We start from the raw sequence: 69,703 nt of genomic DNA on the forward strand, positions 1-69,703 counted from the left end.
TTGGTGTTCCGTCTGTTCTTTGGTGTTCTTTCTTCAGGTTCTTCAGATGTTCTTTGGTGTACTTTCAAGTTAATGTCTGACCTAGCAACATTCTCAAGATTCCATGGAGCTGTAACTGTTTAACTGTATAACTGTTCTGTTCTCAATGAGTGGTCCACCTCAGGCATTTAAGGATGAAGTTGTTTGTTTATTTCATTAATCTCTAATTGAGTTGCTTCTGTGTCTTTCACAGGTTCTAGATCAGGAGAAGAACCTGTCCCCCGCCCCCCGGCCCCTCGGCCCACACGAAAACCCACCAGACCCTCTCAAGGCCCCGACATTTGCGAGGGACACTTTGACACCATCGCCATCCTGAGAGGAGAGATGTTTGTGTTCAAGGTGAACTGGGATTCCTCCGTTTAAACTCATTATGCTCACACAGAACTAATTTGGCCGAAGTCACTTGCTGCATGTATGGTGTATATTGGTGCTCTTTTGTGTCCGTGTGTTGTTAAATTTTGGTGTGTTTTGTCTTCACTCCCGTCTTTCTCCTGTAGGACAAATGGCTTTGGCGGGTTCGTGAGAATAAAGTCCTGCAGGGTTACCCCATGCCCATCTCGCACTTCTGGAAAGGTCTATCAGGTCCCATCAATGCCGCCTATGAGCGCTCCGATGGAAAGTTTGTCTTCTTTAAGGGTACGCCTCCTGTTCAACCCAGCCCCTCGTTCATGTCAAGTTCTGACCAAGCCACCGATTTTGTGCCTAGGTGTTAATCGGACACAAACTTTTTTTTTTTTTTTTTGGAAGACTTTTTTTTCTCTGAGTTCTACAGATGATCTTCACCACTTTCAAATTTTACTGTTTTATGATCAGTATACATAATTCTTAGTGAAAACCAATCTCGTTTACCTGCATAATGTTGAGCTATAATATATTTCTTGTACTGGCTTTCTCTCCTATAGCAGGTCCCTCAACTTCAAAACAGCACATTTCTCATTCTTCTCTCTCTCTCTCTGTCTCCCTCCACAGGTGACCGTTATTGGGTGTTTAGTGAATCCAGTATGGAGCAGGGATATCCTAAATCCCTGAAAGAACTGGGCACTGGTCTTCCCAAAGACAAACTGGATGCAGCTCTGTTGTACACACCGACGGGCATGACATACTTCTTCAGGGGAAACAAGTGAGTGTCTGAGGTCGTTTTGGCATCTGACTCAATCCTGTATCTTTAACACTCACGAGATCCGGCTCTTGTTCACGTAATGTCTTCGTTTAGGTTCTTCTTTCTATTTTAAAGCTGTGCTTTTTCCGGTCTTTCGTCCTACTTCTTCTTCTCCTTCCTCATCTTTTTCTCAGTATTACTCTAGCGTTATTATCGTTTTGGTTTCAGATATTACCGTTTCGATGAGATCAAGCAGTCGGTGGAGGCAGACTATCCCAAACCCATCAGTGTCTGGAAGGGTGTACCTGACAACATCAGAGGAGCTATCATGAGCGATGATGGAGGTACAGCTGTGTGTGTGTGTGTGTGTTTCTGTGTGTATGTGTGTGTGTGTGTGTGTGTGTGTGTTGTGTGTTGAGAGAAACTGAGTTGAGTGTTTGTGTGTGTGTGTGTGTGTGTGTGTGTGTGTGTGTGTGTGTGTGTGTGTGTGTGTGTGATTGTGAGTGTATATGCGTGTGTGTGTGTGTTGTGTGTTGAGAGAAACTGAGTTGAGTGTTTGTGTGTGTGTGTGCGAGAGAGAGAGAGAGAGAGAGAGAGAGAGGAGATACATATGATGAGGAGAGTCAGAGAGTAATCCACTGGCTTCTCATTTTATTCTTCATCTGTTTCTTCACCAGCTCACACGTACTTCTACAAAGCCAACAAATACTGGAAATTCAACAACCAGCAGCTGAGGGTGGAGTCAGGTTACCCCAAGTCCGTTCTCACTGGCTGGATGGGCTGCGATGCGGAGGAGCCTAAGAAAGGCAGGACCAGCGAGGAAGAAATCATCATCGAGTTTGAGGAGACAGAGGGCGGGGTCGTGAAGGCGGCGGCCGTGGTGGTCCCTCTTTTCTTATTGGCCTGCGTTCTGTGCACTCTGGGAGCTCTGTTGTTCTTCCGTCGCTACGGCACTCCGAGACGCCTCTTGTACTGTCACAGGTCTCTACTGGACAAGGTCTAGAGATGGAAAGGAAGAGGGAGAGGGAGAGAGAGAGAGAGAGAGAGAGAGAAAGAGCAAGGGAGAGGGAGAGAGAAAAAAATGGAAGGACAGACACTAAATGAAAAAGAGAGAATTGGGGAAGAAAGAGGAGGATGGTTAAGGAATGACTTCAGTTGAGTTTGTTTACGGAAGCGTACAGAGTAGAGCGAGAAGGGAAAGAGGAGGGAGGGAGAGAAAATAAAAACCAAAAAAAAGGGAAGCATTCAGGATAGAGAGATTCATATTGTATGTTCATTTAATACTGTGTACAACTCTTTGTTCTAAAGAAATGAACAGACCCTGTGTGCGTGTGTTTTGCGTGTGCGTGTGTGTGTGTGTGAGAGAGAGAGAAAGAGAGAGAGAGAGAGAGAGAGAGAGAGAGAGAGAGAGAGAGAGAGAGAGAGAGAGAGGAAATCCTCTTAAAGGTTCACCTATCACTTATCATAATAAAATTAAGCATTTTGTGATTCATATTCTAGTGCGGTTAGTTTTTCCTCTGTCTTTCTCTCTGTCCCTCTCTTAACATCCCTATTTTTTCTCTGCATCTCTCTCTCTCTCTCTCTCTCTCTCTCTTTAAACATGACACCAGCTGGAATGCTGTATGATTGAATTTTTTCTCCTTTCATGATATTAACATCTCTTTTTGTCATTCAAATTTACTGCCTGCCACTTAAAACACATCCCTGACTATATTCATGAGTGTATCCATTGCTTTAATGAATGTCTGAATGAATTCGAGATGGGCAGAGAGATTTCGGTGTCTCCATCATCACTCTGTCATCGTCTAATCTGGTCTGCTCGCTACGTCTGGCCCCATCATAAAACCTCTAAAATAAAAGTTCTCTGCTTCTGATCTGCTCTCCCTCCTGGCACTGATCTACATGTGGACTGGATAGGCTGAAGCAAAATGGCGGCCTTTTCTGTCTAGACTGCTAACACTTATCCAGTTTTCATGAAGGTCACAAAGGAAAGGAGACAGGAAGAGAGAGAGAGGGAGGGGGGGTGGTTGCAGAGTGTTGGAACTGGACCAGCGTCTCAGCCCTAGAGACGCACCGTGTGTGTGTGAGAGAGAGAGAAAGAGAGAGATAGAGAGACAGAAAGGTCAAAGGTCAGGGAAGATGGGATCGTTTGGCACCTGAAGGAATCCGGTTTCATTCTAACTCACAGAACAGACCTGTCGCTTTGGTACAAATTTCAAATGTTATTGTTTTGTTGTTTTTTTGTTTTATTACAATTATAGTAATTATTATTATTGTTATGTTATTATTAATGATTTAATTGTTATTATTATAACTATGGTTACTGTTATTGTTGTTCTCTTTTTGTAATCGCAATTATTTGTTGTCATTTCAAGTCCTGCTGGGCAGAGGCATAACATGATGATGGCTGAAGTGGCCATCCTGGTCTCCTATTGGTCAGATCCTGGGTGGGTTGGGCTTAAGAAAGTTTCTTTGTGTGAAACTTTTTTGCGTAGCCTGTTGACATTAGCAAGAGTTCAGGAATATACAACTATTTATGAAAATTAAAAAAAAAAAAATAATAGTGCAATATTTTTCATTAAACACACGTCAGCATTGAATAATGACGATAATGGTAACAATATTTATAATGATAATGATAATAATGAATCTAAAAGGAATGATTTTTTTTTTTTTTTTTTTTGCCTGTTTCATACTTTTTGTATTTGGAAAATGAAAATCAAATAAATGTATTTTCTAAAATCTTATATTTAGACTCTTTGTCCTTTCATCTCAGAAGACAACCACAGTACACTTACTCACACTTACAAGCATGCATGCATACACACACACACACACACACACACACAAAATCACATGAACCAGATTGCTAGTGTCTTAGGAGCAGGTTTAGGGTTTTACCCAAGAATGCTGATTGTGCTAGCAGTGCTGTTTTTTCTCCCCCCCCCTAAATTTAAGTTACTTTAGCAAAAATTCCTCCGGGCATAGGACATAACAGGACGTGGTGAAATCTCGCTGAAGTGATGGATTCTGTGGTCAGTGGGAGGGTTGGGTGGAGGGTGTCAAATTGTGGGTGAATGTTTTGGACATCATCAGAACCATTCCAGTGACTGCTCTGTCTGGATCCATTTTTCAAGGACATCTGGCAAATTTGCCGCTCTTTGCAAAGTTGCAGATGTACCACAGGAAACTGACTTTGAGTTTATGCGATAGCAATCTTTAAAGAAAGAATGTGTGTGTGTGTGAGTGCACTTGTGTGTGAATGAGGCCATGCAGCCCTGTTCAGATAAGACAAATATGCAGTTCTCAAGCTTTTTCAAAACCTTTTTTTTCTTTTCTTTTTTTTCTTTTTTTTTCTTTTTTTTACAAAAAATCTGCTCTACTATTTTATTCTGGTTGCTCTTCATTCCTCCTTCTTTTTCTTTTTCGTTTCTTTCCCTCTCTATTTCTCTCTTTTCTTTCTTTTCTCACTTACTGCTTAAATTGTTCTTTTTTTTTTATGAGGCTTTTAACTGAAACCACTCCTCTCATCACCGCAAATATCTCTGGTCTGTTTTCCTCTTCCCTCTCTTTCCTTCCCTTCCCCCATTCCTCCCTTCTTTCTCTCTCTCTCTCTCTCTCTCTCTCTCTGTCTCTGCCTCTCTCTGTCTCTCTCTCTCTCTCTCTCCCTCGCTCTCTCTTTCTGCATATGTTCATCTACTTTCTCTCTCTCTCTCTCTCTCTCTCTCCCTCTCTCTCTCTTTCTGCATATGTTCATCTACTTTCTCTCTTGGCTGCCTAATCTTTTTTTCTCCTCTTTCAGCTGGTACATTGATCATAGGCGCTCAGAAACTCTTTTTTTCATGGATTTTTTTTTGTCTTTTGCCAAGTCAGTGAGTCTCATTCCACCTCAATGTCAGTTTTAATTAGTGAAAAAAAACAGGTCTTTTAAAACTAAACAGTCACAGTACTGTATATTTGTCTATTTAGTATTCAGTTTGGATCTGACTGAACAAACGGACAAATGTTAGTCTGACTCTTTATTTATTTATTTTATTTTTATTATTTTAACAAAACATAATCTTTTCATAATCTGTCAAAGTTAAATCTTTAACAAATCAAATACAACTCTTCAATCCAAAAAAAAAAGAAAAACCCACAATCAACACCACGGTCACTTTACATATTAAGGGATCAGAAAGAAGCATACTGGCCAAAATACATGCAATTTATTCAATTTGGAGACAAAAATCCCGCAGGAAGAGATAGTAATTGTGAATTAAAAGTCACTGGTAATAAATACTGAATGTGAGGTTAGAAATCTTAGGAATTCTCTCTAAAGGAATCAAATTAAAGTCGCTTTGGGGAACATCTAGAGACCGTGCTGAGGAATTGCTCATTTTTAATAAATGCAGTTACCAACACTTGATTAAAATGTTTGCTTACTCCCCCCCCCAAAAAACCCTGGAATTATTGGAATGATTGCAAAAAATGAATATAACAGCTGTTCATTAATCATCAATGGCTTGTTTATTATAAAGTCAGTTTTAAGAGAGAGTATTTTAATTCTTATGTGATCAAGCAGCCAAACGCCTTCTTCCTCATTCAGTTCCACTTTGAACCCTCGATTACATCCACTAGATTATAGTGGATCGCTAGATTACATCCTTTCATTTTACCGATACTTGAGTTCTTTTTTTCTCCTTCATTCTTTTACTCCAGATGGAGGGATGAGGCGTACAGTGAGGTGGTCTGATGTGCAGGATGCAAGATTTTTTGGCTCTTTTGGCAGTGTGTGGACGTGGGCGAGGTCTGGCGACCGTGCCGGCGTGTTTGGTTCTCGTCGTCTGGTTCTCGAGCAGCCAGGACCGAGCGCACAGCTGCCGAACAGGAAGTGGCCTGGACAGCTGCTTGCAATTGAGTCTCTGTGTGTTTGACTAACCTACATTATACTGTACCACATACTGCAACAGTTTCTTTCTTAGTGTGTGTGTGTGTGTGTGTGTGTGTGTTTGAGAGAGAGAGAAAGAGAGAGAGTGAGGGGGGGGGGGATTCATGCAGCGTCCCACAGTCTCTGGCCAGGATGTCTGAATATATTATTCGTTGCGAAACAGTAACACCACTGTATCAAAGCAAACGTTGTTAATATCGCTTCTATTTCTGTCCTTGTTTCACTTTTTTTTTTTTTTATGTCTTACCTTTGCTCCTGATTTTTCGGCTGTCTTTGTGACTGAATTCTGTGTCAGAGGAAAGATTATCTCACTTTTTCCAGAGTCTGGTTCTTGTAGAGGACAAGTTTTCTTACAAGGCAAATCTTCTCTAATGTGGTGCTTGTTTTTTAGCATGCCTATGTAAACACCTTTTTTTTTTTTTTGTTATTTGTTTTGTGACAGCATATTAGTCAGCAGTGACCTGGCCTTGAATGTGAGTCGTACTGTCAACCACCGTTAACGGTAAACAGACATTTCTAGGACATCCTGTCCTGTCCTGTCCTGTCTCCTAATGGTAAATGGTTATGGTTTAGGGTTATGAAAATTATCTCTAAATTTCAAGTGTTTTTAGGCTTCTTTTTTTTTTGGGGCTGTGGTGATGATCTGTGGGGCATAGCAAAATCAGACGAGACACACACATGTTCGCATAATCTCATGGCATCCCCATATCATATGCTCTATCATATGCTCATATGAACTGGAGGGTTAAACAGAGTGCACTGGCTCCAGTCTCTGGTGTGAGTCTGAGGTGTTTCATATCTATGACAGCCAAGTTCATAGATAATAGCAGGGGGATATCTATGAGCAAGCAATTGTTCTCTTTAGTCTGGGTGTCTTGATAACATTGTGTGCACAGTGTGCAGGAGAGTCTCCTCGCCTGAATCATCAAACTTCAATAAAGACGACTGAGACCAAATACCATCGTTGTGCCTCTTTATTATTTTAACAACAAAACGCAAATGCCCAACATTTTGGAGCCATGTCCCGGATGGAACTGCTGAACAGAGATTGACGGTTGACAAGCCATTCTTCGGATAACAAAGGAATTCCATGGATGGCCGCCACTGGGAATCACCCTCCGGAGAGAAAGTCAACGTCCTTCTCCATGCGTGTGCCGTTCTCAGTTCTATCTCCATTCAAAACTGTAACTCATACTCGTATTTGATACCCCTGACAAGTGAAGACTCAGACTAGTTAAGAGAAGCGGTGTGCCCGAGTCAGTACGAGTGGTACAGAAAGGGACACTATACATAAGGGATGGGTTTTGCCCCCAGATGTGTCATTGTCTGATGTTAAGGATGGACTGGTCAAAGGGTTTAATTCACATTTTGAATTAGCAAATGCAAGAAAAAAAGATATGTGAAAAATATGACATTAAATCTCTTAAGCATGATCAGTGGCATCCTGACGATATTAAAAAGGCATGGGGGGGGGGGGGGGGACACCACACATGAAAGAAAAAACTAGATGGCTTTTGGTGGCTCTCTTTAGAGTTCAATGTCACGAATTAAAGTTACACAGAGATTAAAACCTGCCATGAAACGGTTCGTCTAGAAGCAGCCAACAACTTCCTACAGTCTGAGTGCGAAAAAAACAAGCAGCATGTCTGTGTCTGCAGCTGCATGGGTGCTGTGTCAGTTCACACTGATAGCATCCATGATAAGTCAAAACCAACATCTGTGGTGTCTTCTCTGCACTCATTAAATGAACCAACTGTTCTGTCAAAACTGGTTGATGATGTTAGGGCCTATGATGAAGATGAAAGCAGACAGGCCGTTAGAAAAAAAAACAAAACTTAAAAAACAGTCAGCTATAAGTATTTCCCTTTATCACCAGAAATGATTGAAAGGGAGGGACAAAGACGTGGGACGAGCTCCTTAAAATAAAGACAATTTAGAACTTTAATCCCTATGATGAGTGTCAGATATTAGGTGTCCATCAAACCGAGCAGGAGGCCAGACAGTTGAAGACCTTAATAAAGGCTAAATTGGACAATGACGACATAAGCAGTGCACGAAAGAAGATCAAGGATTTCTGTACAGACAATGCACAGCTAACCGTGGACTGGAAAAAGGTTATGTTGCATGCCCGGAAAACAAACGAGTCAGTGGAGGACTATATGGATCGCTTTAAGAACACATGGGTCAACCACTCTGGATGCCGTGACGCTGTTGAGGAACTCACTAAATCCAAAGACCCATCATTAATTTGTACCACAATTGATGGACTCCGACCAGAAATTAAGTCCTGTCTGCAAACTTCTTACCCAATGATAACCCATCTGCACTCTCGCCCCATGGCGTTTGAAGAGTTAACGAAACTCGCCAACTCTGTGAAGGATGCAGCAGTAGGAAAACTTTGACTGCAAGCACTGGGACGAGCATGGGAAACAGATGACTCAGATGGACAAACTGGATCAAAGAAGTCAAAGAAGACAGCCAAAAAGGGAACCTGTAACTACTGCGGGAAAGTGGGCCACTGGGCCAAAGAATGCCGGAAGAAGGTGCGAGACATATCAAAGGCATCAAGAGATCCTGTGTCACATAACTCTCAACCTTCCACTGGAGACCCTCATATTCCTAATGGGGGATCAAACAACTAGCCCCTGGGCCCCGTCGCTTGGTTTTCACAGCTATCTCCAGAAATTCAGAGCAGGCTCCTAAGAAGTGTTGAAATTACACCCCAGGGAAACTTCTAAATCACCCCTCCCTCTGACCTTTGTCGGCAGCTGTCCAACAGCGGGCAGACGGTCTTTATGGGGAAGTCATCCTTGAACCACATTTTCTGGATTTTCTCATCGACACAGGTGCTTGAGTAACTGTCATTCCAAACACATACACATTACCTCTCGGTTAAAAATCCGCAGTGGGTTGCGGAAATGAAGGACCATTCCCACTCCCATTAAGACAGACTCTTCCCCTTGCAACTCAAATTGGTCCTATTGCCCTCACAACACACATATGGACTGGACCAATGAAACTGGTCTTGTTGGGACCGGACATCCTCAGCCAAACCAGTTTGGACATCCAATTTAAAGATGGAAAGGTTACTCAATGTAACCATGACAAACTTGGCTAGTCATCCAATCTGGGCTAAGGACAAAAATGAAATGATTTGAAAATGAAGCCTGTTACTTTTACAGGTTCCCCACCACCTCCAACCAGGCAATATCTGCTAGGCATGCAAGCTGTCCAGGGAATTTTATGAATTGTCTAGCAGTTGGAAGAAAAAGGAATTTAAACCTCCAGCAGCAGCAGCAGCAACAGCCCTTTGGCCAGTTAGGAAAGCAGATGGAAGTTGGAACCTCACCATTGACTACCGAGAAGCCAACAGGCGCATCAATAAGCTGACACCCTTAGTGGCAGACCCATCTACCATCCTCAATGCCATTAAACCTTCACATCAATGGTTTTCAGTCACTGACATGGCCAATGGCCTCTGGTCCGTGCCACTGAGCCCACACATGCAACCTCGGTTTGTGTTTACAGTCAGTTGGCTACAATACACCTAGACATGCCTACCCCAAGGATTTCACAACTCAGCCATTGTATATCGCTAAGAACTGAGAAAAGACTTAGTACAATTGTCAGATCTGCAATCAACCGTGGCCCTATATGTTGATGATGTGCTAATAGCATCCAATGACAAATAGCAACATGAGCAAGACGTGTTGAAACTGCTGGATCATTTAGCAAAGCAGGGACATGAGGCCAGTCTGAAAATCGCACAGCTCAGTCAAACAGAGGTGACCTACTTGGGCCAGAAGATCTCACAGGGACAACATGAAATGACCCCAGATAGGAAGACGGCTGTTAAATTGTCCCCTTTACCAGCAACAGTGAGGGAATTAAGATCTTTTCTTGGTCTTTGCAATTAGAAACAGGGAGTGGATGGACAGCTACTCTGAACTCACTCAACCTCTGAATGACAAATTTAAAGGCAATCCTCATCCGAAGGATCAGTTGACATGAACAAGTGAGGAAAGAAAGGCCTTTGACAACATCAAACAGGCCCTGGTAACAGCTCCCGCTTTGGGCATTCCAGACACCTCAAGACCCTTCGTTCTCCATGTCCATGAGCATTAAGAGTACGTGACAACAGTGTTGACCCAAGAGTGGGGGGTCTGACACAAGGCAGTAGGTTACCTCTCCGCTTAGCTGGACCCTGTGGCACAAGCCATGAGACCATGTTTGAGAGCAGCGCAAGCCACATACTTGGCAGTTCATCTCACAGGGCCTATTGTCTTAGATCAGAAGCTAACAGTTAAGTGTCCTCAAGCTGTTTACGCCATTCTCAGCATAGGACAATCCTCACAGGTCACAGCAGCCAGATGGACGAAATGGTCAGTCGCTTTGGAAATGCCAACCATCACAACCGTGAAATCCACTCCCAGCAATCCAGCTACTATGATGTCACCTCTCAGCAATCCTGTGGATGCACGACTGCTCTGAGGTAATACAGGCATCCCTTGAAGGTGATGAGCACATTAAAATGACTCCACACCAAAACCCTGACCTAGTACTGTTCACTGATGGGTCATCCATGGCCATTGAAGGACGTCACAAGGCAGGATGGGCAGTGACTTCAAGCCATGAGGTCATAGCAAGTGGTTTTTTACTTGCAGGAACCTCAGCTCAGCAAGCAGAGCTCCATGCACTTGCTGAAGCACTAAAAGTGGCCGAAGGAAAGACAGCCAACGTTTACACTGACTCAAGGTACAATTTCAGCGTGGTCCATGACTTTGGAGCCCTGTGGAAACAAAGATGGTACATGATGGCCACTGGAACTCCAATACGTAATGGCCAAGAAGTAGCCCAACTGCTAGATGCTCTCAGTATATCGTGCCTCTGATGGTGGCCACCATGACCAGCAGTACTCTGAGAGCATCTAGCAGTAGCAGTACTCAAGGTCAAAGCACATCCTAAACAGGAGGACGAGGTAAGGGAAATGCGGTGGCAGATGAAGCTGCTAAGCTGCCACAAGGAGGGATGATACTGATTTAACTTTGAGTGACAGCAGCAACACTGATTTGACTTCAAATGACACAGATGTGACTGCAAGTGGTGGCGACACAAGACTGCCCACCAACACAACAGAGGGATTGCGACATGTCACTGTCCAATATCTCAAACACATAACTAAAATGCAAGACAGCACGGGACCAGAGGAACAATGGATTTGGATGGAGAATGGTGTAAAATTGCATAATGAATGTGTGTGGAGGAAAGGTGACAGGGTTGTTTCTTCTTCCTGTCACTTATCAGACTTGGCTCAACAGATACGCAGTATCGGCCACATTTGACCTAAAGCCATGCTTTCAAGGTTCTCTTCAGTCTGGTATAACCCTTGCTGTGGAGCAGAAGCTCAGAAGGTTAAGGACACTTGTCAGATCTGTCAACAACACAATCTTTCCCCACGAGCTTCAACTCCTATGTTACAACCTAATACAACAGCCGGTTGTATCAAAGGACTCAGTCCTTATGAGATCATCACAGGGTGACCTATGAAGCTTCCTGGTACACCAGATTTGTGTGACGCTGATGTCACCCTCCTCTCTGACTCCCTGCTTCAGTACTATTGTGATCTCACCAAAGCTGTTTCTGCAGCAGAAGCACAAGGTAGGGTAGTTTGGGGAGAGCCACCAGAGGGGGGACACTTTTTAGTGTCAGGACAGTGTGTTATGATTAAGAAATTTCCACGTTCAGGTCTAGAATCAAGATGGGAAGGACCATTCCCAGTACTGCTAGTTATGCCATCAGAAGTTAAAGTTCAGGGCAAGAAACATTGGATTCATACCTCACATTGTAAACCAATCAAAGGTGTTCAGAGTGTTGGAGACAGTGGGAAGAACTGAGTCGTTTAGAAGCTCAGCGGCCACCCCATGGTGAAGATAGTCAGCTAGCAATACCATTCTAGATTCCACCTGCACTCTGATTAGCCCCCACCTTGGAGGCTTTATCTTAATCTTTACAATCTATGTGATGACCTACTGTATGTTGTAATATATGTTGTTGCTCTCAATATGTTTGTGTCTGCCTCTGTGTTTTCCAGACCTGAGATTCACCGATGTCTTCCAACAATGTATAACGACTAGCTATTAGGACACCAGCGTTCCAGTGAACTGAGAGGTGTGAGCTTAACAGGGAATCACATCAGTCTGCAGGTTCTCCATTTTACTTGCAGAGGGCGAGCTGTTACACAGCTGCTTGCAGACGCCCTGTATCATTGTGGTAGGGTTCTCCTCATCTTATCGACAGTGACAGGAACGTGACCCTGAGCCTTTAACAGAATTAGTTGCTGACCAGGTAACAGAGCTAACCTATATCACTCGGTATGCATTTTGGTTAAGTGTAGATTACAAGTCTTCTATATTGTAAACCACATAGCCAGTGGTCCAGAACACGCTCTGGAACCAGACATCGCTCTGTAGTAGTGATCTTCAGATACTTTTTCGGCTCCATGTCCATAATTGCTCCCTTTTACACTGTGATCCAGGTGATCCATGCAACACCACTTACATTCCATCAGTCAGTATGTCTGACGTTGTGTCACCGTTTACCTTTTCTTGTTGTATTGAACACTATGGAGATTCATCTTTTCTGGGTGCAGTTCATCGACCTAAGTGTTCATATGTTTATGAGGTACACAGTGCTCTTTCATGCTAACATCCAAGTTCACAACTAGGGCTCCGTCACAACTTGCGTAACTAATTCTGTAGCATGGTCTAGGCTGCTATCCATCACTTTTGTCGATTAGAAGTACCTGTTGGTATTCAGTGGCTCTGCGGACATACGACGTACAATGAATTTGCTCATACTTCAAGCAGGGAATTAGACCAAGCACTCTCTCAGTGTTCTCGACGTAACTCAAATCTTACTGGCTCGACATCCAACCTCCCGAGTCTGTTGGTATTTAGTGACCACACCTAGCACCACCCCAGGTGGGGAACTAAAAGAATTTCAGTGTTTGTTCCCTAATGGTATGCAATCATGGCATCCATCATGGCGTACGAATGATAATAGCCACCTAACAGATGGTGTTTATGGACCAGCAGTATTCTGACCTTTACATCTTGATTACAAGGTCATTTTACATGACTCAAGGGTCCCAGTTAAGACACAGTTAATGTTAGCCATGACTGAACATCGTCTTCATGCTGAAGATTCATTGGTTTGTGTAGAACATTTTACCTGTGAATAGACATGGTGGACCAGAGTGTTAGGTGCATTAATAATGATATTACAGAACCGCATGGCTTTGGACTATATGCTCTCCGCTCACAGGTATAGAATGATGTACTGACGGTGTTAAACTCACTAAAAATCTTACAAAAATTATGGATGACATCTCTGATATGGGTTTTCAGCTCCAGTATATGATGGGTAACAACAGTGGTTGGTTTAGTAATCTATTGTGGGGACTTTGGCCTATGGCTCAGGATGTGTTATGTACCCTAATGCTGATTTTGGGGACAGTACTGTTCCTTTATCTCACTTGGAGACTTAAGTGTTGTGCTATTAACACCGTTACTACCTCACAACAGCAGCCAAAACATTGGCATGCTAGAAGGCCTTTGATGCCTCTCTGAATGTGACACTTATTTTTCCCATTCGCATAATATGCGGATTGAAGCTGTCAGACCTCCTGACTGTGAGGATGTAGATGGACAATGGACTGACCACCCATTATACGTGTATGGAAGGTTTGGTGAATGTTTGCTTGCATATTAGCTTTAATCAGTAGTAATCATTAGGTTTCTCAATGATTAAGAGGGGGGAGATGTGGGGAATAGCAGAATGCTCTCTATGGTATTAAGATCAGACGAGACACACACATGCTCATATAATCATGTGGCTTCCCCATATCATATGCTCTATCATATGCTCATATCCATATAATTATACAGAGTCCTCCCATTCAAACAGCTAAATAGTAATTCACATAAACTGACGTGAGCTGGAGGGTTAAACAGAGTGCACTGGCTACAGTCTCTGGTGTGAGTCTGAGGTGTTTGATATCTATGACAGCCAAACTCAAAAGGACTTGGCTAGCAGGGGGATATCTATGAGCAAGCAATTGTCTTCTTTAGTCTGGGTGTCTTGGTAACATCGCGTGAACAGTGTGCAGGAGAGTCTCCTTGCCTGAATCATCGAACTTCAATAAAGACGACTGAAACCAAATACTATTGTTGTACCTCTTTATTATCTTAACAAGAAAACACAAATGCCCAGCACCACCTACCCAACTTCTTCTCCTGTGCTAACTGGCACACATGCACATGCACACACGCACACACACACACACACACACACACACAGAATTCAGGACAGGAAACACAACGACTAGATTGCTGAATCAGAGTCTCCACCCCAAAAATCTACCCAAACTCACACAGAGCCACCCTCTGACCCATCCACATCCGTCTGCTGTGGGCCCTTTTCCGCCGCCCACTTCAGGGCATTACGAACCTCTTGGCTAACTATAAACCAGGCCGACCACATCAGAGGCACTGGGGGTGCCCCCCAAAACCCATTTCCCCTTCCTCTTCTCGTCTCCTCTCCTCTCCTGCCTCTCCCTTCCCCTTGTCTTTCTTTCTCTCTTTCTTTTCCTTTCACTCCCATCGTGTGCTAACAACTGACCCCGCCTCCCATCCTCCTCAGCACAATAAGCAGCATCTGGAAATCATTGGCCCAAAAAAAACCAAAACAACACATGACAGGGTGAGGTGGACAGAGATGGAGGAGAGAGAGTCTTTTTTTCTTGTTTTTGTTGTTGTTGGTGGTGATGGTGTTGTTGTTTTACGTGACATGAAATTCATATGTAACTCATTTGTGAAATGAATGAAATTAGTTTTGGTGTCAAGCATTTTTTTTTTACTTCTGTTCGCAGAACACATCGCGAAAAAGTTTTAACCTCATTCCTACGGAGGTTCTTAGCCACATGTGAGTTGTGAGAGCAGTACTGTAAATACGCTTAGTGTTCCTTAGCTCAAAGCGCGATCAGAGGTACTTGAAGCTAACTACAATTTTATTAAGTTAGTCATCAACAAGCTACAACAAGATCATAAATAACGTACCAATGACTGGACTAAGGTTACAGTAGATGAGAAATGTAAGGTTAGGGTGTGAGTTTTATTCAGAGAAGTTGTAATTTGGATTGAGATAGGTGGCTATAGGTTGTTGAGGGAAACAACAGAGTTAAAAGGAGCTCCTTCAAAGGTACACTCAGAGGGGCGTAGAACTGTTTGTACTGCAGCGCAGAGTACATATGTAAGAATGTAGAGCGAGTTGTTTTTGTTGTAGTCATCAGCCACACCACCCAAAAGTAAATAAACTTATAGTGCTGACACAAAGCGGCTCAACCAGACTCAAGGGTCCAGTGAAACAGCAGCAGCACAAAGGAAAAAAAAAAAAACATCTCAAGAGAAAAAATCTGCAACTCAGCAACTGCAGCTGTAATTATAGAGGTCTGCTGAAATCAGCAGGAAGACCTGAGAGAGAGAGAGAGAGAGAGAGAATGCATGTCTAAGAGGCAGGAAAGAATCAGAGCATTGCCTAAAACAAACATTGTCAGCCCACAGTGTACAGAAATATAATTGACTAGTTATCTCATTCAAACAGAAAAAAAGACAAAAAAAGGGGGGGGGGACCACAAGAGTGAGGAGGTTGCTCTCAAAGAGCTGCAAAAAGAGCATTTGAAAACAGAAACAGTCTTCGTATGGCCTTATGAGGACATTAAAAATCTCGTCACCATGGCAACTTTCTCTTGATAGGTTTTACAGATGAGAAGACACATAATGCCAAACTGCCTCAAAAAGTCTCTTCAGACATGAGTATGTGCTGCTTGAAAATGCATTCAACAGTTGTACGTAAAATAGCTCCAGTTGTTTATTTCTCAAATAGGTCACGTGAAATGACTCAGAAAGACAATACAGTCAACATATAAAACACACAAAGAAAAACAAGTTGAGGGAACTTTGTCCTTCCCCTAAATTTGAACTGGTTAGACTATAAAATGGCGGCTATGCATCGATCCCTCAATTGAGTGTGAAACACTGCCCTCTGGTGGGGAAAGGGTGGTACTAAATTCCATGGAACTCCGACCTTTCCGTTATACATTAGTGTGCACCGTATAAACACTCACCATTTTATTAATAACGAAGAACAATAAACCTGCTCCTGTTTGAATAATAGACAGCTGAAATACACAATTATCAGAATTTTTAACGCACGTATGAAAACAGATAAATAAAACACAGCATACACATATGGTGTTTTCAGTGTTTATTTTTTTGTTTTTAATAAAAGGTTTCCTTTTGGTTTGAGTAGCTGAGCCTTCCTCTGTTCCTCCATCTTTTCTTCTTCCTCCTTTTTCTCCCTCCATTTCTGCATGCCCTGATCCATCTCTGCATTTAGATATACTGCTCTCCTCTGATGAAGGAGAAGACAGCAGAAGACACAGATAAGGAAACAGGAGGGAGGGGAAGGAGAGAGAGAGAAAGCAGAATGTATAATTATAATTTTATAGTGTAATAATAATGTTACAACGTGTCAAAACCGTCTTATCACGTGCCCCACTGTCAAGCATAAACCCCAAAAATAATACTACAAAATAAATGTTAGAATATAAATGGTTCCTCAACACTGTGGCCCCACAGAGAGTGTGAGAAGGAAGACAGATTAACTGATTAGTAGTGGAGCGATACAGACGAGAGGACTGAGAAACATTAACCGTTAAACAAAGTTGTTGAAATAGCGCATTCTAAAAAAAAGGTTTGAACGTGACTTAACAACTGGTAAACACTATAGTCAGAAGCAGCCAAACTGTGGTATGTGTAGCACCAGCAGTGGGGTGTGTATGTGTGTGTGTGTGTGTGTGTGTGTGTGTGTATATATATATATATATATATATATATATGTATATATATATAGTGATAGATAGATAGATACATACATACATACACCCCTGAAAAGCTAATGTTACATCATCTTGTGCATACAAGGTTCTGTTTTATCCATTACAGAATTTTTCACCTGTAGGTTTTTCTTGTGTGTTACTCTAACCAAAGGTCACTGGGGTTGGGTTGGTGATCCATGATGCAGCTGAATGCTCTATAGATATATATGTGTGTGTGTGTGTGTGTATATATATATATATATACAGATAAAGATATAGATATAGACAGATAGATATAGATACAAATATATCTGTGTGTGTGTGTGTGTGTGTGTGTATGTGTTGTATGAAGAAAGTAAGGTAGGGGTCACTCATAAGCCTCATTCATTTTTAAATTCATATTTAGATAATCTGTTATTCTGAAGACTGTGTTCTCAGAGCAGCCAGGAGGTCTCATAGTATCCTCATTACTGTGGCACTGTGGTATGCAATGTTTCACAGATGTTGTGGCAAAATAATTAAAAAAAAGAAAAAAAAAAGCACCCAAAAAATTTAAAGGGGAATAGTCTTACTGCAAATGCTTCTCTTTCTGCTCGCCTTCTTGTCTGGCCTTTCATTGGAGGGGCTGGCCTGCCATCTGTAGAAACATGTTACACACACCCACACACACTAATGAGGTCAACAACCTGTATGTTCGGGACATTCCTATTTTTCCCCATTCTACACTACTGAACCCAGAGTGATTCATCCGGGGACAGTAGGCTGTGTCTGCATTTATTTTTGGCCAATCAGTGACAATTGTTGCATGGAAGGAGAAACGACTAAGACCTCTTCACTGAAAGCTAACGGTAAGCATTGCACATCTGTGGCAACATTACAGCGTAAACATGTGTTTTCAAAGGGTAGAACTCTACTTCGGATGTTTTGCTCAATATCATGAGAGTATTTCCGTCATAAATTATGCCAGCAACAAGAGAGAACCCACCTGCGTATGACCAGTCGGGTAGATCTGTTAATGGGCCATATTCAGACCCACTTCGGGATAAACCATTTCTGTGAAAACATTTACATGCATTAGACCAGGACCATGCATTAGACCAGGAACGACTGACTGACTGACTCTCTCTCTCTCTCTGTGTGTATGTGTGTGATCGACGTTACTCACTCGAGCCTCCACTTCGTTCCTGCTTGAATTGTGCACGTTGATGTGAATGAACGCGATGTCTGCCTAAACGCTGAGAAGAAATATATACGTATATAAACGAGCTTAAGTAACGCTGCTTTTTTTTTACAGTCAGATTATCGGACATCTCTTGACTAACGTCCTGTCGTCCGCGTTCACTCACAGGCTGAAGAAGTTTTCCAAGTGCTATTTGATCAGTTTAGGATTTCATATGTTATTTAACTCTTGTAAGATGTCGACTTCTGTTCAGTTTAACATATATATAGATCATTAACAAATATCAACCAAACTAATAAAAATCATGCCCTCTTACCAGTGATGCACAACATCTTCAAGGGTGCAGCCATTTTGGATATTTAGAGTACTCCTTACGTCAACTACGGAACATCACACGGGACATACATAATAGCAACAGTTTTGTCTCGCCACAATTCACGCTCGGTTCGTTTAATCTTCCACCGCTAGGTGGCGAGCAAACAACGAAGACAAACAGGAAAAACTAACTAACTTCTCTTTTGTTGTCAGATGAGGCCCATGCACTCCGTACTCTTTTGCTTTATAATCAAATGTACAACATTTGTCTTGAGTGTTCACGATTTCACAAATGACACAAGTCCGGTAAAATTACGCTAATAAATAGTCTAGAGAGAGTGCTGTGCTTGCAACTATACTGGCAGAAAATCTAAAATATTTCATTGTTTGTACTGTGACAGGCTTTTTTTGTTGGGGTATCTTAAGATATTAGCCTGAGTTGTGAACTTTTTTGATGTGTATGACTTTTGTATGCGTATTTTAATCTACGGATGTATGTTCCTTTTTTTCGGTCACTATCCCAGAAGTTGGAAAATTATTTGAAAGACCCAGGAACCTCGTCGTTTTCTTGCTTGATTCTTCTCTATACCCTGAAACAAGTTCCCACTCGCTAATAACGCGCTTTGCGAGGGAGAGGCAAAGACACACCGACACACACGCGCTTCAGCAAACCGCAGCAGCAGCAGCGGTGGATGAAACAGGGGAAGGGGAGGGTTGCTTCAGGGTAAAGAAAACGATTTTTTTTTTCATGAAAGCACAACCTTGGTTTTGTAAGCCGTTGTGTACCTAAACGTTACCATATAGTTACCATTGGGTTTGCAATGGAATTTATTCATAGGTAACTATGGAGCGGAGACTGGCATTTTTCAGCGGAAACAGTTACATTGTTACAACCTCAAAAAAAAGCACACATGCCGCCGAAGCACACTGCCCCAAAGAGCTTGGCATTATCCTTCCGCACATTCCACAGACGCAAGGCACGACTAAATAGACCTTCAGGCTTGGATAACATCGTGGAAAACGTGCTACCGCAGCCCTTAGATGCACGCCTTTAGTTGGGTCGCCTTTCATTCTTAAAATACCACATTGTTCAGTGCTCTGTTCACATAGCGACCCATTTCATGATATTTTGCCACTAGTTTGACTTTAGTCCGGTGTTGCATTTTTGCCAAAGACTATAAACACTGCTTCTTAAAGTAGAAAAGATTATCGAATCCAGATTGTGGTAACTCTTTAAGTTTTCCAGTAGCATGAACAAAACGGTTTGCTTATTTTGAAGAAGCGTTAGTAACTTGAAGTTAATACTGGCCTATAAATAATAATAGTTGCTCAGTATAAGCTTGAGTCATTAAATGTGTCACGGTTAAGGAGGGATTGACAAATAAACATGCTACAGGCTTCGCACCAATGGACAACGGCTCCAGAAGTTTGGATGAGTGATGATTTTTGAGGATTCAATTCATCCGCGGTGCCTACCGGAAAGAGGTTCCGGTAAGAAAAGAGGAGCCACAGAGGAAGAAAGAAGGGGGAGGTAGGCAATTTAGGAAAGAAAGAAACTGTAGGTTAATTGATTGTGAGAAATTCCATATCGATACAAGCTTTCAGCGCGATCGACGTACGTGTTTACGGTTGGTTCATGGTGACATTACTTTGATTGGACCGGAGTTGTTTTGTGCATTCCTCACTTTTGGAAACTTCCCCTAATATTTGGATTGAAGTTAACACTTTGAAACGGGACTTGGAAACTGGCAATCCTTTGAAGTATCAGCGAAGGTCTTGTTTTCTCAGTATTTTTCACATGTTCAGCGTTCTTTCTCATACTGTAGATTCTGTTCTTTGGAACTCGGAATCATTCGCCGTGAAAGGCATTTGTCTGCACAGAAAAGGACGTTTTTCTACCTTCCCCTTTATATGGAACCCGCTAGCTGAAGCAGCCTGGCTGTTCTCGAAGCCTAGTGTGTAACGAAGTCGCAAAGATTCGAAGGAAAGAAATCTCCCCTGGACATATGGCTACATTTTGATAGACCTGTTGATTTGTTTCAAGAAGAAAACACTGTATGTTGTGAAAATCGCGTCGTCAAAAACTTTCTGAAAAAAGGAATTGTGTCAATTATGAGACTTTTCTTGTTTTACTTGCCTCTTCAAACGGTGATCAAACAGTAGCAGCAGTTCAACAAATGTGACCGCTATACTCAACTCGTTTGAATGGACCGTTCAGTAATACGGACACGGAGAAAACAACCGCGATTTGACTGTTAGGTTGAAGCCAGCATTAGAGGAAAGATTGGGTAACCGAGAGAGAAAATATGTAATGGATGTAAATGGACTGCCTCACACATGTTTGCCCAAGCGTCCCTCATCAAGGAACCCATTAAACGATGTTTCTTTTCAAGCATAATTACTTCGAGATGTAGACAAACAGAAATGTCATAGTGGTTTTATTTATAGTTCTTTTATGTAAGATATTTATTACGTATTCTTAAAAAAAGGTCTAATTTTAAGCTCTGAGAGTAGTTTTGTGTTGTAATTTCTTTTGTACATTCATGGTCCATGTCATTTCATCTGCTGAGAATAAGTTGCGTCAATACTGTATTATTATAGAGTACTGTATTCAAACCTTGAGTCTCTCAGGTGACATATTTGAATAAGTGTAATTTACATTACTGTTTTTTGTTTGCTTGCTCGTTTTGTTGTAAAAGTTAATCAAACAATGGACCGACTTGGCAGTAAACTGAAGTCTAAGTTAAAACTCTCTGACTCTGGGAGTGTGAAATTTAGCAAGAAGAAAAACGAACTGGCTAACACTAATAATAACAGCAACATCAGCACCCCTAGTGGTGGAACAGCAGAAGACCAGAGCTCAGCTACCACCAGCCCACCTGCCAGCACGGGTCAGTTTACCCTGACCTGCCCCGGTGAGGCGTGCAGCCAGTCAGTCAGCAGAAATGGAAAAGTGGTCAGTTCACAACGGATCTCTCCGTCTTCGACGACCGCTTCTACTACGGTGCCCGAAGAACGCGGAGCCGTCGTTGAACACCACCCGACGACCCTCGCTCCGCTACGGCGCCGGTCCCCTCAGCAACGTGCCTCGTACTACCTGCCGGAAGGCGTGGATAGCCGGGCAGGGGGCGCTGGGGACCAACTGAGGCGGGGTGATTCTCCCCGTGGGGAGGCTGACCCCCAGACCGCATACAGCCCTAATTCCCAAGCTGCCGCTAACCAGCGGCGCTATTCGCTGGAGCTCCAGCAGCTGGTCCGACGCCAGCAACTCCTGTCCCAGCCTCCACAACACTCCATGCCACCGCCGTACCCCTCCCACAGCTCTGTGGCCCGGTCTGGTACGACCGAGCCGAGCTTTCTGCCCGAACCGGAGCGCCACAAGCGGTTCTCCCTGCAGGAGGCGCTGTTCTACAAGCGGTCAAGCTCTGGCAGCGAGCAGTGGGACAGTGTCCGACCGGCCTCACTCTCCCACCCTCCGCAACGGCCCGTCGAGGGAGGAGGAGGGGGGTTCTTCTTTTCCCCGGGCCCCGCGCTCAGCCCTTGCTCCTCCTTCAGTCTGCAGGAGTCGGTTCTGGCCAGTCCTCGCTCCAGCTTTGCCAGTAGCACGGCCAGTGGGGGCGGAGGCGGCAGCGGCAGTCCCATGGGGAGTCGCTGCAGCAGCAACCGCACCAGCGGCATTAGCTTGGGTTATGACACGCGCCACACGCTGGCCCCACAGCTCCAGTTCTCCTCCACACAGCTAGGTGGCGCCTCAGCTGGACAAGGCTACTCCGTGTCAGGAGGTGGAAAGGTAGTGGCACCTCCTATGGAGGTGTGGAGAGACTACCTGGAGGGAGGGATAGCGCAGGATAGCCGACACTCCTACCCGCCTGCGGTTGGTACCCCAACCGCGGTTTGTTCTCGTGCTGAACCCGAGTGGTGGGGAAGTGAGGGGATAGGTGAACGGGCTCGACACTCGGATCTCCTGGGTACCCGCTACCAGCAGGAGCTCACGCGTCTGCTCCTGAGGGACGCGGCCTTAAAGGAGGAGGGGCTTCTTGGAGGGCTGACCCTCAAAGACCAACCTTTACCCGCGAGGCCCCCCAGCGCCCCTCTCTCTTGTGGACCAGTCAGAACGCAAGAGGAGTTGGGGACCTCGAGGGAACACTCTGAAAACCGTCAGGAGTTTTTTGGTGAGATGTTTCCTCATACCTACCTCAACCATCTGTAATATTGTCTAGCAATGAGTAACGCTGCATCTGCGGCTCGACGTATGAATGTGTGGATGAGTGTGTAGGGAGAGATTGTTCAGCAGACGGAAAAGTCCCTCAGACCTGCAGGAACTTGCTTAGGCCTCTACACCAACAAAAGTAAAAGGGGGAAAAAGACAGTTCCTTCTAGCTTGAAAAAAAAAAAGAGTGTAGTTTGGACCAGAGCAAAAGTAAAGAACATAAGGCTCTATTGGCCCTCACCGTAGCTAAACCACTGACGGTCTCTATAATTTGGTTGACCATTGGAGCAAAGTCACTGAGCAAATATATAACGTAGGGGGCCCAGGCTTATGTGGATGCATTACTGAGCAGACTACACATGCTCAAAAATATCCTCCAAGACCCAGGATAATGATATAGATTTAAACCCAAATTACAGACTCCCTTCACATGGTTCATACCATTCGCCCATGAGTAATCCTGGAAACCAAAGGGTTTGGTTTAGCTTGCGAGGATTCTGGTGTGTGTGTGTGTGTGTGTGTGTGTGTGTGTGTGTGTTTGGGTGTGTGTGTTTGGGTGTGTATATCTTGGCTCTGAGCCAAGTGGAGTGTGTGAGGGTGTGTTGGTGTGTGTTAGCTTGCAGTGGCGTGTGCTGGCGTGTGTTTGTGTTGCTCAGGTATTTGAGTCCTGAGGGAAGACTCTGTATCAGGGGAGAGAAAGAAAGTCTCTATAATGAACTGGTAAAGTGTACTTGTGCCTGTTGGCGTGTGTGTTTTTTTTACCCTCAGTTTGTTCTAAGTTCTAAAATTCTCATTGCTCATTTTGAACCTATTACTCACAGAGACAAACACCTTTGTTTTTATCAGGTTAATCCCTTATGCCTTTGGGGGAGATGCTGAGGTCAGACTATGTGTTTTTAGGTGTCTATTTTGTAAACAATTTATAAGCACCTATCATCATACTTATCGTGTGTGTGTGTGTGTGTTGTAGTGTTTTGGCATTCATTTTGAATGTTTCATCAACACAAAAATTGTGGTGTTTTTGTGGTTATGTTCTCTGAATATGAATTTGACCCAAACCCTGGACCAGCCTGTAAATGGTATGTGAACTGTTTGGGGTGTTAACATCCATGTTTTGAAGTTGATAACGGTATGAGTAATGGGACAGGCGCGTATGTGTGTCGTCTCACAGGCACCAGTAAAACCACGCTGGAAAGCTACTGGATTTGTTTGCGTGTGAACTGTGCACCTGTGTCTTGCATTGCGGGATCTCATGTAGGAACCAAGGAACCGAACGTTTTTCATTTCTGTGTAACGTGCCGTGTGGTGTGTGTTGTGGACCTATGCATGTGTCTATTAAATGCATACGTTGTGTGTAATAACTCCCTTGTGGTGCGTTTCAGATCTGTTTGAGTGTGTGTGTGTGTGTGTTAAACGTGTATCCGATGCATGTGTGAGGTATAACATTTTTCCTTTCCGTTGTGTCCCAGGCACCTGTGTGAAGTGCGGTAAGGGTGTGTATGGGGCGGACAACGCTTGCCAGGCTCTGGACAGTCTGTATCACACCCGCTGCTTCACCTGCGTGTCCTGCGGTGAGTAGTCCGTCGTCGCCAGTCGAACTCGGTCAGCGACCGCTTCAGCAGCTGGGGTGCATTTTCGTGCCACTCTCAACCCAAAGGAGAACAAAAACAGAATTTAATACAGAGCATTCAAAACTGAGGATGGTAGAGGGTCAATATTGTGTGGGGTTTTTTTTTTGTATGATAGTTTCTGATAGTTTCACTCTTTGTCTCTCTCTCGCTCTCTCTCTCTCTCTCTCTCTCTCTCTCAGGTCGAACACTCAGAAATAAGGACTTCTATAACGTGAATGGTTCTGTGTATTGTAAGGAGGATTACTTGGTAAGACTGGAAAAATAATCATGACTCATCTGAAGATGACTAGATTGCTTGTGAAAGATTCCAGCACATTACCAGATTAGAAATTTAAAGCCTCTAAAGAGCAAATGAAATATTAATAGTGTGAGATTTCTAAAGCCAACATCTTTGAAGCTCTCTCTCTCTCTCTCTTTCCTCCTCCTCCTCCTCACTTTCTCTCTCTCTCTTTCCTCCTCCTCCTCCCTCTCTCTCTCTCTCTCTCTCTCTCTCTCTCTTTTTGTCTTTCGTCTCTGGCAGTTCTCAGGCTTCCAAGCTGCAGCAGAGAAGTGCAGTGTGTGTGGTCACCTTATTTTGGAACAAGTAAGGATATACATATGTGTGTGCGTGTGCACGTGTGTGTGTGAATGCGGTGGCTTTAGCGTCCTAAAGTTTTTAAACCGTATTTCGTGTTTGCGTGCGGGTACGCAATGTAACGTTTGCTCCCCCGCCCCCATGTTTCATGTTTAGTTAAATGTTTTTTTGTTTTTTTTTTTCCTTGGGGTCATTTGTCTCAGATCTTACAGGCCCTGGGGAACTCTTATCACCCCGGCTGTTTCCGCTGCATTGTTTGCTCCAAAGCTTTGGACGGAGTTCCCTTCACAGTAGACTACCTCAACAACGTCTACTGTGTCTCTGACTACAACAAGTGAGTGTGTGTGTGTGTGTGTGGTACATGACTGCTAGGTGTGTACTTTACATAACAGCATAATGAGTCTTAACATAAAAAAAAAAAGAGGGTGTGATCGAGCGACTGAAGCATTAACCATGACATAGTGACCACAAAACACAATATCGCCCTCAGTTAAGGCTGTTTAAATTGGAAAAAGAAGCTCTATTCAGCCTCCAGTAATAGCAAGACCAAACATGAGCGTTGCCATGAATGGTGCTGGATTTTTAGAGTGCCGCTGGTTTATTTGGGTGATGGTGATGCTCCAGACGCGTTGGTCACCCTCCCAGGGTTTCTCCAGAGGAAAAAAAATGTGTGGTCGTAGATTTACGTTGCTGTCTGTTTTAGCTGTTTGTTTGTTTGTTTTGTTTTGAATTGTTTCCAGGACATTTGCTCCGAAATGCGCTGCCTGTTTACAACCCATTTTACCGGCTGAGGTGAGTCAGAACCCCAATATCCTTTTGTTTTTTTTCTTCGTCTATTTTATCTGTTTAGTTTTCTTTTCATCATATGAATAGTTCTGGGTTTTTTTTTCAGAAACAGTTGTTTTGGATTGAGATGTTTAATGGTATCGCTGTTTTGTGTTAACAGGGCAGCGAGGAGATTCTCAGGGTGGTATCTATGAACAAAGACTATCACTTTGAGTGTTACCACTGCGAGGTAATTGAACGAAACGAAATGCCATTCTTTCGTTCACTACAGAAACCAACTGTCACTGTTACTTTTTTTTTTTTTTTTTACGTTTGTTTCATGTTGTTTGTTTTTTTGTAACGCGATTCGTGTCCTCTGTTCCCTCTAGGAGTGTGGGAAGCAGCTCTCGGATAAACCTGGATCTCAGTGCTACCCTCTGGGCTCCCATTTACTCTGTCACTCATGTCACATGACCAGAGTGTGCTCCACTCATAACCTTCCCCCTCACAACACACACTGAAATTTGGGAGGGGAAGGGGGGAACCCAATGTGTGACAGACATTCCTGCCCAGTTTTGTACTGTTATGCACATTCAGTAAACCCAGGCTTCAAAGGCTGTCTCACTTTAGCGTTCAGGTGTTGTAACATCAACACAGTTCTTCTCTCTCTCTTTCTCTCGCATATACGTATATACTCATTAATAAGACTACAGACAGTGAAGAGAGGAGAGGAGAAGATTACCTTTTTAACTGACTCACTTTGAGATTGGAGAACTGTTTACTTTCCTGCTCTCAGCCTAGAACCAGAGGGCACTATGTCGCCCCCTAGAGGAACTAGCGCAAGAAAAAAAAAAAAAGAAAAAAGAATCCTGCTGAAACCAAGCGTGTTTTTTTTTTTTTATATCAGTTCTCACAGAACAAAGCATTACTGTTGATTGCTTACTAAATTATTAGGGAGTTAAGAGGTCATACAAAACTACTGCTTTTACTCCTATGTCTACTGTTTGCTGTAGAGAGATAAGGGATTTTTTTTTTTTTTTTGCTTAACTTTTTATATTTAATATCACTAGCAAAGGTTTTGCACTTAAATGAACATGTTTACCTTTTAAAAGAGATTTTTTTTTTAATGAAAGCGTTTCTGCAAAAGAGAGAAAAAAAAAAACATTCCTGCATTTCTGTTTAATTAATAAATGTTCTTCTGTGTGCTTCAACACTGATACCTTTTCGTTTGCTTTTTTTTCTCCCTTTCTCTTCTTCAAGAAATGAACAAGTGAAAACAAGCCTTGCACAACAGGAATGCATCTTTCAGATTATAATAATTACTTTCTTACAGCTGACTAAACCGAGCATTAACCCGAAAAAAAAGAATCCAGTGTTATCTTTGCTTTTATGTCGTCATTGAGAAATATTTTTGTAATTATGTTCAAAGAGATGGGTGACAACTCTCTTAAGCTGCTGAGGTAACGCAGCTGTGAAAAAAAAAAAAAGGATTTCAAACAAACTGTGGACATTACTGTAACTTTCCAGTGAGATGTCAGATTTCTTTCAGATGTCAGGTTTTTGCATTCAATCATCAAACTGTTTTAAAACGTTAATGGGTCTTTTTAATTCGTCGCATATCCTCAGAGTTAAACATCTACGATAAATCCCTGGTTGTCTCCATTCTGTAGATATAGTCGAGGCATAGTTTTGTTCCCTTTAGTTAGAAGATCTTTTTTTTTGTTTGTTTTTTGTTTTGTTTTTCTCAGGGTTGTGATGCGCTGAAGACGAGCCGGTGAACGTTTTGGTAGGCGACGTGTGCCAAACGCGTCACGTTCTCGTGCGACTGGCCGCGTTAGGCCCGTCCAGTCAGAACAGACAAACAAAAAAGAAAAAAAAAAAAAAACGCTGGCGCGAAATCGTTCCTCTTTTCCGCGGCCAAAGGAGGAATTCCCAGGCTGCTGTTTTTAAAAATAGGGCCGAGACATTGCTTGAACTATTTCTAAAATAAACATCCTTGAGCAAAAACAACAGAACGCATCGCTGGCCAAAAATTTGTAGATGAAAACCAAAAAAGCCAAGTTCGGTTTCCTCATGGAAAATTCCCTTGTGGGGAGTACAACTATAGTGATTTCTTGGAAACTGTCGCCACCGTATCCCAAATGACATAGCGCATCCAGAGTCCCATTTGGTATAAACCATCAAACCAATCTTTGAATTTTTTATTATTATTCTTATAATTTGTACATTCAGCACTTACAAGAAGAAAATATACAATCAAAAAAAACCAAAAAAACAAATAAGAATCTTCTCTTCAAACTAAAACAATAAAATTCAAAACAATAATATTAAAAGGTCATTATTATTATTATTATTATTATTCTCTTTCTATAAATGTTAAATTCATCAATTGTCTGATTTAGAGAGAAATAACCTATGGGGGACAATATGACCTGCAACTGAGACCTAACAGTCAAACAGACAAAGAGAGACACACTGAGAAGAAAAAAAGGAGCGAGGGATGGAAAAGAGAGAGAGAGAGAGAGAGAGAGAACAAATCTACGTTTTCTGAAGAGGTATGACTCTATGTTGCTGAGCGCTTTGTTCTGTTTACATGTCCTGATCCAAGGAACATAAAATGTGAAGAAAAAGCCATGTGAGATTTTCCTCCTGGATGCGACCACTAGGCTGGGAACCAGAACTGGCGCCGACAATCAAATGACCAACTGCGGTCCTGTTTCCCTACGGTCTGCCCTAGCTGGCCAAAGCTGTGACAACTGACTGTTTATAAAAATTGTATATTTCACTAAGTGGGGAGGGTCCTTCTTTCTCTCTCTCTAACACACATACACACACACACATAGAAACTAAACCAATTTATGCTCTTTTAAAAAAATCTAGAAAGGGGGAGTCTCCAACACTTAGTTCTTCAGACTAAACACTCTAGAACAGCAGGAAGATTCCAGAATGGAACTGCGTGTTTGATGATTGTCCCTGAGCCAGGGATGGTTAACAGCAGAGAAACCGACGGCCACCACTAACACTCTCAGAACGCGTCAGAGCACCAGTCGATGAAAAAACAAAAAACAAAAAAAAACAAAACGTAGGAAGTGCGGGCATGTGTTTCGAGGAAAAACGGGAGAGAGAGTTTAGGAAACAGATTTCAGGATGAAGTTCTTCGTCATCCAACAAGGCTCAGTACGCAAAGATGGCGCGCCTCGCTGCCTCGTGCACACGCACACACACACACACGCACCCACGCACACACACACACACTCACTCAACGGCGTCTATCTCTGGAGGGGTTGCTACGGCTCCTGGAACGTCGGCTGCCCCCGGCGGGCTTGGACTCTCCCCCGCGGCTCCTGTTCCCGTCCCTCCTCTTATCCGCCTCCCTCTCCCGGCCTCTCTCTCGTTCCCTCTCCCTCTCTCTCTCTTTCTCCCTGTCGCGCTCTCTGTCCCTTTCTCCCTCGGCCGTCCTGCCGGCCGCGGCCGCTCCCTCTTTCTCTCGGCCCTTGGCCCTCTCTTTTCTCTCCTCCTCTCGCTTTTTCTCCTCCTCCTCCTGCATCTCCTTCCTCTTTCTCTCCCTCTCCTTCATCCGTTCTGCGCGTTCCAGCGTCCTCTGAGCAGCCTGAGGGGGGGAAGAGAGAGAGAGAGTGAGAAATTTGAATAAAGATAAAGAGTACGTGTGTGTGTGTGTGTGAGATAGAGACCGACCTGCTCTTCAGTGAGAGGGAGCCAGTATATACAGGGAGCAGCTTTCGTCTTCCTGAACAGGTCATCCAGCAGTTTGGCAGGAGGCTCTTCTGTAAAACACAGGAGAGAGAGAGAGAGAGAGAGAGAGAGAGAGAGAGAGAGAGAGAGAGAGAGCGCAAGAATGAAAGAGTGAAGGCGGCGTGAATTTATCAGTTTTACGAGAGAAAGAGAAGATCAGTCATTTAACTGACAGCAGAGCATTTGAACTCAGGCTATGATTCTGGTCAGGCATATAGTTAAACTCAGAATAATTATCATAATTACAACCCCCTTGGCCAGTGGTGGGTATGAGAAAACAGATTCGAGTTAACAGAAATAGCCTTTGTAATACAAAGAATTTCCAACGAACAAACACACTCCATAGACAACACTTAATATACCCAAGGATAAAATTATTCCCACCCCCCCACCCGATGTGTTTTTGGCGTCACATTCACACTAAGCATACAGGCTGTGTAGGGCGTCTTACCTTTCTTCTCGGTTTTTCTCTCTTTACTCTTCCCCCTCTCTCGGCGTCGCCGGTCGCGGTCCCTCGACTGCGATCGTCTGGATGCTCCGTCCTCTCCCGGTCGGCTGAACTCCTTGATCTTGTCCCGGTCCCATTCCCGTTCGGATCTGGTGCGTTCCCGCCTGGCCATCTCTCTCTCCCGCTCGGCCCACTGGTCCCGCACGCCCCCCTGGCCTCGCTCTCGCTCCCGTTCCCGCTCCCGTTCTTTCTGCTCGGGCATCAGCGGAGGCGGCCCGCTGGGACGGGCCTGGGGTCCCGTGGCCCGAGGCTCACGGTTCTCCTCAACTCTCTCACCTTTAAGGAGACCTTTATGGAAGTCCAACTAGAGAGAAAAAGAAAGAAAAAGAGAGAGAGAGAGAGAAAGAGAGGAATAAAACCACTAGAAAAGCATCATCTTTAAAGCCCTCCCATGACTTCTGGCATTACGTGCGAGTATTCCGTTCCTTGACGGGAGTGTTGTCATGGTAACTGTTGTGCAGCATACCTCGTCCTGTTGGCTGAACTCCACACTGAGCACTTTGGGGTTACTGGAGGGCCACTTCACCCCATGCAAGGCAGTGCGTGTGGCCACTGCCTCATCAGTGGTGGAGTACTGAGAGAGAGAGAGACCAGAAAGAGAGAGGAAAAAAAAAAAGAAAAAAAAAGTCAGACCACCAAAACGTTAAACCGACGCAAAACGAGCCCGTTTTAAAAAGCAGAGGAAGTTAGCAGACGACGCCTCACGATAAAGACAGAGAATTCAGAGGCAGAATGGAGAGAATGAAGTATGGGTGAAAAAAAATGAGCATTTGACGAGACACTCACGGTGACAAAACAGTGGGACTTGATCTTGTCGATCCAGAAGCCCTCCTCCAGCACGGTACCGGTCCGATTCAGCAGCTCTTTCAGCTGCCCCAGGGTGAAGGGCCGAACCTGCAGCACGCGCAAAGACGGTCACGGGGTTATTCCAAATTGTACGTCAGGGGGTCGCTCGGGGTCAAGGGTCAGCGGCACGGGTCAGGCTCTCTTTACTTTAGGACCACACTCCCTCAAATCCACATTTACGACAGGACAACGCTACGTCCCGAAAAGCTGCTTTTTGAAAACTGTCTATTGTAAAAGAATTCTTACGCGATACGAATAGAAAACAATACAGTTTTATGCATTTTCATGTTGAGCTGAGAAACAAATGAAGCACCCTTTTCCTGGGATTAAGCATTAAGATTCCCGCAACATTCACGATTTTTAAATGTTACCTTTGCTCATCTCGTGTGTGTCTATATAGTCTTCACATGAAATCTGTGGCTCGCACACCCCTCAGCGAGGGTCACGTCTGGGGCCCGCGTGTTCTCTTACCAGGTTGCGGATGTGGATGATGTTGGAGGCTTTGCTGCGGGGTGGAGATGGCTGCTTGGCGGCCCGGACGGGGTCGTCAATGGTGATGGAGACTCCCGATTTCTGCTGACTGATGGAGCGCCGGAACACAGAGTCACCGGGGGCACCTGAGACCGAGACGCACCGAACGGCACGAAAGAGAGAGAGAGAGAGAGACAGAGAGAGAGAGAGAGAGAGAGAGAGAGAGAGAGAGAGAGAGAGAGAGAGACAGAGAGAGACAGAGAGAGAGAGAGACAGAGAGAGAGAGAGAGACAGAGAGAGAGAGAGACAGAGACAGAGAGAGAGAGAGAGAGAGAGAGAGACAGAGAGAGAGAGAGAGAGAGAGAGAGAGAGAGAGAGAGAGAGACAGAGAGAGAGAGAGAGACAGAGAGAGAGAGAGAGAGAGAGAGAGAGAGACAGAGAGAGAGAGAGAGAGAGAGAGACAGAGAGAGAGACAGAGAGAGAGAGAGAGAGAGAGAGAGAGAGACAGAGAGAGAGAGAGAGAGAGAGAGAGAGAGAGAGAGACACAGAGAGAGAGAGAGAGGGAGGGAGAGAGAGAGAGAGAGAGAGAGAGAGAGAGGGAGAGAGAGAGAGAGAGAGAGACAGAGAGAGAGAGAGAGACAGAGAGAGAGAGAGACAGAGAGACAGAGAGAGAGAGAGAGACAGAGAGAGAGAGAGACAGAGAGAGAGAGAGAGAGAGAGAGAGACAGAGAGAGAGAGAGAGAGAGAGAGAGAGACAGAGAGAGAGAGAGAGAGAGAGAGAGACAGAGAGAGAGAGACACTTCATTCCCCTGTACCTCATCCACTGACATGGAGGGTCATCCTATGTGTGGCCATGCATTGTCAGCCATATAAATGAATCCGTACTATTATCATAACGCTAAACGAAAATGAAACGAAAATCTGAAATGGTTCTCAGAAATGTAAAACAAACAAACAAACAAATAAATAAAAGGGGTCACCTTTCTCTGCATCATGGGAGGACTGTGTGTCCATGGGTTCCTCTGTAGAGCCATGTCTTTTCTCCTTTTTGTGTGGTTTGTCTCTCTCTCCATCTCTCCGCTCCTCCTCCTCCTCCTCGCCCTCCTCTTCCTCCTCTTTCTGTCCGTTCTCCTGCCCGTCTGCGGGGACGACCTGGAGAGAACAGGACCGGGACATGACGTCAGTCAAACTGGGACAAAAAACTGTGATTACTCATCTGGCGTTTTCCTACTGCAAAGAACAAAGTGGTATCAATCATTTTATGCAATCAGGAACAAAATAAATAAATCATAAAATCTCCCGTGAACCCAAAGCTCCAAACATGAGTGGAATAAGGTGTCAGATCAAGTAAAGATTTCTGTTTCGTTTTTTTTTTTTGGTCATTATACCTTAAAGTGTAACGAAAAATCATCGAAAGACCTGAAGTGAGTCGTGCTCTAGCCCCCCCACAGGGAAAAACTTTAATAACCCGATGCCGCGTTTCCTTAGTCTAAAGCGATTTAAGAAAACTTTGCAAAAACCATCAAATTTCAACAGACACAGGATTACGGTGTTCTGGAACGGTACAACTGGTTTTCATAATTTCCCTTAACGTTTTGGCATACGCTCCACTAAACTGGGATCATAACTGTCGGTATCCTAAACAACGAAGCACCGCGGTAACGGTCTGAGGAGGATACGGCCCGATACCGATACCGATACATGCTTCCCTCTCTGCCGAGCGGAAATCCGCAGAAACGATTGGCAATCGGCCGTGAAAACCTGAAGATGACTCACGTTCTCTGTGGTCTGTGATGCACTCTGTGGTTTTTCGTGTTATTTTCACCTGTCAAACAGCTCAAGTTTAGGAGGGTTCCCCTTCCCCTCCCCCTTTTCCTCTGACAGGTTCAGCTTCACACAGTGTGTGTGTGGGCTGTTTGTTCAGGCTACGCATGAAATGCCCTGCTGACAATGTTTAATCGCAATGTTACAAGATCAGCGCACTTTAAAGAGAAAAAAAAAAAAAAAAGATTCTGTCTCAGAGCTATATGCCCACACAAAATCTCTACTGCCTAATTTGAAATGTCTCCGGGTCATTCGCAAGCATCGCTGATGTACGTGATGAGTAATGCCGTATGGAGAGACAGGCAGACAGAGACAGACAGACAACACGGAAGAAAAGAAAGAGAAAGAAAGAAAGAGAGAGAGAGAGAGAGCCTGACCTGTGTGACGGTTCGTCTGATGCTCAGGCTTTTGTCCAGGTCCTGGTCTTCTCCGTCCGCCTGTTCCGCCGCATCCTCGTCTCCAGAGAGACGTCCTTCCTCCGGGTGCAGCTCCACCACGGCGTCCAGTCCCGGCAGGGGCTTGATGTCAGGGATGAGAGACTGGTGGAGAGAGAGAGAGAGAGAGAGAGAGAGAGAGAGAGAATGAGAGGTCGAGACACTCATTTCATTCACTTCGTCGTTTCAGAGAGTTCTGACCGTTGAGATCCGCCGTTCCCCGGGTCACCATCGCTAGACTGAGGTTCTCCCATTTCAAAATAACCCACCGTAACCATGGCAATGCGCTTCAATGCCACAGAGGTGATGCAAGTTTAAGATTCCTACGGTGTTGTTATGGTAATGAGAGCGGTCGGGAGTTCTTCACACTTAGGGGAAGGTAAATAAATCATTAGAGCGCTGTTGTCATGGTGACGGGCGTATTAAGATAGGAAACGTACCTTTAGCGATTCCGTAGTGATGCTGATTGACGGTTTCTTGGCAGTGACCGCGGTGCTGGAACCCCACCTCCTCTTCCGACTAGCCCCGCCTCCAGACTCCGCCTCTGAAGCGACACCCTCTGTCTTAGAGGCTACAATGCCACATATAGAAGTTTATGTTACAAAGTTATAAATATATCAGTTTTATGTTTAAGATATATTTGAAAAGCACGTGTTCACTCTTTTCTACACACTCTGCCACTCTAAGGGCCATTTTACAGAAATTGAAATGAGTGGGATAAAAAGAGAATGCAGATTTGATGTGCTTCTTTGTATAACTTTATCCATATATTATGATTAACTTAAAGGTGCATGGCGCCACCTAATGGCTTTTGTGAACGTTGCAAAGTGATTACATGAGCATGAGGAGTGGCAGTACATTATGCATAATCCTGTTTTACTCCTGTATCAAGTCCAAAAGACTTCAGCACCCTACATCAATCAATTTAACGGATATTCAATTACAAATTTAGGGGAGCCTGATTTCAAAACCATGGCCTTGTTCACATGCCAGAAAACCTCTGGCAGCCTAGTTACACTTGCATAGTTACATTTATTTAATCAACTCTGTGTGTCTGTCAACACATTTATGATGCTGTAAGTCTGAGTGATATACACGCGGTGAAACGTCCTAGTGCTGTTACATACAGTATATGTCAGCACTCACAGAACGCCTCTTATCCAGTCAAATCACTCGACCGGGACTAACTGATTCAATATCAATTTAGCAGGGGATTGCCTCAGGAGATGGTTCCTGGGCTGAATTTGGCTCGCAGGCTGCCAAACTAAACAGGCCTGCTCTACGTGCTGCCATAGAGATAATCAGTGGGAAAACAGTTTCTCGACTCAAACCCACGGCTAACGCGCGCACACACACGCACACACACAAAGGAACAAAACTGCTAACAGACGAAGGACTGCCTGCGATCGAGAACCATCCAAAGAGGAGCGTTTACTCACTCGTCAGGGAGATCTTGCGGGCGGTCATGCCTTTGGGTGTGGAGCTCTGCGATAAAAGACAGGACGACAAAAAAAAGGGCCCGGGGGGGGGGTGTAGGAGAGAGAGAGAGATGAGATGGAGAGATAGACACAAATCGGGCCAACACAGAGAGAGAGGGAGGAAAGGAGACAGGAGAAAGAGAGACAGAGAGACAGAGAGAGAGATACAGCCACCAATGAAAATACATAAAGGACACGATCAGTGTAGACACACAGAGAATCTCCAGAGCTTCCACTCCAACATTTACACTTAAACCTGTCTACACTTGACCCTCACAATAATAACCATAATAACAACAACAATAATGACAATAATAATAATAATAATGATAATAATAATAATAATCTACCATTTCACACTAATCTAGTCACTAAAATACTTCATATTTTACGTCTGAAGATGACTACTGAGAGTACTGGTGCCAATCATGGGAGGTGATGCCTAAGATCAGTGAAAACATTCCCTTTCAGTGAGGCAGTGTAATGTTTGAAGTGGGAAAGGGATCGAAACTAAACTGTGTATTTTAAAGAGCCGTCACACGTGCGCCCGAGGGGCTGGCAACCCTGTTTCGGATCGCCGTTCACTCATTTGGTAATGCTGCAGTAAAATGGGGGGGGGGGGGGTGTGGGGGGAGTTCTGGGAGTGTCTAGAACATCTCTGTTTGTCTGTCTGTCTGTCTGCTCCCAGAGCAGGTGGTGTGTTACAGTACTGAACGCTCAGGCCCTCAGTAACATACCGGAACACGTGGAAGCCTGCTGGACAGTGCATGCTGGACAATTTTAAGGGAAAGAAAGAAAAAGAAAAAAGAAAAAAACTCCAAATCTGCTCTGCAGTCCCACGACAGGGACTGTATGGGGCTAGGAGCTACGTCACAGCTAGAGACAAACAGCTGCCCTGATACTTTGAGTAAACTGAATTAGTGCTAGTTAAACTCCAGTCTTCCATTACAGAAAGTCACAGCAGAACTCTACGGCAGCCTAATCAGTTATAACAGTTATTGGAAAATTGAATATATCTTGGGTGAATTTAAAAAAAAAAAAAGGCATTTCCTGGTACCATTGACACCTGATTCTTCACTGGCTTGGCTATGGCCCAACCGCACGGCGGTGCGCCCTGTATCTAGGCAACAAGGGTCCAATCAGAGGAGGCTGAGGAGTGAGGGCGGGACACAATCACAATCTGAGCTTGGTGAATGGCCGGCTGAGAGGAACTGCTCTTTTTTTTTGTCTTTGTTGGATTTTCTGTCCGTTTGTCTCCCTCTTTTCTCCTGAGAGAGGATTTTTCTCTGACGCTTCCATTGGGGATTTCTGATTCCACCAACAAAAGTCTCAAAAGTTAAAAACCAACGGATGAACTGGACAGGTAGATCATATCACGACACTTCAAGATCAGGAGAACTCGGGGAGAACAAACTTCACGTGCGACGCTTCGTACAGTCTCTCCACGAGTGTTTTGGAGGGATGGAGTGTCCCTATTGAACGGCGCTATAATGAACCATTTTTCAGGTCATTAAATCCCTTGGATGACATGAAAGACAAGTCCATAATCCACACAGCAGTCTGACGACAGCTTTTCATCTGTCATCTGAGGGCACAGTAGCTGGTTTAAAACGTCCAATCCTCTTTCAGGACAAAATGTGTATTCCACTGTTAAGTCCTCGGGACTCTTTCACTGGGCTGCGTCTTTACGGTGTGAACACAGCTGTGTCGTTAATCTGGGCTGCGTCCTTACAGTGTCAATACAGATGTGTCGTTAATCTGGGCTGCGTCCTTACAGTGTGAATACAGTTGTGTCGTTAATCTGGGCATCACTGGGCTGCGTCTTTACAGTGTGAATACAGTTGTGTCGTTAATCTGGGCATCACTGGGCTGCGTCTTTACAGTGTGAACACAGTTGTGTTGTTAATCTGGGCATCACTGGGCTGCGTCTTCACAGTGTGAACACAGTTGTGTTGTTAATCTGGGCTGCGTCCTTACAGTGTGAATACAGTTGTGTCGTTAATCTGGGCTTCACTGGGCTGCGTCTTTACAGTGTGACTACAGTTGTGTTGTTAATCTGGGCATCACTGGACTGCGTCCTTACAGTGTGAATACAGTTGTGTTGTTAATCTGGGCTTCCTGTGTAGTTAGGGAGTTCACACTCTGGACTCATCACTAGGACTATTCTTGAGGACTGACCAATGAGTAGAGGTAGTCATGCCATTCCCCTTTTCAACATCAGTGGCAACATCCATCTGGAAACAAACAAGTGTCTTTTGTTGACGGCTGACTGGCCAAAGTTGAAACGAACAAACCAGAAAGCACGTCAACCAGAGTCCAGTTCGAGCAGGGTGGGGAAAAGGAACCTTCTTTTCTGTGGAAATAGCGACAGGTCCACTGGCAATTCGTTTGTTTGTGGGTCTTAGATAAGCACCGGATTCTGTGAAAAGCAGACATCTTAAAGTTCTTTTCACTTGCAGGTGGTCAGGAAAGGAAATGAAGACACTGAGATAACAACCAGATGGCTGAGCTGACATCCTGCGAGATGACGTGATCGCTGTAAAAGCCCAGTGCATTCAAGTCCATTAGACAGCGTCTGTCCATCATCACCGAGGGCCTTGAAACTGCACCAGCAAAGCCCCCCAGGAGGTCTTAGTCAACTCTCCCGCTCTGTGACGAGCAGGCACACTGGCAAAGTCCAGAACCGTGGTGAGAGCATCTGATTGACGGAAGCTCTCAGCCAACCGGTTATCGTGACGGGAGCGAGGGGGGCGGGTTCTTCAGAAAACAGAGGCCCGCCTCCCCCCCACCCCCTCCTCGAGCCACCCCGTACTTTCCAGCAGTCCAATCAGGGGTGGCGTTTCCCTTAGTACGGGCGACATGGCCGAACTCCTGCCGGCAGCAGCTTGGCCTGGATGAGGCTAAGAGTGAGGAGACGACTCTGGGGCCTAGCTCAGGTACCGCTGAGGCGCTTGGGCATAGAGGGACAGGAGATGGAGGAAGAGGAGGAGAAGTAGTGGTGGTGGTGGTGGTGGTGGAGGTAGTAGTAGTACGCAGGTGCCAATATGGACAATGGAGGAGGGGAGGGCACCTTCACAACAAAGCAATCAATGGGATTTTTTTTTTTAAACATTCAGGCATACCATGAGATACCAAGAGAGCTGCGGACAGAGGGGTGGGGGAAGAAAGGGAGGGGGGGAGAGGGGGAGAGAGAGAGAGAGAGGGAAAAGAGAGAGAGAGAGAGAGAGTCTGGGGAGGGGGGGGGGGAGACTGGATACATCTCTCTTTTGACTGTCAGGGTCCTTTTACATACAAACACTCACTCGCTCGCTCATTTACTCACTCACTCACTCACTCTCTCTCCCTCCCTTTCTCTCACACCCTAAACTGAAAAATGACTCTCCAAAGAGGCTGTTTATTTGACTAAATAAAAGCGAATAGATGGTTGTAAACTGAATCTGAGTGAGTGAATCTGACGACAGAATTCAGTGCTCTCTCTCTCTCTTCTGGCAAAGGCCTTTGAGTGACCTAACTACTTAAAAGAGAGTATCATTTAAATAAAATGCCCGTTTTAGCCAGATTAATTCATACTAAGTATAATTCATAAAAAAATGTAGCAAATAAATGATCCAACTTGAATAACGTTTTTGACAAATATTGCCGAATGGTTTCACTCTGCTTTAAATGGCACTCTAAAATCAAAAAGCCCTCCATCATGACACACACACACACACACACACACACACACACACACACACACACACCATCCCCACAGCCAAACAAGGACCGCTCCTCCAGAGTTCATGTCTAATTTCACACACCATTACCCACCATCCTTCCCTTCAGAAACTATTATATTTTTGAAACTCCTCCGGGGAAGAGTTACATCAATCTATCCCGAGCGAAACTGCACTCTGATCAAAGTCTCTTCTCTCATTTACATCTGTATTCGGTGTTTTTTCACACAATCCTTACCTTACAACTACCCCCCTCCCCTCCCCTCCCTCCCTGTACTCTAGCCTCTTTCTCTAGCACCCCTGGGTCCGGCGTGCCCCCGCACGCGGGGGGGGGCTTACCTCGTCGGGTGGGGCCTCGCTGTTCTCCAGCGCCTCCTGGGAGGTGGGACGACTTGTTGCGCTCTCAGATCCGGAGCGCTCCTCCAGCTCCATGGCAGCGGAGCCCACGGACTCGGGGAGAGCAGCCTGCTTCACCTCCCTGAGAACAACAGGGAGAGAGAGGGAGTTACAGAGAGAGAGAGAGAGAGAGAGATGGTTAGAGTAACGACAGCGGAGATATGACGTGGTCTCAGTTGGGGGAGACGGGGTGGGAGGTGCAGGATTGACTATGACATCAGTACACCCCACACACAAACAGAGGAGGTAAAGTGAGATAAACGTGTGGGAAGAGGAAGGCAGAGAGCGATTTGCGCGACCCGCGCAAACGAATCTCGATACGGGCCTCGCGGCAAGAGCCTCTGTGAGAGGCATAAGATGTGAGAAGCATGTCGACACCGTACGCAAGGAGAGGAAAGAACGAAACGAAAGGGGGGAAAAAAAAGAGAGAGAGAGAGAGAATTGAATGAAAGAGGGAAAGGAGAGAAGAGAGACTCTGGCTTGTGATCTGGGTCAGCCCCACTATAAATAGCCTCACCAGTTAAACGACACTTCGAGTCAGGGTCAAAAACACTTCCCTACCAGTTTCGTCCACGCAAAAAAAAAATTACAGCGGTCACAACACCACGGGCGCGCGTCTCGCGGGTGTAGGAGGAGATAACAATTCGGTCGATTCGAAGAGAAAGCATAGCACCACCATTTTAAGCCCCTGCTAACACATCGATGCTAAAACTGGCAACCTGAGCCAACTACACCTACAAATAACCAGCAGTAAACCCCAAATGACCGCGTACGTTTTAAAAAAGCGTCACCATCTGCCTGTTCACACCCACAGAAGCAAATAAGTAGAGAGGATATAAACAAAGACAGAGTATAGACAATAGGCAGGAGGAGAACTAGACCCCTGCCTCCCTCCCCCTTTCTATACCTTAGGGTCACCATGGGTAGCAGTGATTGGAGGAAATCGCTTTAATTGTGGGGAAGGTACGCCGCCTGGGCATTAAACCCGGAATCTGAGAGCTTTGTTGGAGAGCAGGTGTTGATACAGCTGTAAGGGACCTATGAGAGATGACAGTGCCAAGCGGATCTGGTTCAGTGATGGTAAACAGCCTTATGTAGTGGGGAAGGGAGGGGAGGGTAGGAGAGTTTGGGGTGGGGTGTTGCAAGTTAAGGAAAATGCTCACCTTATGTTGAAAGAAAAGCTGTTAATAGTCGATATTAGATTTTCTCGTTAGACAAAAAAAAGGCCCACCCGAATTCCAAAAGGAAAAAAAAAAAAAAAACAAAAAAAAACAACCGACAACCTAAAACGTGTTTTAATCGCCTGGAAGAGAAGCCTGTCTATTTTAGGAGCAGTTATGTAAGAACTTGACTGAGTTTTTGCTGAAATTGTGAGGTTTTTGAGTGGCTCAGGAAAATCCATTAGCATATGAGAGAAAAATTCTCTTAAGACAATCGTTTCCCTGGGGTATCTGGCATGCTTGAGTCAACACACATATCTGAGATTTTCCACAACTGATGTCACAGTTTTCCAAAACGGATCATTTCCTCCCCTAGGGACTCTATGGGTCTTGAGTGCCCCATTCCCAACCTTAACACCACCCCCCTGAAGAAAAGCATATCTTTCACTATAGGTCTGGGTGGAGCTCCTTTACACAAAGACAAAGAAATTTCACTATTACCTTACAGTCAACACAATGCAATGATCACAATGGGTGAAATGTTGTCTCGTTAGCATTAAAATTATGCTAACTGGAAGCGCACTCTAAGCTTTTGACACGTTAATTATAACATTTGAGTCTTTGTGTGATCCGTTGTTCAATATTTTACAAGGCAGATCAACTCTCTGGACACCGGGGGCAAAAAAGGTCTGGTGAGGTGACGTTTACCCTCTCTAGACATTTCCTGAAGATAGTAACATTTCGTAGAAGAAAGTCATTTCTTCACACAAGAAAAGTTATGAGTTCACGGATCTGCTCTCGCGCGCATGCCGCTTTGACGTTGTTTAATTCATGAAGCAAGGAGCAGCACACCCTTTCACGCCAAGCCAGCACCAACACAGCTATCTTTCTATTAAATATTCATCCCTACACGCGTCTTTCCTGAGGAAACAGAGAGAGAGACAGAGAGAGAGAGAGAGAGAGAGAGAGAAATGGAGAGAGGGAGAGAGAGATTCTAATTCTGAAACCACCGTCAATACATCTATATCCCTTCCCCCAACACCACGCTTTTTCCGATCCCTTAGAATTTCGCAAGCGACCTAGCAATTCTTTTAGACAACATTAACGAAACGTCTGACTATTAATATGCACTCAGAAAGCGACGACAAAGTTTTAACGCAGCGCCAAAATGTAACGATCAATCGAGCATCTATACACACAACGTCTTGGCAACCAAGAGCTGAACGATATTTCGGGAAACTCTCTGCACCTCTCCCCTTACCCGCTTTTGTTGCCATCGGACAGCATTGTATCGGGTTTTAAAAGCCCGAGCGCGGTTCTGTCGGTACTGGTTCTGCCGCTCACTGATGTTAAGGCAGATACGAAGGACGTGAGATCGCTAAGAGGCTGATAATTTGTGCAATGCGTCGGTATCAGAGAAGCGGCGCTGCTGCTGCAGCCATGTTGAAGGAGGGGGTGGATCTGTCCTCTCTTCACCAAGGCCACGCCGGGTGTAGGGCTGCCGCATTCATCGCCTGACAAAAAATAACGCCTCGTGCGTCCCCGTATAAGTTCCGATGCGATGCCAGTGGTTTAAATAATGATTACATCACGTCTTTGGACGTAACGCTTCTTTTGCAAAATGTGGAAAATGTTGACACGTGTCATATTAAACTGCACAATTTAAGAGATTTTACGATGGGTCGATTTTTACACATCCAATCATCATGTTATTGAGAGCCAACCGAGCCACGGAAAGTTTGTTTTATTGTGCTTTTTATGATCGCCGATAAGTATTAGGTTTTCTGTCTGTTTATGGTTTATAACATTTCCAAGTAAATCACCCGAGATATACTCGAATGAATTTATGTCGGAAACAGTGACTGATAGCTAGGCTGATTTGCCAAGAGTGCAAGAATATTTAACCAATTGCAGACAGAGAGAAGCATTATAATTAATCGACTAAGAAAACCTGCTGTAAACACGGCTGAGAGGCATACTACAGAATACATCTCTGAGAGCGACTAAGACTAGCTGGGTTCGTTCATGTCGGTGTCAGGGAAGCAAAGGACTCTGGGAAGGGCTTGGTTTTGAAGAGAAGCATTACGGAATGTTACAGAACAGAGCAGCTATCATAACGCTCGTGAGGCACCGAAAAAAAAAGGTTAAATCTGTGATCATTTTAGTTTCCAATACCACAATGAAATTTGGTTTCGGTTCTTACCATGTACCAGCAAATATGTCATGTTAAAGAAACATCAGACGGAGTACCATTTGCAGGCAGTGAAACAAACCTATATGATTATACGCATTTTCCCATTGCCATAAACTTGTGGTGAACTTAATAATGTTAACTCCTTCCAGAGGATGCTGATGGTTTCTTCTTTGCAAGGTCCTGAAAATGCCTGAAAAAATACTACAGCTTCTGGGAGTCCAGAAACTGGTCAGAGTAAAACACAGCGCACGACGCAAGATCAGCTCTTCTGCCTCCCTGTCCGTCAAGAGAAATAACATGGCTTTTTTTTTTCATGATTGTGTCTCTGCTAATACTCCTGAAGATTGTCTCAATATGGACTCAATTAAAGCACACACATGGATAATGGTCACCCAGACATGCTCAAACAGATATCCACCACGTCTTTAAAGCAGAGATTTTAAAGACAAAGAGATGAGAATGAAAGCAGAGGGCATGCTTGTGTGCATATGCATACGTGTGTGTGTGTGTGTGAGACAGAGACAAAAGAGGGTGCTCCTGATATGGGCACTGAGCACACACCTCTCCATATTCGGTGTGAAAAGCACACCGTTACACTAAAGACCACACATTTACTGACAACATCCCAGAGGTGAGAACAACGTGTGAACTCATTCGTATGGAGATGTGTGCTGACGCTGATATGCATGTAACGGCAAGGTATTGACGCTGACCTGCGAGGCTGTTCCCTCTCATCTCCTTTATCAGTTAGTCTTCTTTTTAGCTCCTCTTCTCCCTGCTTTGAATGAACATGAGACAAAAATTAGTTTCTATAAACTTTCTCCGCTCTAAGGTTAGCCTGAACACCATCACCGATAACAACCCCCCCCCCCCCCCCTCCCCTTGCAAACTGTTTGTTAATATGTCGCCTCATGTTTCTGTTCAGAGCACACTGTGTAAGTGTGAGAAGCTGAGTTTAACTCACTTACACCCAGAGAGACACACAATCTGTCTGGTGCATCAGTATTAGCATGGCTGGCTCATCATTACAGCATAAAAGTGGCGGTTCCCAAACGCATCGTAAATGTGTTAGAAAAATGACTGACGCGTCCATCAGCCAATCACACACACACACACACACACCTTCTTTTGACTGGAAGGCCTGGATTTTTTCTGTGCAGGGGAAGACCCCGAGGAGCGCGAAGATGAGGAGGATTCCGAATCAGAGGACGAAGACTCACTGGAGGGGGATGAGCGTTGCTTGCGCTCTCTACCTCTCTGTTGGGCTCTCTCTGTGTCTCCCTCTTCTGGTGGAGGTGATGGTGGCAGCATAGAAGGGGCTCCTTCCGCCTCTCCGTCTCCCTTAGCTGCCTCAGCAGATGCCTGTTTTCGATCGGACTTCAGCTCTTTGTCCTCTTCTTTTCCCGCTGGTTTGGGAACCTCCACGGACGCCTCCGTTTCCATGGGGACCTCGTCGGAGCGCTGGGGTCCGGAGACGAGCGCGGATTTGGAGGGCGGGGCGGCCGCGGGCCCCTCCTCGGGTTTGGAGGTCGATAAGAGAGAGCTGGGTGGGGGAACTTCGGAAAAGATCCTCGGTCGCTTAGCAACAGCAGGGGGAGAGGTAGCAGTTGACGAGAGGTCGAAAGGGGCGGGGCTCTGGCCCAAGGACTCACCTGGTCCAGACGGAGCAGAGCCGAGCGGTGAGGTGACGTCGCGGCCGCGTTTCCACGGTGAAAAGGGAGTCGCCCTCTCGGACTCCCTTTCTTTCTCTTTCTCCTTGAGTGTTTTTTCCATTCCTTCTGCTTCTGTGCTTGACTGAGGCTTCTTCTCCTCCTGCTTCATCTCAGAATCTTTGACTACCGCGCCAACCACTTCCACTGTAGGCTCCTGGACATCATCCTTCAAGCTCTTAGCAGGCAGGGCTGTAACTCCTGATTGGGGCATGATCCTTTGTTGGTTGGGGGATAACACACCCCCAGCGCTGGCATGGGCAATCGCTCCTTTGGAAAACATCAAGACTCCCGGTCCGAACGGAGCCCCCTCTCCGCTCTCCTTTCTGCCGCTTTCCGCTGAGGGCTCTCCTTCTGCACTCTTGCGCTCCCCGTCGAAAGCCCCCTCCGACTCCATCTTACGGGCCAGGAGGGAGAGAGGTCCCGGCCTGCGCTGGGAAGGTGGGTCAGGGCTGCTGGATCGGGAACTGGAGCTGGAATCCTGCCTCTGAAGGGCCGGAGGTGAGGCGCCCCTGGCGGGCTCTCCCATCCTGGCACCGTCGTCCGAATCTGGGGGGCTCTGCTTGGGGGTGTCCGGAAGGGGAAAAGAGAGCTCTGGAGGTGGCGAGGGGGGCGGGGTGGGTTGGCGCAGCTGCATGGGTGGTTGGGGTAAGGGCTGAGGCGGGATGTGTTGCGGCGGCAGAAGCTTGCGGCGCGAACGCTCGCGGCCCGCCGGCGCCGCGGGGGCCGGCTGGTGCTGCGGCGGGAAAGCGCGTCCTCCGCTCTTCTTCTTCTGGGAGGAAGGACCCCATTCGTCTTCATCGCTGTCGTCATCGTCGTCATCATCATCGTCGTCGTCATCGTCGCTCTCCTCGTGGGCGTGGCCCGCTGCCCTGGCCGAACGACTGAGTTGCATCGCGGAGTGCGCGGACCCCGGCTCCGCGGGCGCGGCCCCTTCCTTTTCTTGAGGGCGGGGCACGTGAAGCGGCAAAGCCTGGTGCTCGGGTTGACCAACGACGCGCACGGACAGAGACGCCACCGCCCGGGGAGGGGAGGGAGTCGCTGGCTCCTCGTGGCTTGACAAGAAGGAGGGACGCCATATTCTTCCCGCGGGACCGCCGGGGGCGTCCTGGGGGCGAGGCCCGGGACCCAGGTCTGTTCTTCCAGCGCCGGTCATTCCCTGATCTTCCATTAGAGTCGCAGCCCTCTCCTCTGCCCGGGGGAAAGAGGCATGAGAAGGCATGTGACGATGCTGAAAGAGAGCAGGAGAGGCAAAAGAAGTTCAGAGGGATTTCGAATTGGACGTTTTTTTTTTTTTATTATTACCACATTATTAAATGCCTTAAACAAACAAGTTGATATGTACTCAAGCAGCACAGATCATTAGATCGTTATGTTTCGCAGCAGTGCGACTTTTGCACAGTAAACAGAATAAGCTTTGTGTGCGCGCACATGGATGTGTATGCGCACACGCATCTGTGTGTGTGTGTGTTCTGACCTTGTCAGCAAGATGGGAAGTGTCGTCATTGGCCCCTGTATGGTCGTCCTCGTCTGGGCCCGCTGGGCTGTCCGTCTCTGCGAGGGAACACAGTGAGGGGGTCAGAGGTCACGGTCAAGCACAGCGTGTTCAGTTTGAATGCAAACAAAGGAATTGTATCCCAGCGTACCCACACCATCACTTCCTCACAACGACAGGGACTAGCCCACGGGCTTAAGAGCTTATGAGATGTAGATTTTGGCACTGACGTCCTCCCAGAGAAAATAAAAGGATAACTTGGTTTTTGATAGACGTGTAATGTCTATCAAAAACCACATTTTTCAACTTTTTCCCCCCCCAAAGGAATATAAAAAAAATGTAAATATAAAAAATATAAAATATAAATATAAAAAAGATCTCAACTGAAATATTTAACAACATAAAAGAGTGACGTTAAGGACACAACATTCTTAAATGTGCGTGTGATTTATTTTGTGTCTTTTGTTGTTGCTGTTGTTTTTGTTTTTCCTCAGAGCACACTGTGTAAGTGTGAGAAGCTGAGTTTAACTCACACACACCCAGAGAGACACACGGTCTGACTGGTGCATCAGTATTAGCATGGCTGGCTCATCATGGGAAACACAACCTCTCTATCCATACAACGTACAGTTCAACGTACATTCACTATGATATTAGTCCGGTTGTTCCGTCACATGAGAGAATAACAACAACTAAGAAGAAGAACAATGACTGCACCCTCACAGTAGTGACCCTTATAATTACAAACTGGGAGGCACTGCAGTAAAAACAGTCCAATAAGTCATTCATTTAAAGTAGAGTTGGTTGGAAAGTGATATTAGCAGAGCTATATGGTACGTGTGTGTGTGTGTGTGTGTGTGTGTCTGTGTGTGTTTGTGAAAGGAGCCCCTGGTATGGGCAATGAGCATACACCTCTCTCTCTTCAATGTGAAAGGCGCTATATCATGGAAGACGACACATTCACTGACACCATCCCACAAGTGAGAGCAAGACTGAGAACATTCATATGGAGATGTTTCCTTAAATTGATATGCATGTCACACTTGTGTGTGTGTGTGTGTGTGTGTTAATGTGTGACAGGGAGAAGACTTACCAGCCTCATCTGCCTCCCGCGCCTCCCTTTCCAGTCTCTGCCTGAGGAGCTCCTGTTGCTTAGCCAAGTACTGCTTTATAAAGCTGTTCTGGCTCATCTCCTCCCCAATCTGATGGACATGCAGTAAAACACAGATTTTGTTTTTCTTTTCATTTAACACGGCACGGCGGCCCTCCTCTATCACTCCGATCATCACACAATTTGATCTCTATCCCATAAAGAGCGCTCATAAAATTCTTAGTTTGCCTTCATCAGATGCTGCTAGATAATGTGTGCTATTCTAACCTCCCTCTTTCCATAAACGTTTAGTTTTCATTCACTAGAGAACAAAAACGAATGTAGCATTAAGCATTGTCAATAAACACTGTGCTTATGTGGCTGTATCCTATTAACGTCGCTCCAACATAAGCTTGGGAACTGACCTGAGAGTTGGGTTGGAGACCGATGTGAGGGGTGGAGGTTCTTTGTAGGTTTTCCAACATGAGAGCCTGAAAAACAAAAGGCGAAAAAGTTAAAGTCAATGGAGGAAAACACTGGAATAATTATTATTCAGCACTTAGGTTAGGAAGACATTGTGTTTTTGGCATTTCGTCATGGTCTTTTTTTGCCCGACGCACACTGAGTAAGCGTGACGAGATAAGTTTAACTCGATCACATCCAAGAAGATGTAAAGTCGGCCTGGTGCATCAGTATTAGCCTACATGGCGATTCCCTTAACCCACGACCAATTTTTCAAATGCTCTTTACAAATTTAAGCGCTTTCCACAAATAAATATAAAGACGATCTATACAGCATACAAGTACGTGCGAAAACACATCTTACCCATTACGTTTCCAAACGTAAAAATGGCCAGGAAATTGTGATCACCACCGGGAACCGGTGCGAGTAACCCATGACACGTTTTAACGCTGACCAAGTCAAAGCGAGCAAGTGTCATAGAACACTGTGTCCAACAACTCTTCTAGTCGACACGCGGCGATGCCGATGTTTATAGTGGAGTGGGAGTGGCGAATGAAACATTTTCACAACATTAGCTTAGTGGAGGACTATTCGCAAGTTGAGTGCTAAGTATCGACGGCCAATCTGTGTCCGAAAACGTCGACAACCCCCCCACCATGTGAATATTTATCACAGCGCCTGGCAGTCACAAAGCGGGCTGTCAGGTGATTAATGCTAACGATGCAGTATCGTTTAGTCACAAAAATAAATACATACGCTTCGCTCGAGAATGCAAAAATACTTCGACTCGCCATTACGCTCCCAACAACTGTCCGTCAGATTTTCAAGCACACAATTACGGTTTTAAATCAATGTCATTTACTTTCTGCACTGGGGAGGTAAAGCTAAAGACGAGCAACAGTTGCTTTGGTGCGCCTCGTTTGTTCGCTTAAAATAAACGATATTTACAATTTAATATATAGCTTCGTAATCTATCTAAATTAGTTCAATCAGCTGAACTGGCAGCTGAAATGTGCTGGCCAAAAGCCAGCCAACTAAACAGAATGGTGGAGGTGACCGCAAACGCTATAATTTCTAACATATACCATTAGATTACTGTGCAGTTTGTTAATGTATTAATGTGCCGTCTAGATAACTACAGAAACTCGATTCTATCGGAATCTAACTCTAATTGACTGGCATTTGATCGTCCAAAAGCCTCACCATGCGCCCATCACAACATGACGGCAGGCGCGCCCCCCGCGCGCGGTACAAACAGACGGAGCGCGAGCTCGATTGTCAACTCCAAAAAAAGCAGAGAGAATTGCACTGTACGACCGACTCCAGAAAACACTGTGTACGACTCATCCTACGATTTGACGACACAGCGAATTGATCAAACAGAATTTTGGCAACTACTTAATAATTCAGAAGTGGTGCTGCCGAACCAAATATTGTGCACATGCACAGGGTCAGCATTCCCGCTTCCGAATCACACACACTTGGCCCTTCACCAGGTCTAAGCCACCGACTGAACTTGACAGAAGCTCGTAATTTGCACTTACCCTTGATCAAAACTTACCCCTTTTAATCGTTTGATAAGTGCATTTTTCGCTCCGCTTTTAGCAAGTCCTCGCTGCTCCAGAGCTAATTTTAAATCCGCCACACGGAGCGAATGAAGTGGTTTCCCATCTAGCGTAACATCTTCGAGTTCCGCCATTTTGCTCTCCCTTCGCTCAGTTGCTCGAACTTCGGGCAGTCGCAGCGACGCCCGTTCGTCACAGTTCGGCGATTTCCGGAACAGACGAGGAAGCACAACAAACAATCCTAACTGTCAAGTAGACCGTGGTATTTACGTGTTACTAAACCAACAAAAATCTCTTTCCAACCTGTTGCACAATTCGAAAGGATTACAGCGAGCGGAATGTACACACCCTTGTATTGTCGAAGCAGCAAACTTAATCCAGCTATCGTGGAAATGTCATAAATGCAGTAATTGGGAAATAGCTCATAACAAATTACAAAACGTCGATACTTTAGGTAATGTTAGAAGTCTAAGCATTGTCTTGTCTTGTGCCGTTTTAATCACTGTTTTGAACACGATTAAAGAACACTAAAATAGTAAGACCACAAATAAAACACCACACTGTAAATCGGGTTATCAAAAATGTATTTTGACGACGTATTGGTTTGAGACATGAACCAGATCAGCCCCGGTTTAGCAATTAGGCTAAACGTGTCTGCGAAGTACCTCCTCGAAACAAAGGATTCAATAAAATGTTTGTTCTAAAAAGTAAGAGGGAAAACATGTATAAATACCTTTTTATGCAAAAAAACAAAACAAAACAAAAAACAGGACAAGCAAGTACAGACGTTTTAAAGCAATTCGAATAACCAATGCAAACTTGGTTTTATGTGCATGTGTATATTAGAAAAAAAAACACTTGAAGCCATGCAGACATTTGATCGTACAGCAAATATGGTAAAGATAAAGACAATAAATACAGTGGTTACAATGAGTTACTCTAAGGCCATAAGCGTTTGATTGGTGTTTTCGGTATTTGAATGTCTGAGTTTACAAGAGTGGCTTTCAAGAAAAAGGACACTACAAATGAGATATGAATGAATGGAAACTGATTTTTCAGGTCTTTATTAAAGTACCTAAAATCAAAACGCAGACTTTTAACAGTAAAGGTGAAAATGAGTAATCCCTGGAGAGACAAAAGAGAAGTATTCAGATGTAATACTGCCATGGTCCACTAGGTGTCGCTTGATCCCAACACACGAGCCACAATGCTGAGCCCTCACTTGTGTGTGTGTGTGTGTGTTTCTTTTTCTGGCACTACTATATTTACAGTCTTTAAACAAAGTGTCATATCTGTGCTTCAATACAGAGTTAGCTTAACTGGCCCAGGGAACCTAGAACTGGGAACCGCTGACCTAAAATCCAAAAGAACTAAAGACTCAGCATGACAGAGATGATGGAGATTGAGGAGGAGACTGGCGAAACACATGGACAGAATAGAGACAATAGGATTTAACTTCTGTGGAGAGAGTGCATCCTGTCCTCCAGAACCAAGATACGGGGATGTGATGTAAACATGAGGGCGCCTGATTAAGTCCTCATACACCTGTGGGCTCGAGAGGAAACTTGGATGTGTCTGGACCTGTAAGTAAGCAAATCTGTATGAGGAAGTGTGTGAAAGTGAAAAAAAAAAAGCACAGAAAGTGTGCCTGAGAAAAAAAAAAAGAGAGAGAGAGAGAGAGAGAGAGAGTAAAAGACAGGAGAGGGCAAGTCAACTAGACCAACAGGTTTATCGTTCTTAATAGCGTGGGAAAGAAAAACACGCCATCCAGCCATTGCAGATAAGCGACAAATCCTTTCTTCAACCAGTCCCCCACTGTCTCTCCTTTTTTTTTTTTTCTCCCCCTTTTGGTTTAATGCATGCATTCCTTGCACTCCTATTTGTATCCCAGTAAGAATCCTAGCCAAAACAGCTCTCCGCGGGAAGACAAGGACTGGTATTGTATGTAAGGCAAAACCATCCCTAAGCCTTCCAGTATGACTGTTTCTCTCTATTTCTGAGGTTACCATGGACTCATATAGACCAACACAGTCAATTATTTTGAACGTGTCTTTGGGTATGACACAATAACACTGTATGTGACACAAGAGAGTGACCGTACCATTCATAAGCCCTTAGCACAAAATATCATAAAACGACTTGAGAGAGCCATTATGAAATAAAATGCATAACGATGAGTTTGGCTATAAGTTTAAAAGGTATTCGGATCAAAGCAAACAACCATCGAGTTATTAAGACAAAATAGGTCACGTCTGCTTGGCACCCTACAACTTGTAAACACCAGTCAAAGTGAAGAAAACATACAGAAGCAAACGGAGCACACTCCTATGCACACTCTCTAACTAACTGCGTGTTCACAGAGTTCACCATTTAAGTCACTGATAGACCCAGCACAAGCAGTAATACAATCCAGATATCTCTTCAAATACAATCAGTACAAGAATACAATAATAATAATAAAAAAACAAATAAGGCATTGTTGTGAAAAAATGGTGTAGAAAGGTACAAAAAAACCCAAAACAAAACAAAACAAAACAAAAAAAAAAACAAGAGGGTACATCAAGATATCTGTGCTAGTCGCTGAAGAAGCCCAGAGAACCCTGCTGCATGCTGGGATAGGTCAGCCACACGATCCACCATTTCCTGAGTGGCGGGGAACGATGGGTAGTTTTGTGCGGCTCCCTTTGTTGCCACGACGACAGATTTCAAAGCCTGACAAAGCCTCCCACTTGAGGTCGTGACCTGTGGGGTCAGATCACAAAGAGTGTGTCTTAATATCTTATGTACGACTTTATTCAGTCATACTTTACTGAGAAAATGATTCAGTGGTGAATTCATTCTGATTCAGTGAGTCACTGCTGGATGAGCAACTGCTGGAGACACAGCCCAGCACCTTAACACCTCAATGGCTCATTTAACGGCGACCAATCAAGACCCAAGAAATTTATGGACTCACCTTTGCCCTGAGGTCCGAAGAGCTGAGAATTCGGGCGAGCGTGTCCCCAATGAAGACAAGCTTGTGTGCAGTAACAATGAGGCTCTTGGCCTTGGAGACAAAAACACGGGGTGGCTGATTCCCCTTAACACTGGCAAAAAGAGCGTCAATGGAGTCTCCCAGGCATGAGAGGTGGGACCGACTCTGAGATGAGTAGAAGGAGAGGAGCTCTGAATCCTCCAGGGAGAGGGACACCGGGAGAGGAGGAGACGGACTCAACTACAGAGAGAGAGAGAGAGAGAGAGAAGGAGAGAGAGAGAGAGAGAGAGAAAGAGAAGGAGAGAGAGAGAGAGAGAAGGAGAGAGAGAAGGAGAGAGAGAGAGAGAGAGAGAGAGAGAAAGAGAGAGAGAGAGTGTCCTGTGAAAAAAATCCTGCATGGTCTGCTCATTTTTTTTTGATTTCCCCTCAGTTTGTGATTCCAAAAGTCAACTTGAAATCAAAACGAATCAATGGCAATGACGGAGGGTTGTATAAAGGGAAAAAAAGGGAAAACAGGCAGTAGATGCCAGAACAGAATGAGAGAGATAAAGGGAGTTTAAAAAATGAGAGAGCTGATCTGGGTGGCATCCGAACAAATACGTTCAATGACGTTCAGAGAATGAAAATCATTAACACATGGGAACCTTGAGCTTGAACAGCAAGTGAATCAACTCTCAAATACAGTATCAGTGTGTTAATGTTGGTGAAAAACAGAGAGAGAGAGAGAGAGAGAGAGAGAGAGAAAGGGACATTTACCCTAGTCTCAGCAGTGGTGATGACCTGCGTTGAGCCGCTCTCTACCTGAGCATCTGGGTGGGGTTCTGGCTTCCCCTGGTTTTGGGGGGGGTGGAGGGGGAATCAGAAACACACAAAAAAAAACTTGAAATGAGGTCACTGAAACTCAACAGAATCAGATAACAGCAAGCGCTAACAAGAACACACATGACTAAATCCAGCGGCACCCAGAAACAAACAGACAGACAGACAGAAGACTGAGAAGATGAGAAAGAAAGAAAGATAGGCGGATTATTCTGACAGCGAGCGAAAGATGGCTGTGCCGTCTGAAAACAGAATGAAGTCTTCAGCCTCTTTCTCGCTAATCCTAGATTTTAATCACGGAATGCATCTTAAGTTCCTTCTGGTGCACTATTAAACCACTCCACGGGGACCGACCTGCAGTTTGACGTATCCCACGCTGTCCCCTGTGGGATAAGACGGTGGAGCAGGAGTTAGACCGATCCCAGCATACTCGTTAACCTGCTCGTCCTCTTCGGTTCTCCCCACGGTAGGGGGCAGCAGAACGGGCGCCGGGGGCAGCGGAAAGGCCGCGGTGGGAGGAGGAGGCAGCGGCCGCTCCTGGATCCAGCTGCCTTTCCTTGACCCCATGCCCCCGGCGATGGGCTTGACCTCTGCCACGGGGAGAGCAGGGAGCGGCCTCCGGGACAGGGACTCCTGAGAGGGGAGGCGCGGCCTCTCCTGGCTTTGCAGGAGCAATGCGGAGTCTTCCAGCGCCCGCTGGACCATGGATACGAGGGCCTCCGCCGGGGGCGCTGTGCCGCCCACGGAAAGGGCGGGCAGGAGGTCGGAGAGGCGGGACCAGATCTGCTGGAGGGGAGGCGGGGCATCACCAGCATGTCCCGCCTTCCAGGCAGACAAGATCTCGGCCAACGAGGTGGCGAGGTCTCGAGACAGGGTGCTGCTTTGCGAAGCTGAGCCGAGAGCTGATTGGATAAGGGCCGAGAGGGAGGTCTTCCACTGGACGTCCGCAGAGCCCGTGCTAGATATAGAGAGACGGCGTGAGGAAGAGGAGGGAGGGACCTCGAGAGTGAGGGCGGGCATGTCGTAGATCCCCCCGTCGGCCTCTGAAACATCCTCCGAAGCGGCGTTGCTATGCAAGCTAGGCTCTAGCTTTCCTGGGCTGAGGACATTCCCAGTGGCTGTCTCTGTCAACGCGGGAATCTCCCCTGTCACCAATGGGAGACCGGGGAGACTTGGAACACTGTAGACGTCTTCCTCTTCGACCTCTGCAGCTGCTGCAACAGGCGGTGGAGTCAGACCCAGGGTGGGGATGTCATATATCTGGAAAAAACAGAGAGAGTAAAAGTGAGAGCAATGAAGGAATAGAGAAAGAGAGAGAGAAAGAGAGGGAGAGAGATAGAGAGAGAGAGAGAGAGAGAGAGAGAGAGAGAGAGAGAGAGAGAGAGAGAGAGAGAGAGAAGAGAGAGAGGCGGGGACATTCATATAGAAGAACGTAACTGTTCCTTTAAAAGCAGCCTTCCAGACGCAGTTCAGTTAGACAAAAGAATGACTAAAACGTCATTGTGACAGAGACCAAGCTGCGTCTGTGTTTTTGAACAGTGAATGTCTGTGAGAAGTAGCTGAACTCTGCTCTTTTTTTTTTTTTTGTTCCCCTATGACTGCAATCTTTTCACACAGATGTCATGTAGTTCTTGGCACCTATTCAGTGCCAAACATGTATCAACACTGCTGACATACAACCCAGTTAACAACCCTCGAGAATGTCTGTCATACAACCCGCCTCACATGCTCCACTAAACATTAAAATCTTAAGGAAAAAAACCCCCAGGGAACTGGGGATAGTCATTACACCATATCGACGCTTATCGAAAGTGTTGGTTCTAGACAGCACGTACATTCATGTGAAAACTTTTTTTTTTCCCCAGAGATACATTTGTAACGAATAAGTAACAAACATTTTTTTTTTTTTTTTTTTGTCTTAAAGTAACTTTGTTCCAGCGAGTTCCAACTTTTATGTGAGCGTAACCCATTTTTAATGTGACTGTTTTTAAAATGCGAGAGAGAAAAACAAGAAGGCAGTCCACCCAACATGCTACTGCCAAGTGTGAGAAGCAGTTGCAAGAACGCATGGCAGAGAGAGAGAGAAAAACTGGGTGGAGGAGTAGAGAAAGAGTCAGGCTCTCAAGAGAGAGGGATAGGTGTGACTGAAGAAAAGAAAGCAGACATTGTAAATGGGTTTATAAAAGAAAGGCAGGCAGGCAGGTGTGGTTGTCTGAGAGAAAGAGGGCGAGAAAAAATTGATTTTGCAAAAAGGAAGCTGAGTTGAGGTGCCATCACAGTCATATTCTGAGCAGAGAAGTGAGTGAGTGTGTGTGTGAGTGTGTGTGTGTGTGAGTGGTTCTGGGGGGTGGACAATGAAAACACGCGTGCTGTTCCTCCGTCTCCTACCTCAGACCCTTGGTTGAGGTGCACAGGGACGGTGCGAGGGGTGTTGTAGATGCTCTCGTCCTCTTCTGCTGGAACTGGGCGCTGCCATCTGTTGGTGGGAGGAGTATCATACACCTGAAAAGTAAACGGAGTGGGATTAACTTTTTGTGTGGTTCCTCCGAATTCATGAGTGCATTGTTCTTTTTTGTTTCTAAACAATACAGCTATTATTATTCATATTATTAATAATAAAAAACAACACAGAGAGCAGGAGGAACATTTCAGTCCCTGTGTGTACAAGTTGTGAAATCAGGATAAAGAAAGACAAAGACTGACTACAAAAAAAAACAGCATATATTCTTCTGTAATTACTACATCAGAGCCTCGTAATTGAACTATTCTTGCCATCTCTGACTACGAGTCCAAAGGACCATGACTGCTTTGGGTGGGCGTGTTGACCAGGGTCATGCTTTTTGACGGTGGTCACCGGTGGTCGGGTGTACGTGGGTAAATGTGGGTAACTGTGGGTATTCTCACGCCACTACCCCTCTTCTCCAAGCACACTACCTTGGAGGAGAGGGCTATGCTAGGCCCCCCGGGGGAGGAAAAGCATTTTAGCTACGCACAGCTGGACTGAAATGGCTTCCAGTCTTATGAGAAATCGCACCGGACATTACACATTAGGTTTTAAAAGAAAAAACTAACAGTAACCACAACAAAAAAAACATCCCATCTCTATCCTTGCCGAAAACGAACTGATTCAGTGCATAGGGGGTCGAGTAAACAGCTGATACAGAATCTCCAAAATTTTTAAAAATTTGTTTTCATTACTCCTGTTCGGATACTACAAAACGTACATATAACGCGTTATCGAGGGACGGCGTCCAAGTACGTGTCCAGTATGTATGGTATGCAGATGACGTTCTTCAGTCCCTCCGTAAATCTGTTTTCCAGCCCTAATCTAAAACATCTGATTCTATTCAGCATCTTGATTAGCTGAGTCAGGCTTGTTTGTGTAGTTGGGACGAAAGCATGCCCACAATGCGGGTCTTGGAAAAACACAAGTGAGACAATCCTTGCCCTGCTTCTCCTTATCTCATATAAAGGTTTTATATTTGGCCTAAAATATGAGGCAAGTGAAAAACTAAAATCAGGACTACAAAAAAAAAAACAATACAAAGGAATAGAATTTTTCGTTCTGTCTCTTTCTTCCATTCTCTCTCTCTCACCTGATCTTGGCCGTCGAGATCCTCATATTCTTTGTCCTCCATTTTCTTTGTTTTCGTTCCGGAATCCTTCTTCTTTTCATCTGCTGACTTCTCTACCTCTTTACACCTCTCTGACCCTTTATGTCTCTCCTCCTCTTCTCTGCTCTGCTGTGGGGGTGCAGGGCTCCCCTGGAGAACAGGTTTGGGAGCCGCAGTAACTGTCGTCGGAGAAGACGGCCATGCGTCTTTTCTGGTGACGCTTCTGACTGGTGGGGCGGGTGGTGGAGGCTTGCGCCCAAAGTTTGGAGACCCTGGTACCCCTGCTTTACCTGCCCTCGCCAACAAAGGGGACCCTCTCAACGCGCCCTGAGATAATTTTCCTCGACCCACAGGAGGAGTGAAAGGGGCCCCGGGTTCTTTCTGACCAACTTTCGCAAGGGGTCTCGGTGACCCTCTGGCCGTTACAGGTAACGGTCTCTGTTGCACTGGGGCAGGCGACGCCACTGCAGGCAAAGAGTCACCTCTGTGGAGCTTACGTTCATTTATAGGGGTCCTTTGGATTGCCCCTCCTGGTGGTGTCGGGGTTTGGTACATTGCTGGGGGTTCGTGTCCTGTTTTGGATTGTGAGGGAACGGAGCCATTGACTGAAGTTGAGGGGCTGCTTTTGGGACAAGTGCCATCTTGCATCTTAGCTTCAGTAGGCACTGTTGCAGACACTGCACTCGTTGGAGTCTGGTACAGTTCCTCATTGGGCAGTAATGTTGTTGACGGCCTAGGCACCAGATAACAGCCGTCTGAGTGCCCTGATCCAGTCGCTTCTCTCGGGGAAAGGTATGTGGCATCAGCCACAGCTTCAGCTGCTGGTCTGGGTGTCAGGTACACTGACTCTGAAGCCAACGCTCCGTGAGATCTGGTATATGCTGCAGCTGTCAAAGGAGCAGGTGACGTGGGCGTCTGGTAGACCGTGCCGGGCTCCCCACCCCGACCCCTGAGAGAAGGCGAGCGAGGTCGGCCCGTCACCCCGACGTCCCAATCTGGACGTGGCCTCGTGCCAGAGCTGGAGTGGGAACGCGGGCGCCCCCCCTCAGACTGTCGGAGTTCTCCCGGTCTGGATGTGGGAGTTACCCCTGGGCTCTGGTACACCCCGTCTCCCAGGCTCGGGGGGGAGAGATAGACCCCATCCAAGTCATCCCTTGGGGAGAGGTAGACAGAATCCACACTGGGGGCCCTGCGCGCATCTGTGGCGGTGGCATTGGCATTGGCAGGGGCAGGGGCGGGCGAGGTCTGGAGAAGGCGCAGGCGGTTGGCAGGGGCAATGCCTTGTCTGCCGTGCAGGGAGCAGAGCCACCATCCGGGCCCTCCTCCTTGATCCTGATTTAGGACCATCAAAATATCTCCCTTCCGGAAGGCCAACTCCTCTGGACTCTCGGCTGTGTTGTCGAAAAGAGCCTTCGCTAGTACCGTCTGAGAGAGAGAGAGAGAGAGAGAGAGAGGGAGAGAGAGAGAGAGACGTTATTTAATTTTGGATACAGAGGAACGAAATCTCATTATCTGATGCTGAAGGAGAAGAAGAAGAAGAGGAAGAAGAAGAACAAGAGCAAGAAGAAGAGTGGAAGGGGCAGCATCAGAGGAATGACTGCTCTGGTAAATGACACAAAGTCCCAGAAATTCAATTTAAAGCATAAATTTAATTTAAACTGGGTGTCTTTTTGCCTAAAGTTAGAATAGTCTCCAATGAATGCAGTTCACAACCTTACAACCTACAATTCTACTTACTCTGAGCTACTCCTGCTTGACCAGAATTCCGCAGTAACAATCCATTAAAAACAAGAAAGAAAAATCTAGTGAACAGAGAAACTGGCCGACCTTGTTTTCTCATCCACTTAATGAGTTGCCCTGCCATGCTATTTGATGAGATTGGGTTGATGAAAGCAATATCCAGACATGAAAGAAGACGTTATCAAACCAGAAACTTGTAGTATGATAAACCCAAAGAAACCTCTGATAAAAGGTTCAACTGCCTTTCAAAAAACATTTCCACTGTTCAGATAAAAGACAGTGAACCAATGTAACAGACCAGTTGAACTGAGTTACGATTAATCATTAACTTAATCACTTTCCCTATTGTTTACATACAGTCCAGTCAGATAATGACTTCCTTAACATGCATTAACAATGTTTTAACACTCAATTGCAGGTTTGTTTACTTTTGCTAGTATATTAATTACCATACATCAGTACAGCAAAACAATTATTTTGCTGCTTTGATGTATGGATGTAAATAACACAATTGCAAAACAATACTGATGAGGGTGAATCGGTGAAAGAGAGAAGGTGATTATAGAGAGAGAGAGAGAGAGGGAAAGAGGGGAGGAGGAGATGATAATGAAAGAAGGGGGAGGGGGTGTCACATCTGTCTCCAGTTTAAGGTTCTTTTGTCATCACTCTGTCCCTCTCATTTTCCCTCTTTCTCCCTCAATCCCCATGGGGCCCAAAATACCCGGAGACAGGCTGAGTCCCAATCCACTGTCTGTCGCACCAGGCAGATTAAAATGAATTGATAAATTGTGGGTGGTGGCATGACGCAATACACCAAAAACTGTTTGATTTAGGTCTTTCGAAACACACACACATGCACACACACACTTACTGAGAGGGACATGTCTGTTGCCGATCCTCCACGGACAAGTGCTCGTTGGTTTCAGTCCAGTCAGAACCTTTGTTCGAGTCCCATATATGCAGTTTGATCCATCTGTGTATGCAGAAGATGTGGGGTATGTTCCGATGCCAAAAAAAGAAAGCGACGTTCAGCGGTCACGGGCTTGACTTTCTTCACATCAAAATTTCTCTTTTGAGTGTAGCTGTCCTCATAGTCATCTTGACAGGCATGGCTTTAAACACTTTAGTTACTCACATTTACCTGGTGGAGTATATGAGAATGAAGTCAGTGACTTTGACAACGCTAATCGCCTGTGGTAACACGAAATCACTTATCGTCCTATGTATAGATAAGAAGTAGGTATTTGCTCTCTACAGTGAGGTCATGTCTCATTTTTACTGAAATACTGACTTGGTTCAAAAGGTGAGCGGTCGGTTAATACCACCGCCATGGTGGTTAAACCAGTCAAACAAGAAAAGGTAACGCGCAACTAAGCGAATTTTCAAAGGGAGAAGTGACAAACTATCGAAAACTGAATGGCCCTTTTCAGCTCTCTACGTTGGCGAACAATTTACCGAACCTCTTTTAACTGGATCGTGACATGATGCCCATTTAAAATCTCCGTCTACTCTTTTCCAGCAAATTTCAAAGATTAAAGATTATACTTGAACGCTCCTTCACATGCTTTAAATATGCCTAATACAAACAGTGGGTTACTGTGTTGTCATTACTTGATATTGCCCAAAGTGATAAATATACACTGCAAAAAACAGCCCATAAAACCTATACAAAGCAGCAGACATTGGTAAAGAACAACATTACGACTAAAATAAGGATATGGAAATAAAGTAACATGACCACAAGGCTTTCTGTCTATCACTCGTGAACACTTTTTAAATTCTAAAAACTGAGATTACACTGTAGTTGTAATAATCACCGATCATTAATCACATATAGCCACGTTTCGCTTTAACCCTAATCCTCAGAACCTTCAGCGTTCTTTCCATTAGTGCCCGAAGACTCGATAAACAGGATATCGAGCCGTGGCTCTGTATATTTATACAATGAAATATATTTTTTAAATATCCGAATGTAATTCGCAACGACTAAAAAGGCCACAAAATTAAGACCTTGATTACTTCATGGTTACACGGATTACATTTCGGGGTCCAAATCTGCACAAAGAAGACTCAAACCAGCTCTTAAACCCAACCAGCCTGGCGAAACCCGCAAAAAAAGATCTTACCGTTTCATCATTGAGAATCTTGCTCCGCATTCATAAGAGGGACAGCATATAAAACTGACGCTACATTTCTTTTTCAGAAAGCAATGCTTTACGGGGGGGTTATTTATCTCTCGCTACTATGCTTTCCCCTTAGTAAGGCTTCGCCCTACCCCGGCCTTTTCATGGGGCCTCGGTTTAGAATTACAGTTACGGTCGCATCTGCTCCCTGCTCTGAATAACTGGATACAATGCTTAGAGTTCGAACGGGATACCCCGTGTAAGCATATGCCCCTAGTGGCCAATACACATATCGCACTTTACTAAATTACCTTGTCCCCATGCAAGTTATGCAGTTGTGCTTCACAAAACAGCTTGGAGATAAATCATCGATTCTTTTTAATACCCCCCCCCCCCACACACACACACACATATATATACATATATATATATATATGCACACACACATATATATATATATGTACACACATACACACACACACATATATATATATATATGTGTGTGTGTGTGTGTGTATGTATGTATGTATGTGTGTGTCCGTCCATTTCGATTGTTAGTTACATTTACATGTGTATGCATATCGGACACACAGACACAAACAGACAAAACAAATAAATTTTTCCTTAGTATTCCGTATAGTTCACAATTACCAGGTTGTGTGAAACCGAACCACTAGGGGGCGCTAACATTCCCTTCGATTTGAATTTGGCTAGTTTATGTTTTCAACACCAATTAACAAACGAATGCCTGCGCCCCACTCGAACAGCAGTGTTCACGTTCACATTTTACTTTGAAAATTATGTTTGGTAAATGAGTAAAATGTTTTTTTCACCGTCTGGTGGAAAGTATCAAGATAGTCATCTGTTTATAAATCACTTTATAGAAGGCTGAATCTGGTGAATCTAGTTCACTGTACATATTCTCACATTCATGTGTTTCCATTTCGTGTGCATTGTTGTAGTGGTTTATGATGCCAACTGAGATGGAGAACTGAACTGTACATATCATTTATATTCACTGTACATGTTCTCAGGTTCATGTGTTACGTTTTGTCTGTGTTGCTGTAATGGTTTACAATTTACAATTACAATTTAGTTATTTGGCAGACGCTTTTTACCAAAGCGACTTACAATCGGTGCATCGGTCGGATTTCTAATACCTTCAACAGAGATCACAATAAGACTGAGCGTCAAATTGCCCCTTCACTTTGTGCCCCTGGAATACTTTGACAAACGCAAATACAAGACAAAGGTTTTTTTTTTTTCCTCTAGGAAAGGGAGGTTAGGCATTGGGGGACAGGTGAGTTCTAAAGAGGTGGGTTTTCAGTTTCCTGCGGAAGATGGTAAGAGATTCCGCAGTCTTGACTGCATAGGGGAGGTCGTTCCACCACCGCGGGGCAATGGCGGAGAAGAGACGTGGTCGGGAGGAGTGGCTGCCGGGTTCCCGGAGTGAGGGGACCGTCAGTTGTCCGGAGGACGTGGAGCGGAGGGTCCTAGTTGGGGTGTAAGGCGTTATGAGAGACTGAAGGTATGATGGGGCAGAGCCTCTTGTGGCCAGGTAGGCCAGCACCAGTGTCTTGAACTGGATGCGGGCAGCTACCGGAAGCCAGTGGAGTGCAGTAAGCAGTGGAGTGACAGAGTGCTTAGGGAGGTTGAATACCAGGCGTGCAGCGGCGTTCTGCACGAGCTGGAGCGGCCTGATGGCGCAGGCCGGCAAGCCAGCCAGTAGAACGTTGCAGTAGTCCAGGCGGGAGATGACAAGCGCTTGGACCAGGAGCTGGGTCGCCTGTTGTGTGAGGTTTATAATGTCTGTATGCTTGTTTTTCTCTCTTTCTTTTTGCACTGGAAATGAGCTGCCATACTGTACCAAAACAATTACCACCAACACTGTCGCGTGGCAATAATAAAGTATCTAATGTAATCTAATCTTATCTAATGTAATCTAATCTTTACAGGAGTATAGGATAATGTAAGCGAAAGACAGGGAAGAAAAAAAACCTAGACTCAACAAGCTGACGTGATTACAGCAGAGTGATGCAAACCTATTTATTTCATTTAGTTACTACAGTAAGAAACGGCTCTGGTATGTCTTCAAACTCAAAATCAAAGGATACGTGTAGGGTCAGATCTGATTCAAAGTTTGCCAAATAAGTATGGATATGAATTCGGGTAACCGCATCATAAAAACCCAACTGCCCATGGTCATAATCTAGATATATACCCACCCTGGTGGGAGAAGCGTGTCCCGTGGACTTCCTGTTGACTTTGATTTGCCCACCCCATGATTCAATTACCCAGATACCCTTGCTTGGTGAAAGCATAAAGGTTTTTTCCGGATTGAAACTTTTTTGCCTGAATCCTAACACCCAGTTTACGTCGTTTAACATCTGAAACTCAAAGTAAGAGTTGGTCTTGACAGAACCCATTTGCGCGACGCAGGTACACATTTGAAAAGATTCGCTCGTCGCGGTTCTCTGAGGATTGAACATGTTCTGGTACACGGTCCGGCTGTCTTGTCCCACTCTCAGGGTTGCGTGCGCAGATTCTGGTTTGAGCATCATATCAGCTATAAAAGTGAGGTCCAAAATAAAAAACAAATGAAAACACATTAAACAAAAAAAAATCATTTGTTCGTTTTTCCATGTGGTTAACGCTATCATTTGGTTTAAGAGTCTTTGTACACTTCTTGGGGTTAAAGGACATTTTCGCAGGTGTTTCCATAGTAACGTCTGCCACTGTCAGATTGGGCGATTACCTCTAAGCAAATGACATCATTCCTGTACTTCTTATTCTTTAGAAAGCTGCTTTAGAGCAGGGTCACTCCAACATCATTGTTTAGGTAAAAAGGGGGAACATTTATCAGACAACGTGTCAGTCAGCTGTGACGTACCTCTTAGTCTTAAAATCCACTTCCACACTGCAAAGGAAAAACAAACTGGGATAATTGCTTTTCGAGAGCTTTGGTCCAATATCCAGTGATACCACTGCCTGATAAATATTTACTGAGATTATGCAATATGGAAAATGAAAACCTATGTCTGCTAAATCAAGACAACAACCAGCCTGAACCTAAGAACAAATAAGGAAACATGTCTTAAAAATCTGATGCCTTCAAGCACAAAACCAGAGAAGGATATTCAATGAACCATCCAAAATGCACGTTAAAATTATAGCCAAACATCTACCATGTTACTAATAACAAATAAATAATCAAACAAAAATACTTGGAAATTGATTAAAACCTAAATGGTTAAGTCACCAATTTTTTTTTTTAAAAAAGGAAAACAGAAAGAAAAAAAATTTACAAGGCATCAAGTTTTCAAAATTTAACAGAGACTGAGAGCCTAGTAATCAGGGCAGTAGTATTGTAAGAAACAATAAAAAACGATGCCTGTCAAAGAGTAGGCTACACACCTAACTCTAGTTCTGAAAGAATTACAGTAAATTATTGATCACACTTTAAATTACAGTATTTAAAAATAATTTCATTCATAATTTCATGGAGTAACTCTGGTGGTATATATATCCCAGAGATGACAGATGAATTTGCATGGATCCTTACCGTTATCAGGAACCCTTCCTTCCTGCCCTGGAGAAAGAAATGTTTACATGGTTCCACAAATGTGCTGATGGAAGAACTTGCCATATGTCAAATTCATACAACAAAGATAACAAGATAACAAAGCAGACAGAATCAGATGGTATTGCACCATTCACTCAAAGTGATCAAAAAATGGAGACAATGCCACACAAACAAACAAACAAACACACACACACACACACACACACACACACACTCATGTGTCATATGAAAAAATTTATATTTACGTGCCATGTGTGTAAACAGACACAAAACATGACATTTCACCTTATGCAGAACTAACTTACTTGCGAGATAGGGGTAGTCCGACTCTGCCCTTTGTTCTTCATGGTGAAGAGATAAATAACAGAAAACAGACAACAGAGAGAAGGAACAGCGAGTAATCAATAAATCAATAAATATTCATCAATACATATCAATAATCAATGAACAGCCACCTGTTTAGGTGCCCACTTTTGTTAACTTGCTTGAATGTTTAAAAAATGAAACGACTGATATTTATAAGTTAAATTGTCAGACGTCTTAGGTTTACAGTGTATGGATATTATATGATATTCAGATTTGATATTGTGGCTTATGAAACTTACCCGAGGAATTTGCATTTCCTCCCGGGCCCAACACCTTTGAAACTATCGGAACAAAATGAGTGTTAAAATTTAAAAAATATTTCAATGCAATTTTTTTTTTCTGCACCTCAAACATGTGAGACATGTGATTATTTTGTGATTTATGAAATATTCAAAATAATGGCTATTAAAAAAAAAAAGAAAGTCATCTTGACCGAGGAGGCAAACTGCACCAAGAAGAACAAGCACAGTCAGAGATCCAGCTGTCAGCATCACCACAAAAGTTCTCATCCTCAGAGTTACGACACCTGTCATTATGAAGAGGGGAGGGTAAATATCTGAGTATACTCATACCACAACATGTTTTGTAAATGTGTGTGTGTGTGTGTTTCACTTTTACTTTTAATACAGACCAAATATACTGAAATAAACTGAAGTGCGTGAAAGTTTTGAATACATGCATGCATGTATATGTGTCCACAGTACATTCTGAGATTCTGCAAACCAACGGAATTCACCGCACTCAAAAGGCTGTATGACCTACACACAAAAATCCCTTCAAACGATAACGGTTTTAAGACATTGATATAAAACTACCCTAACCACAAAGCTCTGAATGAATAGAGATAGGACAGGCTATCGTTTGTCGTCCAATGAGTAGAACCCCATACACATAACGTTAACATATTAATAAATGATAATAAATGGTGTTCATGTACTGATAAACTGACAGGCTCTTACCAGACGGATTTGCTAGCTGTATAAGAACATTATCCGGCGACGTGACATTTTGCTGATCTAGTTCAGGAAACAGTTAGGGTAATCAGGAGGTAAGATTAAGGTCCTGTCACTCACACATCACCCTCATTTTATTAAAGTTAACGCAAGTCTGGCGGTGGATAATACAAGACAGAGAATACACACCTGAATGCAGCGAAGTCGAATTTCGTTGAACATTTTCACCTGGACGTTCCGCTGCAGGACTCGAGGAAATGAATCGGGTCATAAAACTAAGGGAAGCAGATATTCAAAACACATCACTGATGACAGAGAAGTAAAATAAATAATAATAATAAAGATATATTGAATGACATATATGTAACTTAACTGTTATCTGTTCAAAATGGTTTCTCTTAATTTACCACACATACTACAAGTTATGCAACTAAAACCTCACTACCATTATTTGTTCATGCGAGCTATGGCAAGCAACGGTTAGCAACCTCACAGATGAAGGATTCCGATGTTAATTACAATGAATATTATTGCCGATAGCCAAGGATTCGTCAAGATACTAACTTCATTGTTGTCTTTCCCTATAGGCCTACGTCAAATGAACAATCATGAAACAGGCATAATAAAGAAAAATGAGCTGACATCTCAAGAGGCCTAAAACGTTTTCTAACTGACAGTAAATAATTGGTTGCTAGGGATCAATCTTCAGAATGCAGTTACATAGAAACGTCAGAGATCTATGAATGTAGCTGAAATATGAAATCACAGAGCCATAAGAAAATCACGAATAAATAAATAAATACAAAGCTATAATTGGGGTCCAGAGCACTTAGGGGTACATTTGGTAGTGGTAGTTTTTTTTTTTTGTGGGAAAAATACCCCGTTTGTTAATTTTTTACAGGATTTATTTTGTGAATGTTTAGCATGTGGAATCTTGTAGTTTTCTATTGTTCTCTTAAAGCACTCTGTGCAGTTAAACTGAGGTAAATTTGAAACGTGTATTTCATAAAATCTTATAGTCTGACGCTTAAATCTGCCAACAACATAATACAGCTTTATCAAAGCAACAGATATGTTTATGATGAACTATTTCACATTATCAAACACATCTGGATAACGCCAATATGTAAGGCGGGCGTCTCGACTAAGCGAAAGAAACCAAATTTACTGGTCATCGCTGTAGCCAATGAAAATCACAAAAAACAAAACAGCCAATGATCGAACGTCCTCAACATCCGGAAACATGGCTGCCTTGAGAGCATAGTACACACTTATAAACGACTCACTGTGCGTCAGTAGAACCTACTGAACGTTAGTTCAGGAACTCGCGAACTTTTCATGCCCAAGCCCTGAAAACGGTAGAGTACATTTTACTTTTGTATAAAAGAAACCATAACTGTAACAAGCATAAATTACACCGCAATGTAATCTGTCTTTTGTAAGTGTTTTTACTGCAAATAACGGGCGCTTGTTTGCAGTCTGCACTTACTCGAGGCACTTACAAGAGCAAATGAACTAAATATTCAGAACAGAAATGGACAGTGATAACTCAGCTTTCCAGAGTTTTCTGATCATCTGCAATGATGCATTATGCCCATTTTCCTGATCGAATACGGTGATTCGTATAATAAGTGCGTAAAAGGGTTCAAGCATTTTGTCAGACACTGCAGTTAGACAGTCACCTTTAGTCCAGATACGCAGTTTGTGTTGTCACTTGTTCGAGCAATTTGACCGAAGAGCCTGTTATATGTTCTATACACGTATATGTGAAGTCGTGTATATATCTGCCACCTGTGAATGAAGCCATTGCTTTACTTCTGTAACCATATAGGCCTGGTATGATTTATTACACTATTCAGTGTGGATTTTTTTATTTATTAATACATCACATTTGTTTCTCGTTAGGCTATGCTTAGTGCTGTCACAAAGTGCCTGTTGTCCAATTCTGTCGCCGGGATAAGAATGATGTCTCACAGCAGTCTTTCTGGAAAAGTTGCCATAGTAACTGCTTCCACGGATGGGTATGAATACCTTCACTGTGGTTTTTGATTCAAATTTTTTCACGTCAGTGGGGGGTGGTAGGTTATATGTATGTATGTATGTGTGTGTGTGTGTCAGGATTGGCCTGGCCGCAGCTCAAGCGCTGGGTAAGAGAGGAGCTCATGTTGTTGTGAGCAGTCGACGGCAAGCGAATGTTGACAAGGCTGTAGAATTACTGCGTAGCGAGAAGATCAAAGTCACTGGGACTACGTGTAATGTGGGGAAAAGCGAAGACAGAGAGAAGCTGGTGAATATGGTGAGTGAGTTTTTCTTTTTAAAGCAAGATGAAAAAAAAACCCCCAGAACTTTCAATCACATTAATAGTTCTTCAAATAACATCCAAACTGTACTATTCACTTGTTATTGCACACATGCAAAACTTTACTTCAATATCAGTATTTACTGTTTCATTAAGACATTAGAGGAGTGTGGTGGTGTTGATATCCTGGTCTCCAACGCAGCTGTAAACCCCTTCTTTGGCAATATCTTGGACTCTACAGAGGCAGTCTGGGACAAGGTAACGCTTGAAGCTAATTAAGATGTAATTAACATTGTTTATTAATAGAGTTTGGTAAAATGTATATGTAGGTTACAGTTTCACTGAAATCACACAATCAGGCACTGATAGTCATGACCTACAGAATTAATGATTCTGTTAAGAACAGCGTGTGTTGTCTTCATCCAGATCCTAGATGTGAATGTGAAGGCTGCTTTTCTTCTTACCAAACTTGTGGTGCCACACATGGAGAAAAGAGGGTGAGAGAGGGAGAGAAAGAGAGATGAAAAAAAAAAAAAATAATAAAAAAAGAAACAGGGACATGTGTTAACTACCTTCACATTTTTCATAATTTGTTGCCCTCTCATTTTCAGGGGTGGATCTGTCGTGTTTGTGTCATCAGTAGCAGGTTATCAGCCTTTTCAGGTGAGATGCGTTCATTTACACTTTGGAGTGTAAAATTTGTAGACCTTGATTTGAATAATGCGCCATTTCATTACGCTGTGTTTTTTTTTATATGCTGTTGACCTGAGAACGCTGTTCTGCCTATCACTCCGTGAATGAGTGAACTGTTTGACCTTTGACCCCCTCAGGCGTTGGGTCCGTACAGCGTGAGCAAGACGGCCCTGTTGGGTTTGACTCGCGCTCTGGCCCCTGAACTGGCTCAGAGCAACGTTCGGGTCAACTGTGTGGCTCCTGGAATCATCAAAACCCGCTTCAGCTCAGCGGTAAGGAAAGCTATCCTCGTCTGTCTCTGATCACAATATTTTCAGTTTTCTCGCCTTTTTTTTTTTCAGTCTGTATTCTGAAACGTTTTTCTAACCTTCAGTGACGCATTCTCCTCACATATCCATTGTTTTTTTGTTGTTGTTGTTTTTTTTTTTTATCAACATTTAACTGATGCAATTTCAGTACGTCTCATCGCATATGAATATATTCTCTTCTTTCTCACAGTTATGGGCAAGTGAGGACATGGTAGATGAATTTAAGAAACAGCTGAGCATTAAAAGGTACCCCGTTTGTCACAAATTTGAATGGTCAAGTTTGGGTTTCTCTGACGTACTCTTATTACTTGTTAATTACCATCTCTTGTGACTCTTTGTATTCTGTTACTTTACCATGTTCATGGCATGAATGTGTTGATGTCGAACTCGGGCTTTTCATTAGTGGTGTCTTCATTTCTCCCAGGCTTGGGGAGCCAGAGGATATCGGTGGAGTTATCGCTTTTCTGTGTTCCGACGACGCTTCCTACATCACGGGAGAGACCGTCACGGTGACGGGTGGCATGAATTGCAGACTATAGGGAGAGTGTGTGTTTGTGTGTGTGTGTGAGGGAGAGCGTGCAGGAGAAGCACTTTGAATAAAGTAAACTTATGGAAAATATGATGTCATGTTAGGAGGAGTAGTCAAAATTCTCTATCATTGTGTAGGGCATAGACTCACAATGGAACAGATGAACATCAGTAAAACTGCTTTTATACACACTTGTTGAAATTGGCTGGGCTTTTTTTTTTGTTGTTTTGTTTTGGTTTTTTCAAGGATCTCACCCAAAATATTTGTACTATGTCTCAAATGGTAAAACAAGTGTCGACGTAAGATGCGGAGCTTTATAACACTGCAACAGACATGCGCTCCAATTTATATTAAAATGAAAACAAAAAAACTGAAACAAAACAAGCACTCTGTTCCCTTCCTATGGCAGGCCAGCACAGCAGGTCTGGCGCCTGAATACGTCCATATTTCAGCTTTACCAATCTTCACTCCTGACTTTTAGAGTCTCTGACCAATCTCAAATGGGATTAAATCTAATGCCAACTTTCATTTCCCCTGCAATCTCTGTATCCATGACACACACTGGCCGTGTCAGAAACAGCATACTACGTTCTACTTGTACACTGATCTTGACGTAAAAGTAGTAAGCAGTATGCAGTACACGACGGTTACCCAGATGACGTACTACTCTGGAGAAAATTTGAAGTATACAACCAGAGCTCACTTCGTCGGGTACTGCATCCCATGACGCGACGCGGTGATTTCCAACTCCCAAATTAAAAAAAAAAAAACACGGCGGACAGCAGCAGTCATGTGACTGCGTAGAACACTACAGGAAAGTTCTCATACTTGCATACTATACTGTATACTAGGGTAGGGCGTAGTGTGCAGTACACACTGTACAGTGGGCCAGTATGCAGTATGTAGTACACACTATGCCAT

General features: G+C 44.4%; 6 protein-coding genes and 2 non-coding genes across 8 annotated transcripts in view; 3 read left to right on the top strand and 5 right to left on the bottom strand.

The window, feature by feature from the left end:
* The window catches only part of mmp14a (matrix metallopeptidase 14a (membrane-inserted)), a 10,921-nt gene extending 8,746 nt beyond the window's left edge, over positions 1–2,175 (top strand). Inside the window, exons 6-10 of the mRNA XM_030780022.1 lie at positions 233–378; positions 537–675; positions 1,009–1,159; positions 1,367–1,482; positions 1,816–2,175. Of these exons, the coding sequence (XP_030635882.1) occupies positions 233–378; positions 537–675; positions 1,009–1,159; positions 1,367–1,482; positions 1,816–2,141 (878 nt within the window). The 3' untranslated portion in view covers positions 2,142–2,175. The remainder of the gene's footprint in view (positions 1–232; positions 379–536; positions 676–1,008; positions 1,160–1,366; positions 1,483–1,815) is intronic.
* Positions 2,176–16,376: 14,201 nt separating this feature from the next.
* On the bottom strand, positions 16,377–18,558 carry mrpl52 (mitochondrial ribosomal protein L52). Its single transcript, XM_030780825.1, has 5 exons — positions 18,501–18,558; positions 18,170–18,239; positions 17,990–18,057; positions 17,577–17,641; positions 16,377–16,538 (listed from the first exon to the last, which is right to left on the bottom strand). The coding sequence occupies exons 1-5, from the start codon at positions 18,532–18,534 to the stop codon at positions 16,392–16,394; spliced, it is 384 nt and encodes a 127-aa protein (XP_030636685.1). The 5' UTR covers positions 18,535–18,558; the 3' UTR covers positions 16,377–16,391.
* Positions 18,559–21,209: 2,651 nt separating this feature from the next.
* Positions 21,210–26,331, top strand: ajuba (ajuba LIM protein). The gene is made up of 8 exons (XM_030780712.1): positions 21,210–22,671; positions 24,179–24,280; positions 24,520–24,587; positions 24,861–24,923; positions 25,118–25,248; positions 25,655–25,706; positions 25,861–25,929; positions 26,069–26,331. The coding sequence occupies exons 1-8, from the start codon at positions 21,210–21,212 to the stop codon at positions 26,198–26,200; spliced, it is 2,079 nt and encodes a 692-aa protein (XP_030636572.1). The 3' UTR covers positions 26,201–26,331.
* Positions 26,332–28,044: 1,713 nt separating this feature from the next.
* On the bottom strand, positions 28,045–48,948 carry acin1b (apoptotic chromatin condensation inducer 1b). Its single transcript, XM_030779587.1, has 17 exons — positions 48,778–48,948; positions 47,179–47,244; positions 46,757–46,865; positions 45,646–45,722; positions 43,582–45,399; positions 43,173–43,237; positions 39,049–39,187; positions 34,955–35,000; positions 33,956–34,086; positions 33,459–33,620; positions 32,238–32,409; positions 31,258–31,403; positions 30,727–30,834; positions 30,407–30,514; positions 29,884–30,244; positions 29,376–29,464; positions 28,045–29,289 (listed from the first exon to the last, which is right to left on the bottom strand). The coding sequence occupies exons 1-17, from the start codon at positions 48,913–48,915 to the stop codon at positions 28,939–28,941; spliced, it is 4,086 nt and encodes a 1,361-aa protein (XP_030635447.1). The 5' UTR covers positions 48,916–48,948; the 3' UTR covers positions 28,045–28,938.
* On the bottom strand, positions 43,376–43,490 carry LOC115817694 (small nucleolar RNA U6-53/MBII-28). Its single transcript, XR_004025485.1, has one exon. It is a non-coding gene; the product is annotated as a small nucleolar RNA U6-53/MBII-28 (small nucleolar RNA).
* On the bottom strand, positions 46,149–46,263 carry LOC115817695 (small nucleolar RNA U6-53/MBII-28). The gene has a single exon (XR_004025486.1). It is a non-coding gene; the product is annotated as a small nucleolar RNA U6-53/MBII-28 (small nucleolar RNA).
* Positions 48,949–51,338: 2,390 nt separating the features above from the next.
* Positions 51,339–57,622, bottom strand: efs (embryonal Fyn-associated substrate; the record flags this gene model as incomplete). The annotated part of the gene is made up of 6 exons (XM_030780473.1): positions 51,339–51,523; positions 51,738–51,995; positions 52,512–52,586; positions 52,929–53,834; positions 54,963–55,076; positions 56,171–57,622. Coding segments are annotated over 6 exons (2,988 nt in total), but the record flags the coding sequence as incomplete, so codon positions are not given.
* Positions 57,623–66,203: 8,581 nt separating this feature from the next.
* On the top strand, positions 66,204–68,974 carry dhrs4 (dehydrogenase/reductase (SDR family) member 4). Its single transcript, XM_030779776.1, has 9 exons — positions 66,204–66,311; positions 66,859–66,974; positions 67,072–67,249; positions 67,409–67,510; positions 67,679–67,749; positions 67,864–67,915; positions 68,083–68,217; positions 68,444–68,499; positions 68,678–68,974. Exons 2-9 carry the CDS (start codon positions 66,862–66,864, stop codon positions 68,790–68,792), a joined length of 822 nt encoding a protein of 273 aa, XP_030635636.1. The 5' UTR covers positions 66,204–66,311; positions 66,859–66,861; the 3' UTR covers positions 68,793–68,974.
* The last annotated feature ends 729 nt before the right edge of the window (positions 68,975–69,703 follow it).

The sequence above is a fragment of the Chanos chanos genome, chromosome 7 (genome assembly GCF_902362185.1).
Source record: "Chanos chanos chromosome 7, fChaCha1.1, whole genome shotgun sequence".
NCBI classification, from domain to species: Eukaryota; Metazoa; Chordata; class Actinopteri; order Gonorynchiformes; family Chanidae; genus Chanos; species Chanos chanos.

Coding starts and splice junctions, on each gene's coding strand:
- ajuba (XM_030780712.1), top strand. CDS start 21,210: ATGGACCGACTTGGCAGTAAACTGAAGTCTAAGTTAAAACTCTCTGAC. Junction 24,588..24,860: donor ATTGTAAGGAGGATTACTTG/GTAAGACTGGAA, acceptor CGTCTCTGGCAG/TTCTCAGGCTTCCAAGCTGC. Junction 25,707..25,860: donor AACCCATTTTACCGGCTGAG/GTGAGTCAGAAC, acceptor TTGTGTTAACAG/GGCAGCGAGGAGATTCTCAG.
- dhrs4 (XM_030779776.1), top strand. CDS start 66,862: ATGCTTAGTGCTGTCACAAAGTGCCTGTTGTCCAATTCTGTCGCCGGG. Junction 67,750..67,863: donor CCACACATGGAGAAAAGAGG/GTGAGAGAGGGA, acceptor TCTCATTTTCAG/GGGTGGATCTGTCGTGTTTG. Junction 67,916..68,082: donor CAGGTTATCAGCCTTTTCAG/GTGAGATGCGTT, acceptor TGACCCCCTCAG/GCGTTGGGTCCGTACAGCGT.
- mrpl52 (XM_030780825.1), bottom strand. CDS start 18,534: ATGGCTGCACCCTTGAAGATGTTGTGCATCACTG. Junction 18,240..18,500: donor GAAGATGTTGTGCATCACTG/GTAAGAGGGCAT, acceptor ATTTCTTCTCAG/CGTTTAGGCAGACATCGCGT. Junction 18,058..18,169: donor GGAACGAAGTGGAGGCTCGA/GTGAGTAACGTC, acceptor ATGTTTTCACAG/AAATGGTTTATCCCGAAGTG.
- acin1b (XM_030779587.1), bottom strand. CDS start 48,915: ATGGCGGAACTCGAAGATGTTACGCTAGATGGGAAACCACTTCATTCG. Junction 47,245..48,777: donor TTATCAAACGATTAAAAGGG/GTAAGTTTTGAT, acceptor TTTGTTTTTCAG/GCTCTCATGTTGGAAAACCT. Junction 29,290..29,375: donor TCCCTCTCACTGAAGAGCAG/GTCGGTCTCTAT, acceptor TCCCCCCCTCAG/GCTGCTCAGAGGACGCTGGA.